Consider the following 72089-nt stretch of genomic DNA (forward strand, 5'->3'; position numbering starts at 1 on the left):
GCCTATAGAAGTGCCTTCCCAGGGTGTTTTTGTGTTTTGAGTGTCTGCCATTTAGTGCAGTATTTTACCTCTACCTGTATCTTGTACTCGTTTGTAACATGCACACTGCACCTTTCCTTTTCAACGTATCATTTGCTACCTCTTATATCTTGTTTGCTTTTGATACATGCACAACGGCCACCACTGCCTCATGTAACATAACTATTGTTTTAGTGTTTTGAGTGTCTTCCATTGATTGCAACTTTTTTTACCTCTATTCGTACTTTATTTACTCTTGTAACCTGCACATGTCACTTTTTCCTCTCATAACGTATCGTTTGCTACCTTGTTTATTTTTTGCTCTTGATACGTGCACAATTATCACGATTGCCTCTTGTAATGTAACGCTTGTTTTTGTAACAGGCTCACTTGTAATTTTTCTCCTCTTGTATCTTTACTTTGCCTATTGTGAAGCGCTCTGACACCTTCGGGTAAAGTCCGCGCTATATAAAAACGCATTAAATAAAATAAAATAAAATAAAATACCTGGAGAACGGGTTATAGAAAAGGAAAAGGCTGCATCAGCAGAGTACAGCCCATGTCGCACCCACGCTGGCATTCCAAGAGGCCCGCGGCTTTAGGGAAGCACTGGTGTGGCTTCGAGGAATAGAATCACAGCACCACCTGGCGGTCATTTTGGCACAGCGCACCTGGCCATGGTGGCTGCTGCCTGGAACACATGGTTCGCGAGATAACCTCTGAGAGAGACAGGATCTATGCAGCATAAAAGCACCCCTGCCGGTCAGCATGAAAATAAAGAGGGCCTGCAGTGCCTCGTGACCTCGCCTCAAACAGCAGAAGATTGCAAAAATGGCTGAGAAAGCAGGAGTGTCAATGGAAAGAAAAATAACAAACCTGGACTGTAGGCTCATTATCCTCATTAAAACTCACTAACTCACCAGATGAAAGTAAATAATGGCGAGGATATCCCATTGTTCCCCATGCAGTAGTGGAGACCACAGTCGTAGGAGAAATGAGTGACGTTGCCTAGTGCAGCCACAGCACTGCACGTCCCTCTCGGCTAGCTGGTAGCTTCAGGAGCAATGGCCTGATGACACCCGAAGCTGCCTCAGCCAAGCAGCAAAGCCAAAGAAGGCTGCAAGCCCCACGTGGGGCACGAAGGGAACGTGTGCTACAAGCGCAGTGCCCTAGCAGTAAGCAGCCACCACTGCTGGCCCAGAGGACGGGCATGACCAGAGCCAGCAAAAAGGGCACCCAGGAAGAAAGACAGAGCGCAATGTCAAAGATGTGCAGAGGGCCGCACCGGCGAACCTGACAGCATAGGCAGGAGCCCGAGAGAAAGACAGAGCCTTCTGTGAGCAAGATGCAGTGCCAGGGAGAAGAGGCTGCACCCGCTGACCACACCCCAGAAGTGACCAACGCCGCCAAGCAAATGGAAGCAAGAGCAAGTGCTGAAACTGCGCAGTCTTGAGGCGCAAGCGCTGAACCCTCAGGTGAAGGCAGGAAGAAGGGAATGGTGACACTCCAGCCAGGGAGCGGACCACCAAGAAGATCCCAGAAGGGACCAGATCTGCGATAAGTCTGTGAGGAGAACCAATCAAGCCCTACAGACAAGACTAAGCCAGCGAGAGGTCTTTGTGGTGCAACATGCGACCTCTGGTGCAATGCCATATTAACAAGCAAAACGGAGAGAGGAACGTGGCACGATGCCATGACATGAAGGTTTGAAGCAGAAAGAGTGTGAGGGACCTGTCGCACAGACGATCAGGAACATCACAGGTGCGCAAGAGAAAGGGAGGAGAGCGACAGGACTGAGGACTCGTGCCAGCATACAAGAGGGCATTCATCCCCACAAGCCAGCCACCGGGGTGAACAGACGTCACTGGAGACAGCTCAGAAGGTGGACCAACTGTAAGCCCCCAGCACACGCAAACTGGCATTGATGGCATCCCTTTTGCCAACTGCACACACCATGAAAGAACCGCAAGTGGCCACAAAGTCCATCAAGTCATCCCTTCTCCAAGAAGGATACCACCGTATGTTGATGTAAGCAAATGAATGGTAAGTTCGTCAAGAATTACCAGGTGCATCATCCAAACCACCTAAGGAGCACTGCACCACCAGAGTGGAGCCAAAGTCAGCAAAGGAGTGCACAGACTTTGTGCATATGCTTACAAAATGATGCTGCTGGCAGCGTAGGATTTTTTCCCTGTTTATTAGCCATGCTCCACAGCATCATGGATGCTGTACCGTGTAGTGTCCTGCTGGACACATTCTAGTGTTTCCATCAGCCACTCTGCTGAGGGCTGGCTTCCACGCTCACCCCACACCCACCCATCACAGATGTCAACAGTCAGGTGACTCTGCAAATAAAAGAGGCCGGGTGCACGTGCCTTGGACCAGCTGTAATAACCCTAACTGTGTGCCTGTCATTCATTTAGTAGCATGAGGGCTTAGGGCCCTCAACACTACATACAGCATGACTAAAACCATTGGCAAAGCCAATTTCTCCTTCAGCCCTGCCAACTATCATGCATCAGACGTTAGACTACTGCTTTTCAGTGTGGTGGTCCACATCACAGCACTGAAATGCATTGTCACGCATTATAGGCATAGTACCTCAGCTGTCAAGGTGTTGGCGCTGCTATGCTGACTGAACTAAGCTGGAGTGGCTGGCGCGCTGGCCGCTGTGGGGGCTGGCTTCGCTAGTAGTTGCTAACTCTGGCTGCTACAATATATTAATAAAGGAAAAGATTCCCTCAGGGCACACATTACATTCTGATTGACGTCACTTTGAGGCAGAGCCCAATGGCTACTACTGAGACAGAGATCAGCCGATCCAGGTTGAGTGAGACAGTCAGGCATAGATGCCACAGGACGTCAAGTCCTGCTTTTAACTGCAATTTAAGTAGGTAGCAGTAAACTGAAATCAATGATGACTCTGCGATCACTGGACCGAACTCTACTGGACCGTGGAGGCTGCTGGAGCTCACTGTGCAGCAGCTGCACCTTCTGCTGAGCCTGATTCCCAGATGCGGCACACCATGCATGTTTTCTGAGGGAGTGGTGAAGCGGCCAGGAGTCTGAGGAGGTGGGGGGCCGGTCCATTCGTTATCTGAATTGCTGTGCTGTGGCTTGCCTCGCAAGTTTACTGTGAGAGAGTGCCAGCCAAGTGTTAATCTACAAATTTGCTTTTTACTGACAGCACGCGATTAACCTTTGTCACATCTTTTTTCACACACTCGACATCCACCGAACTCGCGCCAGCTCATACAATTGAGCGCTGCCCCTCGCCAGTGGATCCCAAGGCACAAGCACACTCACAGAGCAGGGCGCATCCAGTGTAAGTCCTGTTCCCAAGGTGGGCAGGTAGGTCACTGCAGAGTATGTAAATCAAGCAGAGCTGTTTCGATTTGTTTTTGTTGAAACCTTTATGTTGTACTCACGGTTTGCGAGCAGCGTTCTGGTGTTGCCTAGCGGAGCGAGCGCTGCCGTAAAGATCAAACGGTTGCTGCTCGTGTGCCGCCTCGGTACGCGTTTGGAGATCGGGGACACATTAATGAAACGAATAAAACTTATCGTGTTTCTTTCAACTTGGTTTTCCCTCGCTTACTTCATTTGGCGACGAGGGTCATCTCCAGACGCTGCGAACCTGCACGGAAAGTCACTTGACTGTGATTCTTCAATGTTAGAGGCTGTGACGACGTCGGAAATAGAAAAAAGGATTTCGAGGGAGTGGCTTTGCTTCATGGAAATACTCCAACTGCACGCAAAAATAAGCCCAACGCAAACTAAGGAGTTTATTTACTACTAAATAAAAAAAAAAAGTATGGATCTGGTCTACTGATGTTTTGAGCTTCGCTACTTTAAGTTGTCACAGTATATGTCTACAGACAGCGTTTTACAGAATTAAGACAACTGTTCTCAAAAGGTTTATAGACTGTGTAGCGAACATTTGTTGGAAATCTAACTATTGATGTGAAAGATTTTTTTTTTAAATATTCTGGTGTGTTGTGGATAATTCATCAATTTTTTTTTTTTAATACAGTTATATTGTTTTTATTAAATATTTTTGAGTAGCCTCACCATGCAATCGGTTTTGCCCCCACCGCCATTTCTAGACAGTCCAGGTGAACCAGCTATATGTTGGAAACAATGGTTTGTTGCCTTCGAAACATATTTAGGGGCGATTGGTGCATCACATTACAGGCCGGAACGGAAAAAATGTCTGCTGCTCCATTCTATTGGTTTTGAGGGTAGAGCGATTTTTAAGCATCTACCTGAAGTACATATGGAGGATGATGAAATGGATGAGTATGAATCTGCGGTGAAGAAAATGAGCAACAGATTTGATGCTCCCCCCAGCTTGGTAGTGGCTAAACACAAGTTTTTTAAAAGAGAACAACGCTCAAGTGAAGATGTGGACACATATATTTCAGCGTTGCACGTTCTAGCTGCAGAATGCCAGTTTGGAGTACTTGGCGATCAACTCATTAGAGACCAGTTTATTTGTCAAGGGACAGACAAGTCTATCAGACAGAAGTTGTTATCGCTGGACAATCCAACATTGGTGGAGACGATAAGGATTGCTAAGAGCATAGAATCTTCTATCAAGTCTTCTAAGGAAATAGAATTGGCATCGTCCAGCAGAGTCAATGTGGTTGTCAACAAGGATGACAAAAAGTCTGGGATCAAGTCTTATGGACAGAAAAACAATAAGTTTGCCAATTCTAATGTGTTCTTTAAACAAAAAAATGTTTGTTTTAGATGTGGTAATTCCATGCATCAAAAAGGATTTAAGAGTTGCCCAGCCTTGGGTGTCCAATGTAGGAATTGTGGCAGGTTGGGGCATTTTGCAAAGGTTTGTCAAAGTAGTAAACGAGAATCTGTCATGACGGTGATGGAAGAGAATGATGAAGCGGTGGAACATCTTATGGGAGAGGTTCATGACATGGTTTTGAGTGTGGTTGATGGAGCGGTTAAGACTGGTAATCCGGATAATTGTGTGGATCCCTATGTTTGCATAAGAGTGGGAGACAAGTCGTTGCGGTTGCTAGCAGACTCAGGGGCTAGGATCACCATGATTACTCTGGAATTGTTCAAGATGAATTGGGGAGAGCGTGTTCTTGAACTGCCAGACAGGGCTCCAGTGTCCTACGAAGGGAGAAAGCTTGAACTTCAAGTTTTTTTTTAGGACATTCTCGAGTTTAAGGGAAGACGCATATTTGGTAAAGTCTATGTAGCGGCTAGAGGGTTGAACATTTTAGGCTGGTTCCATCACGGCCTGTTTGGAATGGTGTTGAGACCTGGTACTTCTGAGCAGATTGCAGTATTAAGAGATTCGGGGGAGATTGAGGTCCTTCTTAATGATTTCCCAAAGGTCTTTTCAGGTGAATTGGGGAAGTTGCATGGGTTTAAACATAAAATAAAAGTGAAAGCCAATGCCATTCCAGTCAAGCATAAACTAAGATCTATTCCTTTTAGCGTGAGAGAAGATTTAGAAAGGGAACTGGAAAATTTACAGAACAAGGGGATTATAGAACCAATTGAATCCTCTTTGTGGCTCTCTCCATTAGTAGTGGCTAGGAAAAAGAATGGGGATATAAGAATTTGCGTGGACTTGAGAGCACTCAACAGGGAAATTTGGGTAGACTCACATCCCCTCCCCAATATCAATGAAATGTTGTCCACTATCAAAGGTGCGAAGATTTTTACGAAGTTAGACTTGGCTAGTGCATACCATCAGGTAGAACTTGATCTGGAGTCCAGGTTTTTAACAGCATTTGTGTCGCCTTTTGGTGTTTTCCAGTTTTGCCGTATGCCATTTGGGCTGGCATCGGCGGCTTCGGTGTTTCAAAGAATCATGTGTACATTGTTAAAGGGGATTTCCAACGTGGTGGTTTTCCAGGATGACGTATTAATTTATGCACCTGACCAGAAAGTGCATGACAATGTTTTACGACAGGTTTTACAGAAATTTATGACTCATGGCGTGGTTCTTAGGAGAGAGAAATGTCATTTCATGAAGTCGTCAGTTGAGTATTTGGGTCATGTAATTAGTCAGGAGGGTGTTAGTCCCAAACCCGGATTGATTGATGCGATCTCAGCCGCTCCTCAGCCTATAGACAAGGCTGGAGTTAAAGCGTTTTTGGGTATGTGTGAGTTTTACTCTCGGTTTATACCGGAGTATGCGAGTCGAGTGAGAGTTTTATCCAATTTATTGAAAGACAAGACCAGTTTTGTGTGGTGTTCAGAATGTGATAAAGCGTTTGAGGACATCAAGATCCTGTTGACACAGGCTAAGGTGCTGAAACCGTATGATCCACGGGTTAAATGTTGTCTTACGGTGGATGCCAGCAATGTTGGTTTGGGTGCAGTGTTGACCCAAATGATTGATGGTGTTGAAAACACCATTGGTTTTGCCTCTAGAGTATTAAGAACACCAGAAGTGCATTATTCTGTTATCGAAAAGGAACTGTTGGCTTGTGTTTGGGCCATTGAAAAATTCAGGTGTTATGTGTGGGGGAGACATTTTTTGTTAAAAACAGATCATAAACCGTTAGTCTCAATTTTGAAAGGGACTAATGACAAAACAGGTACACCCAGAATTGCTAGATTGGTAGCGAGATTGATGCAGTATGATTTTGAAGTGATGCATATACCTGGGGGGCGTAACGTGAGGGCACATTTTCTGTCAAGATTTCCCAGTCAGTGTAACCCGATGGTTGATGATTTTGTGGCTGACGAATGTTGTATGATTGCAGCAGTTGAGATTGAACAAGTGTGTGTATGTTCTGAGTCAGAGTCGAAGGAGAAGATGGCTGATGATATTGACTTGTGCACAGTTATGAAGTGTATAGTGGAGGGTTGGCCGTATGAGAGGGACTTGACGTCGGCCATTCAGCCATTTTGGAAGGTTTCTGATGAGTTGACAATTGAGGATGGTATTCTTTTGAGGAACGACAAATTAATTCCCCCGGAGGGGTTGAGGTGTTCTCTATTGAAGAAAGCACATGCTGGTCATTTGGGGGCCACATTGACAAAAGACGAGTGAGAGACAGCTTTTGGTGGCCTCGCATGGACAATGAAATCGATCAATTAGTAAGGAATTGTGTAGTGTGTTCCAACTCTGACAAGTGTTTGAAACCTGTGACACCACCCCTAATGCCCATATTGTGTCCTGCTGGTCCTTGGCGTAAATTGGGGGTTGATATGGTAGGACCTTTTCACTCACTAAATTGTAAGTTGCGGTATGCGTATGTTATTGTTGACTATTTTTCAAAGTGGCCTTATGTCAAATTTGTTCAGGACCCGAATGCCAAGACTCTTGTGCTATTCCTGAGGGAAGTGTTCATGAGTGAAGGGTTTCCAGAGGAAGTCATTTCGGACAATGGAGTTCAATTTATGTCTGAAGAGTTTAAAACATTTTTTGGAGCAAGGGCATGTTAAACATCTGAGATGTTCTCTTTATCAACCTCAAACAAATGGTTTGGTGGAGAGATTCAACCGTGGGTTGGGGGACTGTGTCAGGTGGGCGTTGAAGAATGGATGTGATGTGCAGGCGTCGGTCCAAGCAATGCTTTGGTTTTATAGAACAACTCCTCATTCCACCACGGGGGTATCTCCTTTTGAAGCTTTGAAAGGAAGAAAGCCCAATACGCAAATCAAACCTGGGTGGATGTCCATGTTTTTCAAAAATATGCAGGCTGGAGACCGTACTGACATCATTAAAACTAATGTGGATAACAAACAGTGTGCACAAAAGAGTTTGACAACAAGAAAGGGGCAAAAGAGTCACTTATTGCAGTAGGCAATTGGGTTGCAGTAAAATTGCCTACTTTTGTTAAAAAGGGCTATCCCAAATTTTCTGAACCGGTTAGGGTTGAACTGGTTTTGGGTAATGCTGTAAGGGTTCAGGGCAATAAGTGGTGGAACAAATCCAAGGTTGTCAAACTGAAAGGGAGATCGGATCTTCAGTTTGTACCCAAGGGTGATTTAGTAAGACAGTCTGACTCGAATGTAGGTGGGGCTGGTTTAGTGAAACAGTCTGATTTGTGTGACAGTACTGGTGAAGGTTTGGTTGTGCGTAGGAGTAACAGAGTAAGAAAATTGCCTTGGAAACTGTGTCAATGAGTTACCGTATGAGATGTGTCTTCAAAACTGTATTTATGAGACAACGGGTAATATTGATGTATGTTCTGGCAATGTTAATTTCTTATGGTTTATTTTTATTGTGGGTTGTAGCATTTGTAAATATTGGTATTTTTTTCTGTTGAGATGGGGGTTGTATTGTTAAAAAAAAAAAAACTCAATGTTGTACTCGCGGTTTGCGAGCAGCGTTCCGGTGTTGCCTAGCGCGACACCAGAAGAGCGGAGCGAGCGCGGCCGTAAAGATCAAACGGTTGCTGCTCGTGTTCCGCCTCGGTACGCGTTTGGAGATCGGGACACATTAATGAAACGAATAAAACTTATTGTGTTTCTTTCAACTTGGTTTTCCCTCGCTTACTTCACTTTAATTCAATCATCCCTGTATTCCTTTATAACTTGTAAAGTATTTGACTGATTTTTTGGCACCCTTGTGCACATTTGTTAGGGGATGGAGTTATATGTTTCTTGTGTAGTATTCAGTATTCCGTAAGACTGGTGCCTTGTGGGCAACAGAAAAGATGCAACATAAAGTGAGTGTAACCGGACACTGCTCTCAAAAGGACCGCAGTGAACACCCTTGGTGTGTGGTGGAGTGCTGCCTTTTTAAGTACAATCACTGGGACACTATTCTAAGTAACCTCTTGTACGCGCTATTATGGAATTAATGTAATTTCCAACTGGCATCTACAGTCTATCTAGTATATGGAAAAAAGACACGCTGCTAGGGTGACCAGACGTCCCGGATTTCCCAGGACAGTCCCGGTTTTTAGAGGACTGTCCCGGTGTCCCGACGCTTCTCTTAAATTTAAACAAATGTCCCAGTTTTTGACACAAAGGTCAAATTATTACATAAATGTCCCGGTTTTTGGGACAAAGGTCAGATTATCTAGGGAAGCATAAATTCAAGGTATGCTCTCCTTTAACAGATGCCTACCGAGTATGCAATAATTAAAGTATTTTATCTGTTACTGTCAGGCAACACAGTCCCCTGTCTGCTCCCAGAAGAGAGACTGAGTGGGGGGGCAGAGAGAGGTGGGTGGGGGCGGGTTTCGGATGCAGGGTGGGAGGTCAAGCCATAGCTAATTTTATATGTATAGTCTTGTAAATGTGTATATATATATATTTATATATATATATATATATATATATATATATATATATATATATATATATATATATATTTATATATAAACATAAACCCACATGTATAGGCACACATTCACAAAGCTACGCAAAAAAACGGGACATGCCAGTGTTGGATTGTAGCTTTTATAATCAAAAACTAACATGAACTGCTTGCAAGTTAGGGAACAATGAAGCCGCATAGAAAATGTATTAAAATGTTTCTAATGTACGTATTTGAAATGTGCCCACGGGGAGTGGCCACCAATGTATACGAGGATTAATGAAGTTGACTACTAATGAATTATTAATGAACTAATGTATGATCCTGTTTTAGTATTAAGAATTATATGTTAAGGTTTTGTTGAATAAATCATTAGGCCTTAGTTAGCAAGAATCTGGGCCTAGCTGCCTGGTCTCATATTAAGGTGGTCATTCTGACCTCGGCGGTAAAAGGCGCCTACCGCCGGTCAGAAATCCTCCATAATCCCGCCGCGGCCGCAGAAACCCGCCACGGTCATTCTGACCCGCAGAAGGCAAACCTCCGAAAATCCGACAGCCACAACAGACCGCCAGACCAGCGGTCGGCGGAAAAGTGGAGGTGACAAAACCTCCACCGTCACGCCAACAGAAATACGCCCATGCCATTACGACCCACGAATCCACGCGGCGGTCTTTCAAACGCGGTATTCCATTGGCGGGACACACCGCCGCGGTCAGAATACACACAAACGAACAAAACTCAGCCACATTGGCCGATTTGAATACCACACACCTGGTACACATACACACACCACTCCCACACACACAATACAATATAAAACACACACCCACATCACCCACAAACCCCTACGACAGAAAATTCTGAAAGAAGGCCAGAGCGAGACACCACCATCCACAAAATAGCAGCCACAGCCACTCAACACCATCACCCACACACTATCCACACACAAAACAACACACACCACCACACTCAACACACTTAACTACACATACTCCACCCCACACATCATACACACCACCCCATGGCACCCCAAAGACACCCCCGCTTCACAGACGAAGAACTCAGGGTCATGGTGGAGGAAATCGTTCGGGTAGAGCCCCAGCTCTTCGGCACACAGGTCCAATACACCAGCATTGCCCGGAGGACGGAGCTATGGCAGAGGATTGTCGACAGGGTCAACGCTGTGGGACAGCACCCCAGAAATCGGGAAGACATCAGGAAGCGATGGAACGACCTACGGGGGAAGGTGCGTTCCATGGTATCCAGGCACAACATCGCCGTGCAGAAGACTGGCGGAGGACCCCCACCTCAACCCCCACAATTTACAACATGGGAGGAGGAAGTCTTGAACATCCTGCATCCTGACGGCCTCGCAGGAGTCGGCGGAGGAATGGATACTGGTAAGTTGAAGCTTCACTACTGCTTCCCCCCCCCTGCATGCCAAATCATACCCCAACCCTCACCCCCATCCTCGAACCCCACCCTCACCCCCACCACCATCCTCACCCCCACCCTCACCCCCACCACCATCCTCACCCCCACCACCATCCTCACCCCCACCCCCAGCACACCTATTCCCTGCCAATGTCTCACCATCACAACCCACACATCCCAAAACCTAGGCCTGCATGCGTCCACTAAGCATGGACACCCATCACCAAAGCATGCCCAATGCATATACACATCCCCCCCACAAGCCACCCTCACCAAAGACCCCACACACGAATGCCAGCACTTGGGGACACGGGAACCCACAGATACACCCAGATGCCACACATTGAAACTATAACCATACCTCTATACCCCTGCAGGACCCGACCGTCAACACACCGCCGCGGAGGGCCCAGAATTCTCCACACCCCCTACCCAAGAGGCCGTCAGCGATGACAGCAGCTCTGTCGACCTGGACACCGATGACCAGCCCGGACCATCGGGGACCTCTGGACAGTCGGTTCCCCTCACACAGGCCCAGGCCACTACAGACCCAAACCCCTCTGGGAACACCAGCACAGCTCCCACCCAGCGGGCCCATGCCTCTGTCTCCAGGGCGCGTCAATCTGCGGTGTGTCTACCACTACAGGGCACCCAGGATAACCCACCACCCCAACAACAACAGGGACCTGGGGGCAGTGGTAGTGGGCACACCGGCCAGGGGGCAGAGGCCCAGGGAAACAGGGCAACTCGGAGGGCAGCTGTGCGACAGGGGGGGGACGGGCCCAGGGAACCCACTCTCCACGAGGCCCTCACCACCATCATGGGAACATACAACCGCTCCCAGGAGACGATGGCGACGGTACTGGCCCGGTTCCAGGAGATCCAGGTACTGCAGGAGGAACACTATCAGGGGTACAGGGAGGACATCAGAGCCCTCACCTCCACCCTGGTTACCATGGTAGGGCTGCTGCAGGACCTCGTCAACACCAGGACGGACACTCAACAACACCCAAGGGCCCCTGCCACTAGCCTGGACCAAGAACAGCCAACCACCTCCGCCGGCGCTAGTGGACAGGAGGCCCCCGCACAGCAGCAGCCCACCAGACCCCCACCTCCTGCAGGAGAAGAACCACCCCGCAAGAGGGCCCTGAGATCTCGCAAGAAGACAGAGTAGGATGTCAAGACCCCCGCCAGCAAAGGATACCACCTGATGTCATCCCACTGTCCCACATTGTCACCCTGTCCATCCTTGAACTGCCCATGCTCCATCTCTCCACAGGCCTCTGGACAATGCACCTGTGTGACTGTTACTCTGGACTCTGCCATGGACATTCCTTCACCATAGCCCCCACCCACTTGAAACCACCCATCCCATTTTGAGCACTTAAATAAACACCTATTTTGCACAAAACTATCTGGAGTCTGGCTGTGATTTCAAAATATTGTAATTGACATGACAGTGCAAATATGTCCTTGTACATAGTGAAGTCAACAAACAGCTGCCACAAAGCTGTAGTCCATGGGGAAACGAAGCACAGGACTCGTAGTGGGGACCCCAGATCTGAAATAGGGAGGGAAAAGCCACAACTCAGTCATTATACACTGGGGCAAATAGACAGGCAGCAGAGATGCAGGAGAGTAGTTCACATTTACTAAATTATCTTTGAATTGTTACCTGTGTCCTATTGGAAGTACTGTTCAATGATTCTGTCCCTGTTGTCTGTTTCAGCCCCGTCGTCTTCCTCCTCGTCACTCTCCTCAGGTTCCACCGCTGCCACAACACCACCGTCTCGACCATCCTCCTGCAGGAAAGGCACCTGGCGGTGCAAAGCCAGGTTGTGAAGCATGCAGCAGGCCACGATGATGTGACACACCTTCTTAGGTGAGTACATTAGGGATCCACCTGTCATATGCAGGCACCGAAACCTGGCCTTTAGGAGGCCAAAGGTGCGTTCGATCACCCTCCTAGTACGCCCATGGGCCTCATTGTACCGTTCCTCTGCCCTGGTCCGGGGATTCCTTACTGGGGTCAGTAGCCACGACAGGTTGGGGTACCCAGAGTCCCCCAATAGCCATACACGGTGTCTCTCTAGCTGTTCCATCACGTAAGGGATGCTGCTATTCCTCAGGATGTAGGCGTCATGCACTGACCCTGGGAATTTGGCATTTACATGCGAGATGTACTGGTCAGCCAAACACACCACCTGGATGTTCATTGAATGGTAACTTTTTCTGTTCCTGTACACCTGCTCCCTGTCTCTTGGGGGAACCAAAGCCACATGGGTCCCATCAATGGCACCAATGACGTTGGGAATATGTCCAAGGGTGTAGAAATCACCCTTCACTGTAGCCAATTCGCCCGCCTCAGGGAAAATGATGTAGCTCCTCACGTATTTCATCAGGGCAGACAACACTCTGGATAACACCTTCGAAAACATGGGCTGAGACATCCCAGAAGCAATTCCCACTGTTGTCTGAAATGACCCACTTGCCAAGAAATGGAGTACTGACAGGACCTGCACCAGAGGGGGAATCCCTGTGGGTTGGCGGATGGGGGACATCAGGTCGGGCTCCAGCTGGGCACACAGTTCATGTATAGTGGCACGGTTAAGACGGTAGGTCAGGATAATGTGGCGTTCTTCCATTGTCGACAGGTCCACCAGCGGTCGGTACACGGGAGGATTCATCCGTCTCCTCGCCAAACCCAGCGGACGGTGCCTAGGAAGGACAACATGGAGCACACAGTCAAGCAATCCACAGGTACGTACTCACAGCTAGCACAGTAAACGATTCTCTATGCAGTGAATGGCGTGTCTGAGTGGCTATGCAAGGCCTAGGCCTGTGTGACGCAGTTGAAATTGAGCCATGTGGACCCTCGAAATGGCGGCTGCCTGACCTGTGAAGTGTGACAATGGGATGTGAGGTCAATGCGCTGGCGTGGCACACCGCGGCGGGTGGCGGGCGAAGACCGCGGCGCGAAGCCGCATTGGTTAACATTGAAGCCTATGGGTTTCAGGAGCCAATGGCGAAGGGCGCCGGCGGTGGCGGTACGCACCGCCGCGGTACGCACCGTCGCGGACGTGACCGCCATTTTCTATCTACTTATCCACTTGCGACTTGAACTTTCACAGGAGAGGACCTATACTGCAAGTGTTGCTGTGACCTCGGTCTGGAAGGGACAATGGCTGCTGCGCCTGGGGAAAGGGCCCCTGCCTTCACTGGAGAGGAGTTGGAGAAACTTGTGGATGGGGTCCTCCCCCAGTATGCGCTACTCTACGGTCCTCCAGACCAACAAGTGAGTTTACTTCAATCTGGATTTGGGGCCACTGGCTGGCTTGGGGGCCTGGCGGGGGGCCTGGCGGGGATGGGGGGGCATGTTGGGGCTGACGGGGGGCCTGGCGGGGATGGGGGGGCATGTTGGGGCTGGCGGGGGGCCTGGCGGGGATGGGGGGCATGTTGGGCCTGGTGGGGGGCATGGCGGGGGCCTGGCGGGGATGGGGGGGCATGTTGGGGCTGGCGGGGTCATGGCGGGGGGCCTGGCGGGGATGGGGGGGCATGTTGGAGCTGGCGGGGGGCCTGGCGGGGATGGGGGGCATGTTGGGCCTGGTGGGGGGCATGGCGGGGGGCCTGGCGGGGATGGGGGGGCATGTTGGGGCTGGCGGGGTGCATGGCGGGGGGCCTGGCGGGGATGGGGGGGCATGTTGGGGCATGGCGGGGGCCTGGCGGGGATGGGGGGGCATGTTGGGGCTGGCGGGGGGCATGGCGGGGGGCCTGGCGGGGATGGGGGGCGTTGGGCCACTGGCAACGAAAATGCAGACAAACTTGAACGTGGTATTTCTCCCTCCCTGTACGTGTCACATAGGTCCGCGCCCATGAGAAGATCGGGATTTGGCGTGCCATCGCCAAGGAAGTCCGGACCCTGGGGGTCCACCATCGACGGGGCACCCACTGCCGCAAGAGGTGGGAGGACATCCGCCGCGGGACCAAGAAGACCGCCGAGTCTCTGCTGGGGATGGCCTCCCAACGTAGGCGGGGTGCCTGCCGTCAACTGACCCCCCTGATGTTCCGGATCCTGGCGGTGGCCTACCCTGATTTGGATGGGCGCGTGAGGGCAGCACAGCAGACACAAGGGGGTGAGTACAAGCATTATCTACTCTGTTGTCGCGCAGTGGAGGTGTCTGGGTGGGGGAGGAGGGCTGTGGGTCCCCCTAGGCCAGGGCGATATCTGTAGGCTGGGCACCCCCGTAAGCCCCTGTGTCCCCAGCCACCACCCTCAGTAGTTTGTCAGTACAGCCATCCCTGGGCCGTGTCATCCATGGGTGCAGTTGTCAACTCTAGGCGTGTAGGGCATGTTCCACGGAATGCGTAGCGGACCCCAAGTGCGCAACTTAGTGCAGGGGGCATCTGTGTCTGTCATGTCCGCTAACTGTACCGGAGATCCATGTACTCAATATCCCTTTATTTCTCTCTCCCCCCCCCTTTTTGTTTGTCTTTCTGTGCTTGTGTGCATCAGCATCATCAGGCGGAGGAGAAGTGGCATCGGGGCAGGAGGGAGCTGCATCTCACATGGCCCAGGAGGGCCATGCCACAGAGTCAGACTGGACCAGTGAGACGGAGGGCGAGGGGAGCTCCACAACGGGGACGACTGGACCCTGCAGCGACACGGACACGTCCTCGGAAGGGAGCTCCCTTGCGGGGGTGGCACCATCCGTGCCCCCCGCCATTACAGGTACAGCCGCCACCCAGCGCACCATCTCCGCCCTCCCAGCAGCCCCTCAGCGTTCGCCCCGTGCCCGCTCTGCCAGGAAGCCGGGCATCTCCTTCGCCCCAGGCACCTCAGGCCCTGCCCCTGTTACCCCCGCTGCCCTCAGTGAGGAGGTCATTGACCTCCTCCGAACGCTCATTGTTGGGCAGACTACCCTTTTGAATGCCATCCAGGGGGTGGAGAGGGAGGTTCATCGCAGCAATGCGTACCTGGAGGGCATTCATTCGGGTCAGGCTGCCCATCAGCGATCGTTCCAGGCTCTGGCCTCAGCACTGACGGCAGCCATTGTCCCTGTCTCCTGCCTCCCTCTACTAACTCCCTCCTCCCAGTCTCCTGTTCCTCTGCCTGTCCCACCCACACCATCAGACCAGCCTGCACACACCTCAACACCCAAGAGAAGCTCATCCAAACATAAGCACCACAGATCACGCAGACATTCACACACGCAACATTCCGATGCAGACATGCCAACAGTCACTACCACCTCTGTGACCCCCACCTCCTCGTCTCCCTCCTCCCTCCCTGTGACGTCTACACTCACACCTCCATTCACCTCACCATCAGCCAGTGTTTCCATCACCAGCACACCCTCCACTCCAGTCCGCACACGTGCAGTCACCACCCCCACTGCCATTTACACATCCCCTGTGTCCTCTCCCACTGTGTCTGTCACCCCCTCTTCCACACCACACAAACGCAGCCACCCACCCACCCAACAGCCATCCACCTCACGACAGCCTATCCCTCCTGCACCTGCACCCAAAGACAGCAAACGTGACTCACCTACAACCACATCCTCTCCCTCCACTCCCATTCCCACTGTACCTACCACTCTCCATTGTCCCAAGAAACTCTTCCTCGCCACTGCTAACTTCTTTCCTGACCCTGAGCCCCCCCCTCCTTCTCGTCGGGGTAAGAAGAGCACCTCAGCCACCACCAGCTCTGCAGCCCCCTTGACAAGGGTGCAGGGGTATTGGAGCCCACCAGCCCGCATGTCTGGATCTTCGCCCAGCAGCAAGGGGACAGCCAGCCCACCCCCTGGGAAGAGGAGCAGAAGGCGGAAGGGGCGCCGCAGGAGCCCGGCTTCTACATCCCCCCCGGACACCACCCAGACACAGTCACCAGCCACAGCTCCAAAGGGAGGAAAGGGCCACAGACTCCCGACTAAGGAGGGCAAGGGCAGCAAGTCGGAGAGGTCAGGCTGCAGGCCTGCTGCCCAGGAGGAGCCCACCACCCCCATAGCCGCTGCCCAGGGAGGACCCAGCCCAGCTGGCCAGGAGGGCCCCACCACCCACAGCCCAGGTGGGCATTGAAGGAGCACCATCCCCGCTGCCCAGGAGGGCACCACCAGGCAATGAGCAGTTGGGCATAGACCGGCCGCCGTCTCAAGAACCGCTGAACTGGGCCCCGCCGTCTCAAGCACCGCTGAACTGGGCCCCGCCATCTCAAGAACCGCTCCGCTGGGCCCCGCCGTCTCAAGAACCGCTGAACTGGGCCCCGCCGTCTCAAGAACCGCTCCGCTGGGCCCCGCCGTCTCAAGAACTGCTGAACTGGGCCCCGCCGTCTCAAGCACTGCTGAACTGGGCCCCGCCGTCTCAAGCACCACTGAACTGGGCCCCGCCGTCTCAAGAACCGCTGAACTGGGCCCCGCCGTCTCAAGAACCGCTGAACTGGGCCCCGCCGTCTCAAGAACCGCTGAACTGGGCCCCGCTGTCTCAAGCACCGCTGAACTGGGCCCCGCCGTCTCAAGAACCGCTGAACTGGGCCCCGCCGTCTCAAGCACCGCTGAACTGGGCCCCGCCGTCTCAAGAACCGCTGAACTGGGCCCCGCCGTCTCAAGAACCGCTGAACTGGGCCCCGCCGTCTCAAGCACCGCTCCGCTGGGCCCCGCCGTCTCAAGAACCGCTGAACTGGGCCCCGCCGTCTCAAGCACCGCTGAACTGGGCCCCGCCGTCTCAAGAACCGCTGAACTGGGCCCCGCCGTCTCCAGCACCGCTGAACTGGGCCCCGCCGTCTCAAGCACCGCTCCGCTGGGCCCCGCCGTCTCCAGCACCGCTGAACTGGGCCCCGCCGTCTCAAGCACCGCTGAACTGGGCCCCGCTGTCTCAAGAACCGCTGAACTGGGCCCCGCCGTCTCAAGAACCGCTGAACTGGGCCCCGCCGTCTCAAGCACCGCTCCGCTGGGCCCTGCCGTCTCAAGAACCGCTGAACTGGGCCCCGCCGTCTCAAGCACCGCTGAACTGGGCCCCGCCGTCTCAAGCACCGCTCCGCTGGGCACCGCCGTCTCCAGCACCGATGAACTGGGCCCCGCCGTCTCAAGAACCGCTGAACTGGGCCCCGCCGTCTCAAGAACCGCTGAACTGGGCCCCGCCGTCTCAAGCACCGCTCCGCTGGGCCCCGCCGTCTCAAGCACCGCTGAACTGGGCCCTTCAAGGCAAGACCCGCTGAACTGGGCCCTTCAAGGCAAGAAGCGCAGAACTGGGCCCTTCAAGGCAAGAAGCGCTGGCCCTTTGGCAGACGTGGCAGGGCAGGATCTGTCTCGGGCAGGGCTGCAGGATGTCCTCTGGCCAACATGCCTCCTCCAGTGGCAGTGGGGTCTGTTATGGACTGTATGGACTGTGGCTTTGCACTCCCCAGGATGGCCCAGTGGGCAGGCCACCCACTGTATGGACTGTATGGACTGTGGCTTTGCACTCCCCAGGATGGCCCAGTGGGCAGGCCACCCACTGTATGGACTGTATGGACTGTGGCTTTGCACTCCCCAGGATGGCCCAGTGGGCAGGCCACCCACTGTATGGACTGTATGGACTGTGGCTTTGCACTCCCCAGGATGGCCCAGTGGGCAGGCCACCCACTGTATGGACTGTTTGGACTGTGGCTTTGCTCTCCCCAGGATGGGCCAGTGGTCATGGAGTCCCCTCGTGGATCTGGCGTCGTGTACTCAAGTGGCTGAGGTGCCCCCCTTCCCTTCCCCCTGAGGTGCCTGTCCTATTTTCTTTCTGATGCCCCTGCAGTGTTCTCTCCGTGGAGTTCTTGTCGTGGGACTGGGCCTTGCCCCTTTGCACAGGACCCCTGTGGTCCACGGACAGTGGTTGGACTACATTTAGTAGCTGTATATATTTTGTACATAGTTTATTTATTTATTGGGATTACTGGTGTCCATATTTCAATATATCTGCCCGTTTATGATCTCTTCTTTTGGTCTTTGCATCATTTCGGAGGGGGGGGTTTGTGGGTTGTGACAGTGATCTGTGGGAATGCATTGATGTGTGTGTTGTAGTGGGTATGGGTGGGTGGGTGTGTGCCGGTAATCTTTTCCCTCCCCTGTGTCGTAGGTGCAGTACTCACCGATGTCTTCCGCGCCGCCGGGCGTGCTCCTGGTACAGGAGCAGGTATAGGAGTGCGGGGATGACCTGCAACTCGGGTTCCATACTGCCGGAATCTCGCGTGGAGTGCGTAGAGGTGAGCGTTTTCCCGTTCGTAGTCTGTTTCCGCCGTGTTTTTATCAGCGGTGCTCCCGCCCCGGAAAAGGTGGCGGATTGGTGGGTCGTAATAGGGTGGGCGGTACATTGTCTGCCGCCTGGCTGTTGGCGGGGACCGCCGCGCTGTTTGTCTGTCCCGCCGTGGCGGTCGGAGTGTTAATGCGGCGGGCTGTGTTGCCGGTTCCCGCCAGGGTCAGAATAGCATATTTTGGACCGCCGGCCTGTTGGCGGCTTGGCCGCCGCATTATCACCGACCGCCAGGGTCAGAATGAGGGCCTAAATGTGTTTTTCGAACGTGCAATTTGCAGCCTTACTGAAGGACGCGAAGCTGTACTTTTCCAGAAGCTAGAGATGTGTGTAACCGTAGTAAATTCTTTCTCATGAGACCCGACTTGCTCAAGGAGACATTCTTGCTGAATGCAACAGTGTAATTCGCAACAGGTGCAAGGTAGCCTGAACTGGTAAAGACAATGGAGCTACTAACCAAAGCCGTGCGTGTAACTTTTCTTACCTGCCATCTCACCCGATGAAGACGTAAATCACAGGAGCCAATGAACTGTATGAGAACTGTCATAGGTGAAAATTCTAGTGAGGTGACCACTCAACTATTGGACAGAGATAGTGGTGCGCCAGATTTTGCCCAATTGGAAATTAAGGGTTTGTTTGACGGATTTAATATATTGACATGCCGCAAGGAGGAATCGTCCACTCTTTTGCCATCCTTTGCCGTTCCTTGAAGCCATTACCTTATCCTTACTTTGAGAGAATTTTTCTTACTTTGAACAATCTTCTTTACCCAACATTTACTTCATCTCCTTAAGAGGGAAGAACTTTCTGCCCTGTTAGCGGAGACTTTGCCGTTCTGTCCTGGCTGATGGCGGATCGACTACTGTCCTGAGGACAAAGACTGACTCTGTATGCTGACCCATTACAGAGGGTAACTATATGATAATGAAATTGTAATTGTCTGCTTGCCTTTCCTTTCTAGGTACCAACCGCTTTTGACAGAGACCATAGTTAGATGTTTTCCAAATTTGTGTTACTAAATTGTTTGCATGAAGCCCAACATGCTGATGCTAATTCGAGTTTAGTAAAGGAGTTCACTAATATTGTCTGTAAGTAGACAAAATGACTGAATCTTTTCTGTGTTGAATAGATGCGCTAATGATACTCTGCTAAATAGATCCATGTTGACGCTGTGTTTTGTTCTAATGTTTATCATCTTTGCTTTGCTTAAATCTTACTCAAGTTGCCATATTGTGACATTGTTGATGTGTTTTCTGGTCTTGAGACTAATAAACTTGCTGGAAGAGTGTAACTAATAGGGAATAAATATCATACCTATTACTAAATTTTGTGTGGTTATTCATGGCTGAAAGGTCATGGTGAAGTTTTGATCCTTATTGAAATAATTTGATTAATTTGCTGTTGTGAATATTGATGAGGCTATTGACCTATTGATTGATATGCTGATTAGTTATCTCGTCTTAAGGTGTCTCCAATCAGGGTCAAAAGGTTCATTGGCCTAAAACGAATCCCAGAGTAAGTAAATTACTTACGGCGAGATGCGTTATCACCAGATATAAAAGTGAGTGTAAAGTCGTTAGTCCTTCTTTTATGTTTGACCTGTCACGGATTTTGCTGCTCAAAATCTGGTCACCCTACACTGCTCGTTGGCAACATAGCTCCTTGCGATCCCAAGTGAATGTTTCCCTTAAAAAGTATGAACACTCATGTGAAACATGCAGAAGGGGAGAAGATAATACAATTTCGCTGACCTGATCTGCACATAAAATATGCTGCCCCCGCTTATTTCAGTGCACTGGGAAATGAGGAACCGTAAGTAAGGGGGTGACATCACATGAATCTGTTGTGTGATAAAGAACCATTTATACTGATGTGCACCACAGACGAAACCCCAGCCCTAGATCCAGGGTAGTAGTACGTAACATGACTTGACAGTGCAGCTTTGAAAAGATATAGCAGGTCAGGGATCGAGAGAAAGTGCCACTCATAGTCGTAGAAATGTCACTCATAATTACACTGAAATTAAGAAAATATCACACCCTTAGTAGCTATGCTAAAGCGAGACCTCTTGGCTTTGCCAAAGCTTGTTTGTACAGGCCACCATGAGCACGAGGTCGGAATCAAACGCGTGCAGCACTGTTTGACAGATCCACAAATGATGATTCAGAAAACAAAAATGGTTGCCACAGGATTGTGAATTCGCCGAAATAAGGACATAGTAGATTACGTTTTTACAAATTACAGCAACGTTATCGCTGACTTCTTCATTTCCGATTGGCTGTGCTCCCGGAAATAAGGCGTTCAATCAAGCGTTGTATTGTGGGAAATATAGTCTATGTTGTCTTTGCAGACAGCACCAAATGGTTTAAAGAGTCGGCAAGACTCCACCTCCCATCCGCATATGCCCGATGTCACACTGCACAGCTTAAAGGAAGTAAAGAGAGGACTGCCGTAGCGAAATGTAGTCGATCTATCGTCACCCAGGTGAGTTAGCGAGCAGTATTTAAGTCTGCCTATGTGTGTGACGTGATTTCCGTGTTATCTTTATGCTTTTGGGTGATACTTGTACGTATCGTGAGTGACAGTGAACAGAAGGAGCTTAGCAGTAAAGTGGCACACTGACTGGGATCTCTGTTCCTCTTTTTTGCATATATGGGCAGGTAGTTCTGTGTTTAAAGTGCAAATAGCAATAATGGAAGAATCCGAATTTAGCTTGTAAAAAAAGAGTGGGCGAACGCCTGGCACAGGAGAAGGTGATTTTAATGAAATTGTACATGCTGGACTTCCGTCCACATTTCTACGTAGTGGGTTGTATTTTTTCTGAACAGTGAAAACATGCTTGTTTCCATTAAATGCAATCCATTATATAGCACATTGTAGGGAGTCTCCCGCCTACATCGGGTCTATTGGCATTCATGCTTAAGGGACAAATTCAGGGACAAAGGCACTGGACAGGAGCCCAAGCCTGCGTGGCTTCGACGGCTTCCTGCCGGCTCTGCACTCTGCTGCCGGAACAGGAGCCGCTTTCTCTTTCCTCTTGCCCAGTGCTTTAAATAGAAATATAGAGGTGCAGGTACTCACACTTTAGAGTAATAGTATGCTCCTGAGAAGTGCTGGTACTCGTTTATTGTAATGTATTGCAGCAGTGATGAAAAGTGCAGATACCCTTTCAAATGAAGGAAGTGCAGGTTCTCAGTACCTGACAGTACCCGCCCATTTAAAACACTGCTCTTGGCCACACGCACAGTGCTGATGTGAACAGGAAGGACCGACAGTTTTGCTCTCTTTGCCGGGCATACTCTCGGCCTCACTGACCAGATATGGGGAACAGAGGAGCAGAGTGTCAGGGAAGGGTGGCCACCTGGTATGGAGGCAAATTCTGAACAGGACGGTAAAAAATTCACGGCAAACGTCAATTGTACCAACACATCCAAGGAGAGACCACACTGTTGGGTTCCCTAGTGTGGGAAAACCTAGAGCAAATTATAAGGATGACACCAACACACCCGTGTTTCTAATTGGGACCTTTGGCGCCAGGCCGCAGGTCATTTTATTAACTCGTCCCTTAAGTCAGTGGCATACCACTCTTCAAACGCAGAAAGTGGAACATGAACCTCCTGGTCGGAGTTCTTCCTCTTGTTGCTTCACTCAGCCCACAACATAACATTCCTCTTACCCAGAAAATAAATTGAAACACAACATAACCTGGTGGGTCACTACACCCAACTAAAACAAAACGCAGGAGGGTATGTTTCTCTGGACTAAAAGACACATGCCCTCAAAGAATGCACATTGTGGCGTTCTAGGTCAGCACAAAATCTTGCATCATCGTGGAAGACTTATGGTGATGAGGCAGGTGGTATTTCACTGAACCATTCCTTTGCAGGCCAAGTTCCTTGGGAGTAGACAGGGCTGCTGTTCTGGAGGAATCCTCTTTCCTCCCATCCCTAGGCACTGGCAGCACCCCAGTTCCTTGACTGGGCTCTGCTCCCAGCAGGGTGTCTCCGGGGGAGTCCCCAGGTGGCCCAGCAGGAGCACAAGACGCCACCGGACTTTCAGCCTCATCCCTCAGATCAGGCACAGTATCTTCAAGGGCCTTGGGCTCTGTGGCTGGAATGCAATATTGTGTGAAAAAGGATACGTTTCTTATCACAGATTCAGTTTCCCTTCACGCTGTGACCAGAGTTCCTCAGACCTTGATGACAGTCCACAGCATTGGCTCAAAAGGCAGTTTAAACTTTCCTCCGGGTTGTCGATTTTTCACCAGCACCAAATCACCCACACGGAAGTCTCGGGGGCGGGCGTGTCTTCTCCTGGACATCCCGTCATTGTTGACACAGCGCCGACTTAATGCGTTGTCCACCTGCCACTGCAGCACAGAAGAACTCTCATAGTGTGGAATTGTGTCCACGACCATCCGATGCATGCACAGGGAGCTAGGGGCCACCTTGGTGGAGTGTGAGGAGTGAGTCGGTATTCCGCAGCAAGGCATATAGAGAGCACTCAATGTTCTGTCCTTGAGCCACAGCAGTTCTCAGAACTTTGTTGATGGTTCTCATGAAACGCTCTTCCTCGCCATTCGCCGGAGGCCAGCGAGGTGTGATTTTATGTTGGCATATGCTATGAGAGGTCAGATACGCAGTGAAGTCTTGGCTGGAGAAAGGCAGACCATTGTCCATCCGAAGTTCCTGGATAAGCCCAGGGGTGGCCAGGATCTTTTCTACTCAGGGGGATGGTTTGTTCAGTGGTGGTGGATTTACCTCTGGATACTTAGTGAAATCATCAATGACAACTAACATGCCACCCATTAGGCAGGATTCCCAAGTCCGCACTGGCCTGCTGCCACAGGCCTGAGGGGATAGGCTCTGTGTTGGGGAGTGTGGGAGGATCAGCCAGGCCAACAGTCTGGCAAATGGGACAGTGTTGCACAACCTGTTCCACATGTTGGTCCAGCCCAGGGAACCACACCTTGCAATGTAGGATTGCTTTGGTCTTTACGATTCTTTGATGGGCAGCGTGAGCCAGTTCTACGACCCTTGGTTGTAGGGACCCATGAATGACTAGTCTTGGACCTCGCAAAGGTCACCTATCCGGAGATACCACTAGCTCCTGCTGGACATGATGACACTCATGCAGTTGGAAGATCCACTTTTCGATCCGGGAAGGGGGTTTGGAGGAGAACCCATTAAACAGCAGAATCAGGGGCTTATGATCAGTATGCACTGTGAAGGGCTGACCATACAGATAGAGGTGGAAGTGATGACAACCCCAGTGCACCGCTGAGGCCTTCTTTTTGATGTGCGAATACTGCTAATTGTGTCGGTCTATGCCTGACTGACTTTGGCCACTTGGCCCCACTCCCAGTTTTCCCCCTTTTGTGACAGGACTGCTCCGAGTCCCAATGGGCTGGCATCCACCCACAGCTCCGACTCCTTGGAGGGGTCAAAATACACTAGAGTGTAGTCTGACAGGGCTTTTTTGGTAGCTTGAAAAGCGGCCTCTTGTGCAGGCCCCATTCCTAGTTTACACTGGCCTTCGTCAGTTCTCTGAGAGGTGCGGTGAGGGAGGTCAGGTTTTGAATGAACCTCCCACAATACGTGACCATCCCTAGGAAACTGCGCACCCCTGTGACAGACGTAGGAGCAGGTGCGGATTGGATGTCTCTTACCTTTTCCAGGTCGGGCATGACCCCTTTTCCTGAAAAGTGGTATCCAAAAAATGCAATGTTCTGCTGTAGAAAAGCAAATTTTTCCTGCTGGAGTGTCAGCCCATTGACATGCAAATGCTTGAAAATGGTCCTTAGTCTTTCCAGGTGTTCCTCAATAGTGGGGGCATGCACCAGGATGTCATCGCTCACAATGATGACTCCGTCCAGCCCAGCCAGCACTCCCCTTATGCTGTCCTGGAAAACCTCTGCAGCGCTGGATACACCAAAGTTGAGGTGCTGGTACCTACGCTCCCGAGCCCGACGTGTTGAGAAGGTGGTTATGGTTCTTGATTCTGGTGCTAGCATTAGTTGGTGGTATCCCGTCCGAAGATCCATCTTTGAGAACCACCGTGACCTCACCTCTGCCATGATGTCATCTACTGTCAGGGTTAAATGGCATTCTCCAGGGATAGCCATTTTGGGTATACACAAGTCTATACAAATTCTCACCTCACCAGGCTGTTTTGGTTTCTGAGTGATGACAATGGGTGAGACCCAGGGTGTCGGTCAGCCACTTGCTCAATAATGTCAGCCGACTCCAGCTTCCATAGTTCTTCCTCAACCTTGTGGCGCAAGTGGAATGCGATCCGCCGGTGTTTTAAAGCCACGGGTTGGATGGAATCATCAATGTGTAGGTTTACAAGCCTTCCCTTGAGCTTTCAAATAGCTGTGAGTATTCATTTACCTGTTCATCAACTCCTCCCAGGTGCAAACAATACTAGATTGAGTTTCTCCACTGTGAAGCAGTTCAACAGCATGCCTGAGCCTGCCTTGGTCACATAGAGTTTGGTCGGGCCAGTTCTGGTCTCATGCATGATGTCCGTTATGAAGACTCCAGCTGGAGTAAGTGGTGTCAATGACCCAAATGCGTAGACTTGGGTGGCTGTGATGCGAAGCGTCGGGCGTATGGTTAGTGTTTTCAGGACAGACTGCGCCAGTATATTAATAGATGCCCCAGTGTCAATGAGGACCGACAGCGGCATACTCGCAACTAGGATGTTGCATCTCAAGATCCGTTTGCGGGGATGCCCCCCAGGTTGCATTGCATGAATGACATGGACAGCCTCTTCCATGTCGTCGTTATCATCATCCATGTCCATTTCATCCTCCATGTGGAAAGAGGCTTTGACAGTATTGACAGTTTTTGCCTTGGTTGGTCTTTGTGCCGACGTGAAATGACAAACTTTGGCAAAGTGATTGAGCCTATTGCAACTAGTGCATCGTTTACCATGAGCTGGGCAGGTGCCTTGATGTAGGCTCCTCTACGCGTATAGCAAGTCCAAGCTCTTGGAGGTGGTTTAGGTCCGGTTTTCTTTTTCTCTGAAGGTGCTGCACTTACAGCATTCACTGGCTCTGTCGTTACATGCCTTTGCAGCACCACTTCCATATGCGCCATGTGGACCCTGGACAACTCTTTTGATCAGCCTATGGTGAGCATGTCTGCCATTGACATGCCAGGAACCTGCAGAATGCATTTCCTCAACTTTGCTGAGTGGCACCCTTGGATGAACTGGGCTCGCACTTCATCTGCAGCATCATGCAACGTACAGGTGCTGGCTAGATCTCTGAGCCTCGCGTAGAAGGTGTGATTTCTCAGGGAGTTGCCGGGCTTGACGAAGGAGAAACTTCTCTTAGTCTGGATTTGTGAGGGGTTCGATGTATGCAATGAGGGCCCACTTCAAGGACTGATAGGTGAATGGCGGGCCTTCCTCAGCCACTGATTTGCTGATTTTGTGGATCATGGCGCCCCCACCCCTCCCGCTGTAATAGCATTGGACGACATCTGTCATTGTCTAGTGCTACTGCAGCGAAGTAAGTTTCCATCCTGTAAACCCACTCCTTGCATCTTGCTGCTTGTGCTGATGGTGGTTCATCAACCATAAATGGCTACAGGGTGGGTATAGATGCCATGGTGTGGCCGTGACAAATGTCTGATGTTGACTTGTGCTGTGTTGACGGTAGTGATTTCAGGCAGGTGGCAGACTGCAAGCTGTTCGCATGCATTTATCTAATGATTGACAGGGTAGAATTGCACAATAAGTAGTCCTATGGTAGTTCTGAATGTGTGCAGGATTCCTACCTTGAGTTGTCGTTGGTATCAGGGCCTGGGGTCCGTGGATGATAGGCACACATCCCCTCAGTCCTGATTCCGCTTGTCTTGTGAGTGTTTATGCTGAGTCCTCTTATGTGTGTGGTGGTACTGGGTCCCTGACTGTGTATCAATAATAGGATTAGATGTACCTTGTATACCAGAAACACCAACCAACACAGGGCACTTCATAGTGTTATTTCAGCCTGCTGTCGTTTTAAGAGGTGTGCACCTTCATTTTTACACCTCAGTGCCTGGAAGCGATGGGCAGAGCCCCCACGTCACGCTGCTTGCAGTCGGGCTGAGAGCATGGAGAGCAGCGGGGTGCAGGGCCACCGCGGCACAGGACTGATGAGGGTAGAGAAGCCCCCGCGTGTGGCAAGGCGGCACCCGTGTCAGCAAGCGGCACTCCACGCCCCCGTTGGCAAGGAGGGGTCACCAGCGGTAGCGGGAGCAGAGCGTCGAGCAGAGCTCCACAGACATAGAGGCGACACTCTTCGTCTGAAGGCAGGTACAGCCAGCGGGACAGGGACTGTCAGAGTGGGATGCCGAGGAAGCCTCCTCACACGCCCGATAAGCATGGGCTGGCTTCCACCCTTGTCACCAGTTGGTTGGGTTCCCTAGCATGGGAAAACCCAGAGCAAATTATGAGGATGACACCAGCACACCTGTGTCACTAAATGGGACCTTTTGGCACCAGGCCGCCGGTCATTTTATTCACTCACCCCTTACGTCAGGGGCATACCACTCTTCAGACACAGAAAGGGGAACATGACCCTCCTGGTCGGAGTTCTTCCCCGGGTCAGAGGGCTAAGCCCACAACATAACTCACACAAGACAACTTTATCAGTACATTTATTTAATATTTTCTACATAGCACTATTTATTCAATGTGATCTTTATGATGTGATTGTCTCTAGGAATGCTACATTCAAGTGGCACATTATGTCCTTGTTCAATAATAAATGAATGCCCTTGAGTAGGTGTCAATGGCATCTGCCCTATCCAAATTTGCCCACTATTTCTTGGAGAGAAAGCAGTAACAACATTTTGATTTTGTTTCTACAAACATTTTAAAACTTATGGCATACAATTTGGAAAACATTACTAACTGGGAGAGTGACCTGGCCAAATCTCTGCATGATGCTATCTGGACTAAAGTATTGGAATATCCCCAGAAAGTATCCGCTGCTTCTGTTTTAAATATATGCCGTTTAATATTCTCAACTGAGCCTACCTTACAACTGCCGGAATTACCAGAACATACCAGGGAGCCACAGCTGCATTTGTCCTTACTAAATGCAGTTAGATGTCAGTTTACTTCATATGCTCTTGTCTTGCCCCACCTTCTTTCATACTGTCAGAGTGTTCTTGAGTTGCTGTCAACCATGATGGGCAGTGTACTAACGAATTCTCCAGAAATGGTCAAATTGGGTGTATTCTCCACCCTAAGTTCAAGAAACCCTCCACCAAATTCTTTGACTTGGCTCTTCTAGCAAAACTCAATATCGCACTGTACTGGAAGGATTCACGTCCTCCGACTATGGTAAGTTGGACCAAGGTCTCACTCGCTTGATTTGATGTGAGAGCACCCTGTTACACAGAGAGAAATGAGCAGGTGTGAGAAAGTATTTTATTGCACAGAAGTGGAATATTTTGGGGGAGGGCTTTAAAGACTGCACGAAGGACGATAACTTTCTCCCTGTAAACCACCACAACATATACTCTCACTTTCTATGTGCTAGTTGTTTTTGCCACATCTAGGCAACTACACAAGGCAGTGGTCTAAGGCCACCTATCACACTGTCATGATTTCCCCGCTAGAACACTTTCGTCTAAGCTCCACAGGGTTCATTGCTCTGCTTCCATAAGCAGATAGGTAAGGCAGTGTCAAATGGACGGGGAGGGTGGTGGAGGGACAGTTTACTATGGATCAGTCTGTAAGTGAGAAAAATTTAAAAATTGTGTACTAACTCTTCATGAATGTATGTAGCCCGCACTGTTCTTCTGTATATGTACGATGGGATCTGTTGCTACTTACCTGGCTCCTATCCTTTTTGCAACCTCTTTTGCCATACAACAATAAAATCTTAAAAAAACATACAGTAGTCTTTCAATTTAGTACATTAGATCACAATATATACATTTATATGAAGTGAAAGTTTGTAAACATGAAGTTTAAAACATCCTTTAACCCTCCCTCTTGATAACACTATGAGTGAGCACAGTGAACCAACTATATGATGTACCTTACATCATGGCCAATATTATCGTTCTGGATGGTGGAACATTACAGGCTAATAAAACATACATGTGCGTTTTTGTACACAGTCCATTTTAAACTGAATTTCTTGAAAGTGCTCTCAGATATCGCTATCAAGTAAATTCGACGCAAAGTCAATTGATTTGACTTAGATCACACAATTTAGTCATGCAGGGAATCCAGGATTTGAACCCAGGCTTCCTTCTCCGGGAGGAGAGTGTCATACAGTTGAGTAAAGGGGAGTAGAGTTAAGTGGTTCAGTGGCAGAGATTGTCATGGAGTGGGGTCGAATAGGGTGGAGTAGGTTGGAGTTGATTGAGGTAGTGTGGTAGATTGGATTGGAGTAGAGTGGGGTGGATTGAGTGCAGTAGGGTGGATTGGTGTGGGGTGGATTGGAATGCAGTGAGGTGGATTAAATTGTGGATTTGATTGAGTGAAGTAAATTGGATTGGGTGGGTGGTGTAGATTGGACTGATAAGGCTGGGGTAGGGTGGATTGGATGGGACTGGGGGGGTTGAAATGGGGTGAGGTGGTTTGAATTGGGGTGGATTTGATTGGATTGAGGTGGATGGGTTGGATTGGAGTGACGGCTGGGGTGGGGTAGATTGGATGGGAGTGGGGTGGAATAGAGTGTGGTGAATTGGGATGGGGTGGTTTGGATTGTGGTAAGAGGGATTGGATTGGAGTGGGATGTATTGTCTAGGAGTGGGACAGATTGGAGTGGGGCAGATTGTTTTGGATTGGAATAGGGCAGATTATTTTGGATTGGAGTGGGACAGATTTGAGTAGGTCAGATTGTTTTGGAGTTGGGCAGATTGTTTTGGATTAAAGTAGGGCAGATTGGAGTGAGGCAGATTGAGTGGGGCAGATTGTTTTAGATTGCAGTGGGGCAGCTTGTTTTGGATTGCAGTGGGGCTGATTGTTTTGGATTTTAGTGGGACAGATTATTTTGGATTGGAGCAGGCAGATTGTTTTGGATTGCAGTGGGGTAGATTGTTTTGGATTGAAGTGGGGCAGATTGTTTTGGAGTGGTGCAGAATGTTTTGGATTAGAGAGGGGCAAACTGAAGTGGGGCAGATTAGATTGGGGTGGGTTGGGGTGAGTGGTTTGGATTGGAGTGGAGTAGATTGGTGTGAGGTGGGGTGGACTGAGGTCGGTTGTACTGGGGCAGATTGGAGTGGGGTGGATTGGGGTATACTGCACGATTATGTGTTAAAACATAATTTCAGAAATTACACATAATAAAGAAAAAATGTTGCTTTGCAATATTTAGAACAAGTTAATTGTCAGCTGGTGAAATCAGCGCCCAGAAGCAAAAACAAAAGAAAAAATTAGTGCAAAGTGAGAAAATACGACTTGGTAAAATAAAACAAAGTTAGCTATATAAGAAAAAACAACTTTGCAGTTTTGTTTGTCCTTCTGGGCACACTTTTGCCAGCCAGGCCTTCTGTTTGCAGGGTACTAGAACTTAAAAAAGCCCCCAATAGTATGTTAATTACGTCGGGAGCAGCAGAAGGGCACTGATTAAGTTGAATCAATCACTGCTTTGTGCCTGCTCCACACAGAGGAATGGAAATGAAGACTGACCTGCAGTGACGAATTACGAGGCTATAAAGAAAAGAGCCTCGCAAGCCAACAAATGGCAAGCAATAGGCGGTCTCCAAGCCCTTTACTGTACACAACAGAGCAGTGCTTAATTTGTGATTTAAAAAAGTGATGATGCCCGATGCTCTGCTCAGAAGCCAGAGGCCAGTGCACTTAAACATCAGTGAGGCCAATACCAGGTATGGTAGTCTTAAATCTACTGTAGAAATGCAGAAAAATGTCCCAAGGACACCACAGGTGCCAAACAAGGAATCCCAGGTGTCCAACACAGAGATCTCAGGATGACAATCCAGTACAGACAGTTCCTAACACTTTTGCTCCCTCTTGCGGGTTCCTGCTTTCTTCCTTTACATTGGTTTTGTGGTCTTTCTCTATCTCAGTCTTTTCGATGTGTGTGTTTTCACTGTTTTACTTCATGAATATTTGATGTGGGCAAATAACTGACGGTCCCCAAAAATAAGTGCTGGTGCCCCCAACCGGTAACCACTGGCTCAAATTAAGTACTCCAAAAGAGTCTCGCAAGCAAGACGCATGCGCTAGCACATGAGCTTGCAGGCTCAACTCTAAAAAAGGTACATAATGAAAGTAAGGGAAGGCAGGATACCATATCCTAATAACACTGGCTTCTTTAGGCATTACAGGCAGATTTAGCAAGGTTTTGCGATTCCCTTGTGCCACTCAAGGCGGCGCAAAATGTAGAATGAGATTGACCATGCCACGCAGTGACATCTTGCATGGCTTGGTAACTCCGTGATAACGCAAGGCAGCACACATTGTTTCCTTGCTTTACATTACGCCGGTAAGGTGTTACATGAGTGGAGCTTGGATGTTCCCTCACATCCACCAATGTATTCTAAGGATTCCCAGATTTACCAACACTGGTAGATTTAGGAATGCATTAGAATTGTATGCCTTGCCAAAGGAGGCACAACAAGGAGAAATATCTTTTTTTTCTCCTTGTTGTTTCCTCCTTCTGCGTGCGCTCATCCTGCGTCACACTCAGAAAGAGTAAAATGCGTCTAAGGATTGTTTCATTGCAGGAACATGTCCCATCCTACACAAAAACAATACTGCTTGTAACAGGCACCCTTGCTCCATGGTGCAAGGGTACCTGCATGAGCGCTTGGCTGCAGATTGTGTACTTGTGCAGGTAAGGGACAGCAATGTACCATATTTTGATAAGGCATATTCCTGCCCTCTCCCTTCATGCAGCGCTGCAAGTTGTTTTGCTGCGTCGCGTGAAAAAAATATTAAATCTGGCCCAACATAACTAGTCAAAGCAGCAGTCGAACTGCATTAAAAAAGTATGAATACTGCAATGGGGACGGGGTCAGTGAATGCAGAGGCAGAATCAAAGCTGCTGTTAAAAACAACAAAATATTCTGTAACTATTTTGTAGATCTTTCAAAATCAAGAAACTACATATAAAATAAAACGCACCTTGAATGAAAAGTAAATGAAAGTTAAATTATTCAATGGCAAATGCACTATTTTATGTTATGAAACCTCTATTGGTTAATGCGATCACTACAGATGCCTATGAATGCGACCAGAGGCTCATAGAATTGAATCATTTGTGCAGCAGGAAAAAGTGACATATTTGTGGAGCTTCGAGGTCCTTGAAAGCACTCTAAATGTGTATCTCACCATTTTAAATGTGCACTACACAGAGCATAATATAGTCTGACACAAAATGTGCATATAAATTTAGGGGAAGATAGAAAGAGCTAAAGTATATATTTCATTAATATACAGATTACACCTTTTGCAACCCTTTTTTTAAATAACTGTCCATTATAAGCATGCACTCCACAGCTCAGCTTCTAGCACCCTTATAGTACTTCTTGAAGATATTTTGGTCACAGAAAGCTTCAAGTGATTCCATTAATTAAGGCCAGTCCTGGCTCCAGACAGGGGCGTAGCTCCGGTGGGGGTGTTTAGGGTGTTACACCCCCCAATAAATATATTTTCTGGACAATTGTTGGTTGGGTACAGGTGCTTTTAGTCAGGTATGGTGTGGTGTCTTTCTGATTTCATAAGGAAATGTTGCATACACACAGACAAAAACGCACACAAACTTTCGCACTCTGTGCTTTGAAAGTCTTAAAAAAATGTTGGTTATTTTACAATTCTCTCAATTAGTATACCTACCAAACCACATTTGTCTCCTTTTTCACTCATGTGCTCTGCTTGTCATGGTGTATTTTCACATTATGTGCCAGCGTGATTGTTGGAAAATCGGAAAAGCCCCCACTCTCTCCACTCTTTCTGAACAAGCTATGCCCTGGCTCCAGTTGACCTCTTAGGATTTCAGATTTAACCAAATGCAGACATTTGCATTTCTTTCTAGGAAGCAGGCACCCTCCTAAGAAAGCTTGTTGTTTATGTGTCTGCCCCTCCCTCGCGAAAACAGAAAAAGAGACTCCCTCCCTTCCACTACAGCTGGGGAATTCTCATTTATTTTGTCCTTTGGCTCAAAGGCCAAAATTACGGACAAATGCCATTCATTAAAACATTTATAATGGACATTAGGGTGAAATTATGGGCAGTCTGTGAAAATTAAGTCATAGTAGGGTGACTACCTGGCAGTGAGGTACAATCTGAACAGTAACTGTATATATTCAGGACAAAGGGTCTAAATTCAGGGCAAAAGGTCAATTTTGTGGACACATTAGAGTACGTCAGTAATTAAATAGCTGATACAAGTAAAATTCTGAATAGGTGTATGTTCCTTTGCTTGTATAATACATAGCAATACTTAGCAAACATTCTCACTGAACTGGACTTTTTTAAAGTTTTTAAAAACCTAGCAAACGTATGCACGCTTGCAAAATTTGACAGCTAACATAAGGGACAGGCGTCAGACGATATTACCCCTTTACAATGAATGATAGTACTTCAAGTAGTGCCCACTCGAAAGCACAGTTGCTCTTTTCTTGGTACTATACCTTCCAGATGACCCCAGTTTTTGTTCAGATTTCACTTTTGCAGAACGCTAAAGCATATCATGAATGAATCTTATGAGTATGTTTTAGTTGAAAAACTTCCCGAAGGCTGCCTAAGGGCAGTCATCTTTAACTTTAATAATCAGCTTTACCAATATCAATGGAGAATTTACTGTCTACGCACACTGGAGAGGTCACGAGCATAATGATAGTCGTTATCAGCATCATTTATAATGCTTTCGTAATTGTTTGACATCCAGGCATGGATGGGGAGTTTTGCCTTCTCAGAATAGATTTTAGATGTCCAGTCTGTTCGCAAGCATGCAGGTGCCCTGGTGCCTTAAAATGAATCCTCCTCTCAACTGGCAGCGAGTCGGTGCCATGCAAAATAGGTGACGTACGCTCTCGCCTCACAATTCAGACTACTGCCTTTGGCACAGAGTTCCGAATGTTCCACATTGGCAAACTCTGGCAGTGCATTGGTGGTGGTGCTTGTGGAGAGAGGGCAGGAGCTGGGTCGTGCATACCGATTCCCCATTCGTCTGGCCAGGGTAGGCCTTGCTTGGGGCCTAGATTCAGTTTTCACTGCATAGGGTAATTGGCTTTCTGGAAGAACAAATATTAAAAACCAGTACAACGCATTCCAGAAAAAGAGGTCATCAATTGACCAAAGTCAGGCTAGGAAGCCAGCAGTAAACAACTTGTTACACATATAGGGTCGTTGGGCAGAGAGCATGCTGTGTAGAGTGCACTAGGATTTGCTGGCGGACATATCAGCCAGTCCAAGGCCAGCATACATACTGTGGCCTTCGTCGGTGATGGTGATTAGGGGATGTAGTGAGTAACATGATTCGCTATCAAGAAGCATCATTACAATTATATAAGAAGACATTATATAAGGGTGTTATCTGGCATAGAATCAGTTAACACAATGGGCAAACCTGCATTATAAAGAAATTCTGCCTGTCAGATCAGTAACAGACAATGGACATTAGGCTCAATTTGCAGGCAGTTTGTGTAAATAATGGACATGTGGGCATTCTACCTAAGGAAGGCATTCAAGAGAGCTACACTGCAGCCAAAATGTAACACTGAAGCTGCACCTGATATATTTGCATAACGTAATCTATTGCAATCGTTTGCTTCCCCTTTGCTAATTTGAGGTTTTTTTAAAGTATTTTCCGAACGTTAAATGGCAGTAGGTTCTTACCTAAAGTCTACCTTCCTATTCAAAGCAGCTGAAATATTGCAGAGCCACCGTCCATCAATCCTTACACCTAGGTGTTGAGGGCAGCCCAGCATTTTCATAAAGCAGCAGTCAAAAGGTGCCTCCAAGCAAACCATAAAAGGCCAAAAAAGTGTCTAACAGGATCATGTGTTCACTTAACAATTCAAACGTGGGGGAAGATACACACCAGCATCCCATACAGTTCAGTACAGAAAAGTTCAGTCACATTCTAATTTTATCACCCAAGACCCCTAACTCCATAATGCTTATCTATCTTCTTGCTAGCTCTGTTCACACTTTCTTTGATACCATTACTGACTTCATTTGTCATGAAATGTAATTAATTATTTATTTTTATATATAGAATATATAGTTCTTGTCGAATTAAATCTGCACATTGGAGCGCACCTTGATTTTTACTTCTAAGAAACCTTAATTCACATATTTTATTGTGGCCTTTTGCAATTTTTGTTAGAAGCCTTTCTCATACTGTCAGGCATATTGTGGACGTTTTATAAATACTTGACTGAGTCAGTTTCTTTTTGTCCTATGTCATGGACTGTTTTTTTTTTTGTATTTCTTTTCAGCTTAAATCTGCAGACATTACCCACTTAATTTATGAATCTATTACTTTATCTAGAGTTTAGCATAAATTTAACTCTAAATATGTGTTTCGAGTCCTCTCCTAACTTTGATCACCCTGAATCCGGCTATGCTAACAATTTTAATTGAATTAATTTCACATATGATAGACCAAATAGTAACAAAAGAGTAAAAATAAAATCTTGGCAAACTGAAATTAGAGTTTTGCCAAACTGAGCACAAATGGGGAACCCACTACTCATTGGAGCTCAGTCAGCAGCAACTGTTACAATATTAAAAGACTATTCACTTGCAGATTTACAACTTCCTGAAAGGAAACTCTGGGGACATACAGAAAGAAGCTTTTAACCCCTTCGCTGCCAGGCCTTTTCCCGTTCAGGTGCCAGCCTTTTTTTGGCTATTTGGGGTAGTTCGCGCTTAGGACCTCATAACTTTTTTTCCACATAAGCTACCCAGGCCATATTTGCGTCCTTTTTTTCCAACATCCTAGAGATTCTAGAGGTACCCAGATTATGTGGGTTGCCCTGAAGGAGACCAAGAAATTAGCCAAAATACAGCTAAAATTTCGGATTTTTTTAAAAAAAATAGGGGAAAAGGGCTGCAGAAGAAGGCTTGTGTTTTTTTCCCTGCAAATGGCACCAACAAAGGGTTTGCATTGGTAAAACCTTCTTCCCAGCTTTCAGGAACAGGCAGAATTGAATTATAAAACCCAATTTTTCAACACAATTTTGACATTTTACTGGGACATACCCCATTTTAACTATTTTTTTGTGCTTTCAGCCTCCTTCCAGTTACTGACAGAAATGGGTGAAAAACCAATGCTGGGTCTCAGAAAGCTAAACATTTCTGAAAAGTAGACACAATTCTGAATTCAGCAAGGGGTCATTCGTGTAGATCGTACAAGTGATTCCTACAGAAAATAACAGCTGAAATAAAAGAAAAAAAAATGGAGGTGAAAAAAACAGCCATTTTTCTCCACGTTTTACTCTAACTTTTTCCTGCTATGTCAGATTTTTGAAAACAATATACCGTTACATCTTTCTGGACTCCTATGGTTGCGTGGATATATAGGGCTTGTAGGTTCATCAAGAACCCTAGATACCCAGAGCCAATAAATGAGCTGCACCTTGCAAGGGGTTTTCATTCTATACCAGGTATACAGCAATTAATTTGTTGAAATATAAAAAGTGAAAAATAGGTATCAAGAAAACCTTTGTATTTCCAAAATGAGCACAAGATCAGGTGTTGAGAAGCAGTGGTTATTTGCACATCTCTGAATTCTGGGGTGCCCACACTACCATGTGAATTACAGGGCATTTCTCAAATATACGTCTTTTTTTACACACTGTCTTACATTTGGAAGGAAAAAATGTAGAGAAAGACAAGGGGCAATAACACTTGTTTTGCTATTCTGTGTTTCCCCAAGTCTCCCGATAAAAATGGTACCTCACTTGCGGGGTTAGGCCTACTGCTCGTGACAGGAAACATAAAATGGACACATCACATTTTTACATTGAAATCTGACATGTTTTTTGGAAAGTGCCTAACTGTAGATTTTGGCCTCTAGCTCAACCGGCACCTAGGGAAACTTAGCAAACCAGCACATTTTTGAAAACTAGACACCTAGGGGAATCCAAGATGGGGTGACTTGTGGGGCTCTGACCAGGTTCTGTTACCCAGAATCTTTTGCAAACCTCAAAATTTGGCCAAAAAAACCCTTATTCCTCTCATTTAGGTGACAGAAAGTTCTGGAATCTGAGAGGAGCCACAAATTTCCTTCCACCCAGCGTTCCCCCAAGTCTCCCGATAAAAATGATACCTCACTTGTGTGGTTGGCCCAGGTGCCTGCAACAGAAAAATGCCTAAAACCTCTAGAGATTGAGGGGATAGCACAGCAACCTGATAGGCACATACTTTTCTTTTCTACATCTTTTAGGCTGACTCTGCTTTGGGGACCCACACAAGTGAGGTATCATTTTACTTGGGAGACCGAGGGGAACTCTGGGTGGTAGGAAATTTGTGCCGCAATGGTGATCCTACAAAGAAAAGTGAGGAAAATATGCTTTTTTAAGCAAATGTTGAGGTTTGCAGAGGAGTCTGGGTAAGAAAGTGTCGTGGGATCCAGACAAGCCACACCTCCTTGGACTCCTTGGGGTGTCTACTTTTATAACATGTCTGGGTTTGGTAGGTTTCCCTAGATGAAGGCCGCACCCAGGACCAAAAACATAGCTGCCCCCCCTCCCCCCCCCAAAAACAGGTAGTTTTGCAATCGATTAATTTGATGTGTCCACCTACTAATGTGTTGTACCAAACACTAAAATTGTGAAAAGAAATGCACTTTGGTTATGTTAAAAAGACCCCTAACCCACCAACCAAGTTGGTGGCATGTTTCATCATCGGGGTCCCTAGCGTGTCACAGGTGTGCTGCGACGCCTAATTGCACCGCCAGCCAACGCGCCACCCCACGCATACCGCCAGCCAAGCGCCACCCCACGCATACCGCAAGCCAAGCGCCACCCCACGCACACCGCCAGCCAAGCGCCACCCCACGCACACCGTCAGCCAAGCGCCACCCCATTCACACCACCAGCCAGGAGCCACCCCACTCACAGACCAGCCAAGGGCCACCCCTCGCACACTGCCATCACTTTTGTTTTGTTAAATTATACATAAGTACAAAACTACAAACACAAAAGCTCTAAATGAATACATGACAGCAATGCCAACTGTGAAACTGAACATATAAAAATATAAAACAGCAGTTTACGCTCACAGAATTTCTCAATAATTCTTCTGTGTGTGGTAGCTCCTGAAACAGCGACCCACACACAGCCCAGGCTTTGAAGGACAATCAGGGCAGTACATCCTAGTCTCCTTCCTGATACCTCTTGGAGCACCGACTGTACATCTCTTAGCAGGAATGTTTTTTTTTTGGGCTGTGGTAGGAACGTGCTCAACAAACTGACAATCTTTCAATCTAGCCACATCCTCCACCACTGCTTCTCTAGGAACTCTTGCCTGTTCCAGCACAACAAGGCTCGCTATGATAGACTCCTGAAATTTTACAAATGTCATCCTTGACTCTGGAGAACTATCCTTGAACACAACAAAAGCATTAAAGGTTGCCAAGTGGAACAGGTGAACCGCTAATTTCTTATACCAAACAAAGGACTTACGAGCAGCAGTGTAAGGTTCCAACCTCTGATCTACTCTATCAACACCATCCATGTGCTTATTATAGTCTAAAATGCACACAGGTTTGTGCACTTTGGCAACCTGACCCCAAACAGCCACAGGTGAAGTACTCTCATCATGGATGGTACTTAGCATGTACACATCCGTCCTGTTTACAAATTTCAGAGCTAGCAGCTCATCATTCCGCAAGGCACTGCACTGTCCCTTCTCAAGTTTTTTTTTTTTATAGACAAGCTCTCTTGGATCGCCTTTCCGATTAGAGCGGATTGTGCCACAAGCAACAGTGTCCACTCTGAACAACTCCATGAACAACTGAACTACAGTGTAGAAGTTATCTACATATAATTGGTGACCTTTGTTAAATCCCTACCAGTGTAGACCCGTAAATTATAAACATATCCTGTACTACTTTCAGACAGCATATACATCTTAATTCCATACCGTGCCCTCTTGCTAGGAATGTACTGCCTAAAAACCAAAAGTCCCTTGAACAGGACCAAAGACTCATCTACAGATATTTCTTTGCCTGAAACATAGATCTCTGAAAACCGATCTACCAAATGATCAAGGACAGGTGTAACCTTAAAAAGACGGTCAGAATCAGGGTGATCTCGTGGCAAGGCTAAAGCATTATCTACAAAATTCAAAATCCGAAGAAGCTCATACTGGTTACGACTCATGATGGCAGGAAATATAGCAGTTGCCATCAAGGGACTAGCAGACCAATATGAAGACAGTGATGGCTTCCTTATCAGCCCCATCAAAAAAGTTAAACCTAAGAACTTTTTCAACTCTTCCAGATTTGTGGGAATCCACCGGCTAGCTCTAGAGTGTGGCCTAAGTCTGGCAGTGTTGTCCCTCAAATACTGGTCTGCATACAAATTAGTCTGCTCAATGATTTCGTCCAAAAATATATTGTCCATAAACAACTCAAAAAAGTTGACGGGCAAAAAGATTTCCGTATTAACTTGACACCATGGGAAACCAGTAAACGCAGGCAACTGTGGCTGCTCCATGTTTGGTGCAACCTACGTGTCAGGTCTTCCAATGGGAAGCCTTTCTGCCGCTGGCTCCTGCACCACTGACACATCAGTGTCTTCCTCTAAAACAGGCCTTTCATCAGCACTGAGAGTGGCTTCATCATCAGATGATTCCTCTCTGACAGAAAATTCACTTCCAGAATCTTGCACTTCCTCCTCTGCCTCAGATGCAGAGTCAGTCTCATAATCATGGTCAGAAGACGACTCAAAAAGCACACCAACAACCTGCTGAGCGGTCATCCTACGTCTAGCCATGATCCTTCCTACAAATATTAACTGGACAAATGCATCACCAACAACCAGCACTGTGTAAGATAAGTAACAAACAAAGTGTAGCTTTATCACTAAGAGTTACAAACTCAAAAACTATACCGCTCACTTGCCTGAAAGAGCTTGACTCACCAGCAACTACTCTGAACAGCCACAGCCACAGCAATCACCAATGATAGCCAACTAAGAAGAGGAAAAAAAGCATATTAAACATAAGACAACATAATAATCATTGTGCATAAATCTAAAGACAATTTCACACACAATCCTGCATTCAGTACACCACCTACAAACATGTCATTCATGCATGGCAACAATACTCCTTTGGAGTAAATTTATTTACTTACCTAAAACATGCAACTAAGCATACCGCAGGACAACCACTGCCAAAGCTTCAACAAGCCACAGCAAAGGAAGCAAAAACTTTGAACTAGAACAAAAAGAAGAAATCAACTATTATTATCATAAATGCAAATACTTCGCCAGTTGACAAACACCCTGCCACCAACCATTTTTAAATGTTCCCTTGTGTCTATTGTTCTATTCTTGGGGCAGATGACCCTAAAAAAAAGGCCAATCTGCCCCAAAGGGGGGCAGAAATGCCATAGAATATATTGCCCCCTTTGGAGGGTGACCCTTGCCCAAGGGGCCACCCCCCACACAAAACACAAACATGATCCCTGGCACAAAGTGGATTCTGCCCCCCTTGAGGGCCTGAAAAAAAAAATATATATAGGCCGATCTACCCCCAAGGAGGGCAGAAGTACCCAATAGTGTTTTTTGCCCGTTGGGGGCAACCCTTGCCCAAGGGGGGCACCCCCAACACAAAAATAAACAAAAGAAAAAAAATCCCTGGCGTCTTCATGGTTTCGGCCCCCCTGGGGGCAGAAGGGCCTACAAAAACTAGGCCAATCTGCCCCCTTGGGGGGGGGCAGAAATGGACTAGATTACATTGCACCCTTTGGGGGGCAACCCTTGCCCAAGGGGCCACCCCCCACCCAAAACACACACACATGATCCTTGGCGCTAAGTGGATTCTGCCCCCCTTGGGGGCAGAAAGGCCTAAAACAAAATAGGCCGATTGGGCAGAACTGCCCAATAGTACTTTTTGCCCCTTGGGGGCGACCCTTGCCCTAGAGGTCGACCCCAACACAAAAAAACTAACAACAAAAAACAATCCCTGGTGTCTAGTGGCTTTCTGCCTCCCTTGGGGTAGATCCACCTAAAAAGAAGTCCAATCTTCCCCCAAGGGGGCAGAAATGGCGAAAAATGCATTGCCCCCCAAAGGAGAGCGACCCTTGCCAAGGGGTCGCTCTCCCATACAATAGTAACATTCAAGCACACACACACACTAATTCCCTGGTGTCTAGTGGGCATTCTGATGTGATCGGGCATCAGGAATGCTCAAAGAGACATTGAGGGAAAGTAAAACCCTTTCCTTTCCCTCAATGCCTCTTTCACAGGCATCCCCCGAGGTAAAACTTACCTCCTTTACCAAAGACGTGCTGGAAGCAAATGGCTTCCAACGCGTCTTTCCTCTCTTTCATGATGTCAGCGCGCTAGCGCACGTTGATGTCATGAGCTGCGGAGGGGGGCAGGGGGTGGAAGGGATTCCCCTTCCAGCCCTGACCAGTGGGGGGGTGGGCTGACCTGTGCCCTTGGTTGGAGCGCTAGTGCTTCTCCCGAGGGCTGTTCAGTGGACGTAATGGTTGCGTCCATGGTGCCTCACAGGCGCAGCCATGGACGTAACCATTACTACATCCATGGTGCCTCACAGGTGCAGCCATGGACCTAACCATTACGTCCATGGCATACAAGGGATTAAAGCAAGGTAACCAATTCGCCCAGTCACACTTTTTATGCTCAAGAACTCTGTGACTCTTTAGCACACGTCTTTGTTGAAAAAGTGACAGCTGGTCAGTTCCTTGCAACTACTCTTGTGTACCACTGGGTTCTATTTTCTTTCCTTACCTATTTGATACCTACATGCTTTCTCTTACGAAACGTATTAACTACTTTGGCTGTAGACTGTAGGCTGTTTGACAGTTTGATTTATTTAACTCTTAAGAATTGCCTCTGTAATGTCAAAAGTTAGATGGATCAAAACATGCTAAAGATTAACATCAGTATCATGGAAGTCCTTACATTTAGCTACATCTAAAGCTGACGCACGGACTCACGTTCTCAAGTTAGCATCACTTGGCATATTGTCCACCATAAACATTTTAGGTATTACATTTCACAGAAAACTGTCGGATGTATAAGTCTATACGAATAGCAACACAAATGATTTAAATGTAATTCCTTTAGAGCACTACTCATCCCAGTGAAGGGTGCCAGGACGCTTTACATCACATGCAAACATTATATGTTTGTATAAATCACAAAAGTATGTAAATCAATGTACAGGATGTGTTACATAAGACAATGGGGGTTTCAAGGTGTAGGAATGGCATATCCACCTTACTGGTAGGCTTTATATGTTAAGACTGTGTGGTCGGGAGAAACACAAGGTCAGGATTTAAAACGTAACAGTGCTTTGGGGTTGTTTGCATTTATAAGACATACTACTACATAAAGGATCCCTTTTTATCAGTCTTATAATAATGACACATTGAATAAAAATAATAATGTTTGTAGGCAGCTCCTAGAGGCCAGTTCATAGCTCACTGCTATATTAGAAAAACAGGAATTAATGAACTGCTGTATCAAAACTATCTTTATGTCAAGGGTAATAAACCACTTATCTATCTACACAAAATAAAAATTTGTATAATGCATGTTACTCAGTGTGCTTTGTAGGGGAGAAATTAACCCTGTATGCAACTTTCTCAGTCAGAGTTAGACTAGATAAAACACAAGTTTCTTCAGTAAGCGCATTATCCACCAGAGTTACGTTAACATGATTATTATTCTGTTGCAGGTACCTTAACTCCATAATATATTTAAAGATGCAGCCTTTGTGATCAATTGAGCAGAACGTATTTAGTGTAACCTTTGACCTTGTTGTCAACTTCTTTACCTCTGAGGTTGTACTTTGCTTTTCATGATTCCTCCCCCTCATGACTTCACCCTGTTCGTCTGTCATGCGTTTACCTCCAATTTATTAGCTTCCGAAGTAGTTTTTTTCCAATTCTAGCACAGTATATCAGACAGTTAATTGTAACGTGTTACTTATATGATATTAATCAATTTAGAACCAATTTCAGTGTTCACTGGAAATTCATTTTGCTTTCTTTTACACATTGCTGTTTCTATTATTGACTTTCTTCTCTATCACCTGAGAACTTTGGATGCCGATGCAGCAAGTACTTTCAACCCCCACCTTCTCCATGATATCACAGATCTCCTGGCAAAATAGAAACATTTTACTTATTCCTCGCAAACTTTTGTACGAGACAGAGGAAGCACATTATCAGGTAAGAGAATATATATTTTCTTTTAAATGTTCCCCATGTTCCTTATTCAGCTGTAGATGTTCTTAAATGTTCACAACTGGAAACAGGCAAGAGAGGTCTTAATTCCAGTGCCCTCGGGGCCCCCTAAGCGCAGGTCTGCTGGGTGAGCAGTAGTTGTTTGTAGATAAAAGGAACCTTAAACATCAGTGCAGGCAGCAGATGTTGCAGGCCAGAAGGAGCATCTCAGGACAGGCCTAGAACACAGGAGGTTGACCACCACATTGTGTCCTCTGTGCCCCACTGCCTCCATGTGACATTTGTGGCAGTGTGCATCTTATGACTGTCAGTCTGCAGGCATCTCTGAAAAACATAATTTACTCTCAGTGTGTTACATGTATGTGTGGTGTAAAGCGCTCTGACATCCTACACTGGAATGAGTAGCTCTAAAGCGCAAGAAAAGAAATAAACAAAATGGTGGAATTTAACCCCTACAGTGCGGCATCGGCCACACTACCTACCTGGTGCGGGTCACGACCAGTTGCCGACACCAGGAAGGGGCTTAAAAAATCCTCAGGTGCATCGCACCCAAGGATTTTTTAATTAAAAAATACCCTGGGAGACACAGAAGATCTTCCGTGTCTCCCCACCCGCCCCTTTGCGCTGACGTCTCTATCTGTTTTCTCCACTGGAGCAGGAAGCGGCCTTGCAGCTGCTTCCTGCTCTGGTGGGGAAAACAGCCCCAAACAGCCTTCCTGACGTTTGGGAAGGCCTCATTTGAAAGGAGAGACTCTCCCCTTTCAAACAAGGCCTTCCCGAACGGGTTTCCTGGCACGAGGGCCAGGAATCCCCCACTAGACACCAGGGATTTCACTTGGGGGGGTCGGCCCCCTCAGCAAATGGGCCGTCCTCTCGGGTGGCATATATATATTTTTTTTTTTAAAGAAATTGACAGGGGGTCTCCCTTGAGCAGGGCGACCCCCTGTGGGGGCAAACATTTTTTTTAATAGTTAGATGGTTTCCCTGGGGGGCACTATGGCCCCCCATGGAAACCATACAGAGTGGAAAAAAAATATATATATATATAGATAGATAGATAGATAGATATATTTGTCAACTTGTGTGTGGTTTCCCTGGGGGCTGCGATCGGCCCCCAGGGAAACCACACCCACATATAAAAGTGATCTCTCTCTCTCTCTCGTATATACTGTATATTCGCCACCAGTTCTCTTGCAGTTGCAGCTTGCGTCTTCAAAGCAGTGCTCATACTTCAACTGACGCGTTTCCACTCTAGCTTTTAGGCAGCAATAAAAAGGTCAAGTAAGTCTTGTGATTATGTTTCTGCTACAAAAGGATCTGACTTTTATCTAGTGGCAGTTTTGATGTCAAAGTAGCACAGAAGGTTTATATGCCTACTGCAAAGATCAAATCTGTGTTTTATGTAAATAGCTGAGTAGATTAGTAGAGTCAGCCATTACCTGCGCTATAATACAAATGAAATGTATGTGCCGGGGTTTGGGGGGGTATGGAAAGATGAGGGCGCTTTTGCTGGGTGGTAGTGAAGGAATCAGAGGAGGAGTTCATGGGAGTGGGAGCACCAGTAATGATTGTTGGACTGGGCGCTAGAGGCGCTAAAGACTGTGACAATTGGTATGTGACAAGGTGAAGTAATAGTGTGTCTGGAAAGAACGTGCTGATTGAGGGAAGAAGTGAAGGTAAGGTGACCTCTACTGTTGCACGTATCACACACACTCACACCCATCAGCAATTTTGTGACTGTCTATGTCGGCTAGTGTTTTACAGCAACAGTTTAGCCAGTAGCAGAGATGGCATCTCATTGGATACATGCTGCTCAAGCCCTCACTCATGATATAGAGGACAGCTCTGACGTAGGATCAGAGAAGGAGACAGCAGATACTGAGACAGCATCTGAGTGATAGGACAATGGCGCAGACTCTGGTAGTGATTTTTCAGTCAGAGGAGTCCCATTCGATAACTCCTCTTCAGTTGATTATGAGGGAGGTGATGAGGACAGTCCTGCTGTCCCTTCGCAAGCACAGTCTTTGCAGCGGGACAATAGCGGGTTTACCCAACCCAGAGAGCAGGTGCATGCGACGGCAACACAGAGAGAGTGCTCTCTTGGGAGCTCCCCAATTTAGTTCAGCCCCAAATTCCACCGCCCAAATCGTATTGTGGAGACATCAAAATTATCTTTCACAAAACAACCTGGTTTTGTAAGGCAGGCACCTGCATTTTTGGTCCTGGGATCGGCGGCCATATAGTGAAACCTACCAAACCCAGACATTTCAGGAAACTAGACATCCGTGGGAGTCCACAGAGGTGTGACTTGTGTGGATTCCCCAAAGTTTTCTTACCCAGAATACCCTGCTAAGGTGAAATGTTGAATAAAAACTCAATTTTGTCTTGCATTTCTGTAACACAAACTACAGGAATATGCTGGGATCCACAAAATTCCTACCACCCAATGTTTTCCCACCTGTCCTGCTAAAAACACTACCCCACTTGAGTACCTAGTACCTGCATCAGGAATGGATCACCCCAGGCTCAACAGTTGCCCTCATGTAAGGACCAACATTGACCGTTGTGTGATCTATTACTGCCGCGGGCACTAGTCCTACCCACACAAGTGAGGTACAATTTTTATAGGGAGACTTGGGGGGAGTGCTGGGTGGAAGGAAATTTGTGGTTCCTCTCAGATTCCAGCACTTTCCATCACCGAAATGTGAGAAAAAAGTGTTTTTTTGCCAAATTTTGAGGTTTGCAAAGGATTCTGGGTAACAGAACCTGGGGAGAGCCCGACATGTCACCCATTCTGAATTCCCCCAGGTGTCTAGTTTTCAAACATGCACATGGTGTGGTATGTTTCCCTAGGTGCCGGCTGAGCTAGAGACCAAAATCCACCGCTAGGCACTTTCCAAAAAACACGTCAGGTTTCAATGTAAAAATGTGATGTGTCCATGTTGCGTTTCCTGTTACGGGCATTAGGCCTACCCACGCAAGTGAGTTACCATTTTTATCGGAAGACTTAGGGGAACACAGAATAAGTGTTATTACCCCTTGTCTTTCTCTACATTGTTTTCCTTCCAAATGTAAGACAGTGTGTAAAAAAAGACATCTATTTGAGAAATGCCCTGTAATTCACATGCTAGTATGGGCAACCCGGAATTCTGAGATGTGCAAATAGCCAATGCTTCTCCACACTTTATCTTGTGCCTATTTTGGAAATAAAAAGGTTTCCTTGATACCTATTTTTCACTCTTTATATTTCACCCAATAAATTCCTGTACACCCGGTATACAATGAAAACCCATTGCAAGGTGCAGCTCCTTTATTGGCTCTGTGTATTTATAGTTCTTGATGAACCTACAAGCACTGTATAACCCCCCAACCAGAAGAGTCCAGCAGACACAACGGTATATTACTTTTGAAAATATGACATTGCAGGAAAAAGTTACAGAGGAAAACGTGGAGAAAAATGGCTGTTTTTTCATCTCAATTTCAATATTGTTTTATTTCAGCTGTTATTTTCTGTAGGAATACCATGTAGGATCTACACAAATGACCCCTTGCTGAATTCAGAATGTTGTCTAACTTTCAGAAATGTTTAGCTGTCCGGGATCCAGCATTGGTTTCATACCCATTTCTGTCACTAACTGGAAGGTGGCTAAAAGCACCAAAAAAAGTAAAAATGGAGTATGTCCCAGTAAAATGCCAAAATTGTTTTGAAAAATGTGGTTTTCTGATTTAAGTCGGCCTAATCCTGAAAGCTAGAAAGATGGTGATTGTAGTACAGCAAACCCTTTGTTGATGCCATTTTCAGGTAAAAAAAAAATACACATGCTTTCTTCTGCAGAACGTTTTCCCGTGTTTTGGGAAAAACAACATTTTAGCTGTATTTTGGCTAATTTCTTGGTCTCCTCCAGGGGAACCCACAAACTCGGGGTACCTTTAGAATCCCTAGTATGCTGGAAAAAAAAGGACGCAAATGTGCCGTGTATAGCTTATGTGGACAAAAGGTTATGACTGGGGGAGGGAGGAGGCCCAGCAGCTAAGGGTTAAAGTGTTATTTGTGTGAATAGTGGTACAGCCTAACACAGCTGAGGTTCTTTGAGTGCATGCAAATCTCTTACCTACAGTGATTGAACAAAGTCAAAAGCATGACTTTCTTAAGTGCCTGTGAAAAGATAAGCTGTGTGCTTTTGTTTCCCCTCCATTGCATGTAGGTGTGATGCTCCTGATAGCTCCAAGCCAGTATACTCCAACAAAAGGAGGCTTGATGGCCCCTTAACTTTGGCCTTTGTTATGGGCCCAGGTGGAATCTGATGAGCCCTTGCATGTTGCTGCTCAGAATGAATGCAGACAACATGCAGGCGCTAATGAATGTCTTCTGGTGTCTGAAAATTACACTGTGACCAGTTCAGCATATTTCTTGGGGGCCCAAACTCCTTGCAGGGTAGATGGCTGAAAATAGTGGGTATACCTTCAACTCGTGCCCTGTTTACCAGCTTAATAAACACACCCTGGTTAGGTCTGAAAATAATTCTTTTAAACTCCTTGCAGCTGTGGTACAAGCAGTAGGTTATTCCCCAGAAAAAAAGTCATTTAAAATTAAGCAGTACCTTCAAGTTTAAAGTAAAAGAACAACACAATAAAATTCCCAAAGAAATTTAGAAAGATAGAGCGGAATTAATTTTAGTTATTGGAGAGGAGGATGGCCTCCAGTTAGAAGTGACTGTATGGGGGTTTTAGAGACACTGTTCAAGTTTATTATTTGGGAGAATAAGATACAGGTAAGCACTGTATACCTCTATTTTCTTAACCAGTGTTCTTTCTGCAACTCACTCCTGCCAAGTGCTTTCCAATTTTTTCCATTGTGTTGCTGCCTGCGCCCCACCTAGGCTGTCTTGCGCTGACATGTCCTTTCAAAGACTTCATTATCTGTCCCCTCACCTATTTCTGCCATGTGCAGGTAATTTTTTCCTGTTTTACCCTGAATCCCTGCATCACACTATGGTAATCTTTTGGTGCTGGGCTTGTGAGAGGTTGATCGAATAGTCTGGCGCCCTGATGAAAGAATGTTGGTTTGAAGCAGAGTCAAGGAATACAGGTTGGTTGGGTTCAGATGAACTGCCGTGCACTGCCCCTCTTTTCTGAAACCGACCAGATCAGTTCATCTGATGCTCCGACTTCATTATGGGGAGTGTGTGCTTACCTCATCATGCAAGTATGTTCTGTTGTCTCCCTTGTCTTTTAGGTGCCATGTATACCTGTAAAACATCCACTCCAACATATCCCACTTTTCTTCAGTGACTGCCATTAGCTCTCCCTTGTACTACCCATCACAAAACTATCTGCACCCCCACTTTTCATTACACTGTGTGCTCTCCTGTGTTCCTTGCAGCCAGCTATGCATGTGAGTATGGTTTGGCACCTAGATTCATTCTTTCATGTCCTGCCCCACACATCCTCCTCCTGCTAACATATTTTCAAGTTCCTACACTGTATCTGCCTCTAATCTTTCCATGCATGTCCAGTATTTGTCTGTGCTGCAGTCTGTAGAGAGAAGGTAAGTACTCTTGCTGCTGTAGAAGGCCACCTAGGACTTAAAGCTGTGCATTGATTTTTCTCTTGTCATGTGTACTGTCATGCATGTACGTAGCTAGTGAAATGTTCAGGGCCTCCTTGGACCTTCTTGGATCCTTCTTTGGAGCCCATGCCTTGCTCTCGCCCATCCAATCATTCACTTTTCTGTGCACTTACCAATTCATTCATCATTCATCCACCACACACTCTTCTTCTCTCCAATTACTGTGGTATTTTTGCAGTTCCCCACGTATTCACACTAAAACACATTTCAGTCACTGAAGAGACTTGCATTTGAAAATTCTAACCCTGCTGCCCTTGTCAGTGATTGTTTCTCTTTGTGGTAACCTTGTGTTGGTCAGTCATGTTTTAGGATTCACTTAGACACTTGTAAAATATACTGCAGTATTTTTTTGTTTATTTTATTTTATTCATGCATGATTAATTAAAACCTTTGCACAGTAAAACTTAAATATTATCAACAGCTAAAAACTTTTCAAGAAGCCACCTAAGTAATGGATTGACCCATGAGTGCTTATTAAAAGGGAGATAAAGGGAAAAAAGTGAAAGGAGTACTTTTCTTTTACATTTACTAGATTCTCCAGTACATTGGGACTTTACGTGGCCCTTGAAATTTCCTATGTGCAAATAACATTTTACTACATGGGCCGCTGATAAACGTTCCCAAGTGCAGTGTGGAGAAGATCTGACAGATTTCCTGGGGCAGAAACACTCAACTACCCTGATTGGATACTTTTTATGAGCAGTAACTGTAAAAGCAAGCCCCAATTAAAATTTCTAAGGAGCCAGACAGTAAAGCAGACATGTAAAATATACTGTACATCCAGCAGCCTAAAACAACGTTCCCCATTAGACTTTTCTTTAGTTGTTAAAGGTACCAAAAGTAAATTTACAGTGTTTCATCTATGAAAACAGATGAAAAATTCTTCTTCGCAGGGGGATTTGGCCTTTTGAACCCATGGCTCATCAAACCTTTACCATGTCTCTTGAAAAAACAAATGAGGGTGGCTATAACCTTGACCAGATAAAAAGATGAACTGGAAACCCTGTGTTTTTTTAGATCCTTGCACCATCTGCTTCGTACACGTTCCTTTTCATTCATCTGTGTCAACAAAGACCTATACCACCACACTTGTTAGGTCGAAGCCTTTCAGACAACACAGCTGTCTGGTTGCTAAAGACATTTTGGGGTCATTCAGAAAGCTGGCCTAAGAATGTTTTCCGCCCGTTTCTTACCACTGGCTTTGTGCTTTGTAACTCACATTTTCTGGGTATCTATTTGCTCGCTTTATTTGCTTTCGGCTTTTCAGCTTGACTTTGTCCCTCCTATTGCCCAAACATTATTTACTGTATTCTTCCACAGATGCATCTCATATAAACAGGCCTTTAAATCTTATTATTATCTTGTCACAATCACTGTGCATTCAAAGACAGAGGTCAAATGTCAAGCTCTCTCTTCCAGGTAGCTTGGTGTTTCTTTTTCTTTCTCTGCCTTCATTATGTGACAGTCCTGGTGAGTACCCATGTAAGAGGAGAGGGTGTGTTTTTTTTTTCCTAGCACACAACAAACAACAAAAATGTGCTTATGTTTTAGAATACATCACAATTAGTACAAATGAAGTACTTTTTTTGTAATTCTGAAGTTAGGTGAAAACATTTTTTTTACAATCAAAACACAATACAGTAGATGATGACATTTGCACACAGTATCATTTGTGTGCAGTAAAATCATATTGCAGTGCAAATGTAATGGTCATTTCAATTGAAAATGTCTGTAACGGCAGTGCACTACCACACAATGCATACTCCAGGCTACACCATTCCACTCTATGCCACACCACTCCATTCTAAGACATTCCACTCCACTCTACGACATGCCACTCTACTCTACAACATACTGTGACACACCACTCAACTCCGCATCATTTCAGTCTATGCCGCTCACTCCATTCCACTCTATGCTCCTCCACTCCACATCACATACCCCACTCCACGCTACTGTACTCCAATCTATCCCACTCCACTCCACACCAAGCAACCCCACCCCACTTTCCTACAATCTACCCCATTTTCTCCACTCACTCTACTCCACTCTAATGTACCCCACCCCAGTTTACCCACCCCAGTCCACCCCGATGCACCCCACCTCACTCTGCTACAATCAACCCAATTCCACTCCATTCCAGTGTGCCTCAATTCAACTATCTCCACTCCACCACTCCAATCTACCTCAGTCAAATTTAACCCATTCCATTTCGGTGTACTCCACTTCAAACTCTACTGCAATCTATTCAACACTGCGCCACTCTAATCTAACCCACTCTACTCAATCTAACCCAATCAGCCCTACCCACTCCAATCTACCCCATTGCACCCAATCTACCCCACTCCACTCACATCTACTCCACTTCGCTCAAATCTACTCCACTCTGCTCCAATCTACCCCACTCTGCTCCAATCTACCCCACTCTACCTCACTCTGCTCCAATCTACCCCACTCCACTCCTGTCCACTTCAATCTACCCCACTGCAATCTACCCCAATCCAACCCACTCCACTCCAGTCTACTTGACTCAACTCCAGTCTAACACCCACTCCACTCTCGTCAAGTCTACCCCACTCAGTTCCACTTTACCCCACTCCAATCTATCCATCTATGTATCCACTGCAATCTATCCAAATCCTCTATGCTGGGATATACCCACTCCACTGCATCGCAATCTACTCCACTCCAAACTACCACAGTCTACCCCTCCACTCTACCACACTCCTCTTCACCCATATTTACCCCCACTCCACTTCACTCCAATCTACCCCACTCCAGTCTACCACACTTCACTCACATCTAACTCACTCCACCCTGTCCTCCCCATTTCAATCTACCCTACTCCAATCCACCCCAATCTACCCCACTCCAGTATACCCCTATCTACTCCACTCTACCCCACTTCACCCTACCGCATCCTACTCCAGTCCACCCTGCTCCTATCTATCCTATTCCGCTACAATTTACTCCACTCCAAAGTACCACACTCCAATGATCCCTTTCAGTCAACCCCACTTCGTTATACCCCACTCCATTCCAACCTGCCCTACTCTAAGCTACCCAATCTACCCCACTTCACTCCAGACTACCGCACTTCAATCCAAACTACACTACCATAATCCGCCAAATCTACCCCACTCCATTGCAATCTACTCCTCTCCACTCCAGGCTCTCTGACTCCAGTCTACCCCACTCCACTGCACCCCACTCTTCTCCAATCTACACAATATATCACACTTTTCTCTACCCCACTCATTACCAGTCTACCTCTCTCCACTCCAGTCTACCCACTCCAATCTACCCCACTCCACCCCAGTCTACTCCACCCCAATCTACCCCAATTCAATCTACCTCACTCCCCATTTCCAGTCTACCCTAGTCTAACCCAATCTACCGCACTCCAATCTACCCCATCCAATTGTGTCCCACAACCCCATTCTATACCACTTATGTCTTCCCCACTCCATACTACCCCAGTCTACCCCACTCCATTTCACTCTCCCCTACTATAACCCACCCCACTTTACCACACTCCATTCCACTCTACCACATTCTACTTCAATATACTACAATCCACCCCACTCTTCCCCAGTCTACCTCACTCTAGTCTAGCCCAATTTACCCTACTCCAATCTACTCCAGTCTACGCCAATTCAATCTACTACGCTATTCTACCCAAATCCCCCAATCCACTCTGCCCCAATGCACCCTACTCCATTTTACCCCAACTCTAGGTCAACCTACACCACTGTACCTAAAACTACCCCAGTCTATCCCACCCCACTCCACGCAACTAAATTTTAGCTATGCTGATCTGCAGCTACACTGGTGTACAACATGCCTAAAACATTTTGCCAAAGCCAATAGCTCTCTCGTAGGTGAGACCTATTGGCTTTGCCAATTCTTGTTTCCCCAGTCGCCATGCCACATTCCCCAAGGAAGCTAGTGTCATAATTTTAATATCAGGAGAGCTGCGTGTGTTTCATGTTCACACCACTTCTTTCTCAAGACCTTTGCATCACTGTTGTGTGTACCTCTGTGGCTAAGATTGCTATCCGTAAATTAGTAGCTACCTTCGCCAAGCAATTAGTTTAGCTTTATGTTTCTTCTCTGACAGAGGGATATCACGCCCAGTTAACAAAACCCGAAGAGGTACTAGTCAATTGTCAATTCTTATATTCATGTTTCTAGTTGGGTCCTGATCTAATTATTGCACCCAGTATGGGAGTTTTCCCCAACCGGTTTAGATACATGTTGAGATCCTGGAATACTGAGTTCCTGAGGCCATAATATACAAAGTACCTGGGACATAAAGCATATTTGTACACCCTTTTTACACCTATGGGGCACCTTGGAGTTGCAGACGGGGTTGCTGATACTTGGGTGACCCCCTCAACTGTAATACAGATCACACAAGTGCGAAAGGTGCACTGGTGCGATTAACAAAGAGGAGCTCCCTTTTTTGCATCTGCCTTGTGGCGCTATAGGCAGTGCACCTCCTGAGGATACCCCTTGGATGGGTGAAAGAAGGGTCCCATGAACCGTATGTGCACCCTCGCCCCCCCTACACAAACACAGGAACATGAGGTCACATACTACATCACTTCCAGTCTCAGCACCATTTCAATCTGAGTTTATATTACCCCATAGCCCCTTTCACTTTCTGTTTATCTTTTGTTACGTCTACCATTAAGTAGCCAAAACATAGAATTCCAGTCTGATGCATGTGGAACAGTTGACCCTGCAGTCAAATTAATAGTTCACATAGTAAATTGTTTTGTTTTTTTCTTTTACATTCCAGCATGACTGTGAAGAAAGAGATCATAACCAGAGTCCATCTGATTCAGAAACTGCTCACTGAAAAAGATTATGAAGATATAAAATGCCATTTAGCTGAGCTGGAAAGCACAGATGTGACTGTTGATCTTTTGCAAGAAACTGACATGGTTACTGTTGTGTACAGAGTCCTAAAGACCTGCCCATCACAGAATTTGAAAAAGAAAGCAAAGCTTTTGTTATCGAAGTGGAAAGTGCTTTACAGAAATGCCTACCATGGACCCAAGCATCCACAAAATGGCATTTCTCTAGAAAAGAAAAAGGGTGATGAAGAAAATCTTAAATTGTTTGCAGAAAAGCCAATGGAGGCCTCTTTGGAGCACAGTTCTCTTGAAGTATTGCACTCATCATATCCATTGCCATTGGAAGGTGTACAAAAGGAAGCATACAGTGCACTGAAGATCGATATCAGTCCTGGTCAAAGGGACAATCCCTGTTGTCATTTGGGACTGGTGAAAAATGTAATCCAACAGGAAAAGGAACAAAATACGTCAGCTCTGAGGAGCAAATGCACAGAGTTGCTTTACCGAGCTTTGGCAGATTCCATTACATCACAAGCAAATGAAGATGGGGTGACCTGGGACATAGCAAAGAAAATCGAAGAGGGTGTCTTCTTTGCACACACCAACAATGACAAAAAGTACAAAATCTGCATCAGAAGCAAAGTCTCAAACCTGAAGAACCCTAAAAACCCCCTCTTGAGGCAACATTTACTCTCGGGAACTCTTAGCCCAAACGAATTTGTTAAAATGACTGCCCAGGAAATGGCTAGTGATGAGTTAAGGAGACTCAGGGCTTCATATACAGAATTGTCAGTCTTGGAACACCAGCTTCCCCAAGGTGTGGAGGGAACAACCACAAATAAAATTAAATGTCGGCGATGTGATAACTTCAGTTGCACAGTAACAGCAATTCCTAGAGGAACCCTGTTCCTCCCTGGTTGGGTGCAAAATGGAAAACCAGACGACGACCTGATGACTTTTGTTATTTGTAATGTTTGCGGAGAGAAATGGTACAACAATGGATGGGTTTGCTTATGAACTGTTTCTGAAACTGTATACATTTATGTCTCCACGTTATTTTTAAGTTATTTACCTATGTCAAGCCAAAGGGTTCTATGTAGATTATTTGAGTTGTGTATGACAGTATTTTATCAGTAAAAGAGATACCTGAAAATTGGCCCTGAGCCTATGACCTTTAGACTCAGATTTGCAATTTGCACAGATACAAAAATGTACAGTTTAAGATTTAAGACATTAGGATATAAATCTGTGAGCTGTTTGACATTGCTTCTCTCACTTTCTTAAATTTGGATACCTTGACGTTAATTTATGAATAGGTGAAACCCAAAGTGAATGACGTGAGGGAATATTTTATAGTTGGATGATATATTATCGTAATTTATTGTAGGTGTAATTTATATTTGTGGTTTTGTTTGTATGAACAGTATGTCACTTAATATATTTATAAGCTATGAAGCCATGTATTGAGAGCACAGTACCATTTGGGAGAACGGTGATAAACATTATTGATATGGAGAGATGTAGCCTTGAATAATGTCTGCTGGAATGAGAGCAGGGGAAGATAGTAGTTATTTTTATTATTATTTGCTTATTTAGCATCTTTCTTTCCTCATCTTGTGGGTGTCCCATCGTTGGAGCATAGCTTAAACATCGTCCTTTTGATTGGATGATTTGTATGCTTCTACTGCTCACGTTCAGAGAATATTTGTTTTCTTTTTCTAAACAAGGCGATAAATTGGCATTCTGAGTGTATTTGAGCTACAGGCAATGCATAGATGGTTCTCTACAGCTCTAAAACCTTTGAATGAAACAGAATGAATCCTTTGCAACCATGTGTGGGATTTTGTGGTTTAGTGTGCACTGGCAAGAGAGTATACCCTGAGGGTTAGCTGATAGGACAGGTGCTTGTGCAGAAGCACAACGCACCAGATTTTGAATAAAATAAAAACGAATGTTTTTCACGACTGGCCACACAGCCCAGCGTTGGGGCTGATTATCATTAAATTCAGTTGTTTACTCTTGGCCCAAGTATATATATAATAATGGAGTTTAATTATTTTGTACTAAAATACAAATGATCACATTATACACCTAAAAGGAGCTTCAGCCAATTCCTAATGAGAATACGTGAGAAATCCTGTTGTGCGGGGGAGAGAAATACTGTTAATTGTCACATTTTTTTATTTAGCAAAATCTTTGGAATAGAGTGACTTTTTGTTGCCTATGAGTCATCCTTCAGAGGCAGGTGACCTGACAATGTAAACCAAGAATTTGAGCAAAAGGTTTGCACTTCTTTACTTGAGAGATAGCAAGACTGGCCATACCTGTTATAAAAACAAGGTGATGGAAAGAATGCTTAAATTAATGTCAGCCACTGGCGATCACTCTTGGCCACATTCCAGATCTCTGTTTTTTGCCAGCTGTTCTAGCAGCGACCTGCCTTATGCAAATCTGTCTTGGTCATGCTCCATTAGGAACAGTCGAGCCCAAACTGCCAGGCCAGATCCCCTCTACCTCGAAAAAGAAGAAACCCCAGACTGGTTTCAACCTAGTTAGGTCTCATCAGTAAGTTATAACTTGAGTCCTATATAAACGTGAGCACGGGACCCATGTTTGAGCATACCAATCACACTTAGGGTGTCTTCTGCAAAAACACCAAGGTGATGGAATTCTTCAATTAATCTCAGCCACTGGCAATCACTCTGGTCCGCAATTCAGACCATTGTTCTTTGGCCAATGTGTCATTCTAGACAGAGACCTGCCTTAGGCAAATAAGTCTTGGTCCTGCTTCAGTAGGAACAGTCTTAGCCAAATTGCCAGGCCAGGTCCCCTCCAGGTGGGAAAACAAGCAATCCCAGACCAATATTGACCTACTTGTGTCTCCTCAATACCAAGCTACAACCAACTGACAAGCCCCAATTAGGGTGAAACCGGTGTTGGGTTTCTTATGTTCCAGTTCGGAGAGGACCGAGCTTGGCAGTTTGGGACAAACTGTTTCTATTGGATCAGGATCAAGGCTGATTTGCATATTACTGAGGTGGCATGGTGAGCAAAACAATTGATGCACTGGGGGGCTGCCTTAGAAATTACCAGTTAGTAAGGTTAATCCAAGCACCCGTCCATCACTTTTATTGTTTTTCATATCTGTTATAGGTATTAGAGTTCATGCAAATCAATACCAGTAATTCCTGCTTACAGATATCTGCTTTTTTGTTTAACCTCTTGTTACCATTAATATACCAGGATTTGTCTCTTACATAGTTGTAGCAACTCAGTAACAAGCAAAGCCTGACAAGCAGCTCAATAACAAGCAAACCCTTACAAGTAGAAGGCCATGATAAGTCTCACAAAGTGACAAGAATTTGTACAAAAAATAAGCTAACAAGAAGAGTTTATGGCCTTGATTGTACAAGCAGAGTGTGCTTGCCCTCTCAATATTTGCACCTTGGTGGGATTTGAAAGTTTCTCATGCAATAAATTGGACTATTTCTCTGCGGTTCAGGGGCCAGTTTATGAAAGTAAATACATGTTTGTATTGTATTACGTACATTGCAGAAAACATTATAAGGTTCACCTAGTCAAATCCAGATAGACTAGTAGAAAGAATTTGAAGTTCACCAAATCCCTCTCTGAACCTGCAAGTATTCCTTGAATCTGTCCTGGGGGTTGTCCCCCCATTCTTGTGCATATGTATAGTGTGGATCAGAACCTTTTTCTTGTACTGTAGTTTCTTTGGGCAAGGCCTGAACCCAACATTTTGGGGTGTTTTTTGGATCCTCTTGTTCTATTTTTCTCCACCCTTCCTATTCATTATTTGCTTATGCCACAATTGTGTGGCCTTAAAACATGCATGTTTTGCAATTGGCCATTTACAGAAACTAACCTGCTTGTTATATGCATCCTCTGTGTGTGGAACAGTCATCCTGTGTATGCCTGAACATTGGTGCCACCATCGTTGACGGATCCTTTTGGAAGTCCCTTGTGGCTTGTTTAGCAAGGGTGCACCAGTCCCTAAGCAGATGTTAGGTTTTATCACTAAGAAGCCATTAGGTATCTTTTCTGCTGAAAAAATAGTCAGAAATACGTCCTGCTCTCTAGACACTCTTGTAAATCATCTTCACTAGCCCTGCACATGTGGTGCAGATATCCTTGGATAAAGTGAAACTGCCTTGTAATTTCCTCCCTTCCCCCAGTACCACACAGTGTATTACAAACTGACCCTGATGATACAGCCCATGGAAGGTATTATGAATTGGGTCTCTAGTTGGCATGGTCGGTTCCCTGTCCAAGTAGAGACCACAATCCTAGTCATGGTAAATCAGTAACACTTCTTAAATTAACCTGTACCTCTGGTAGCTTGGCACAGAGCAGGCGATCTTAACTTAGAAGGCAATGTGTAAAGTATTTGTGCAGCACCCCCTCCCAGCAACACAGAGAACGACACCACAAAAAGGCTCACCACCAATTCTGGAAAAATTGAGAATAATCATCTTTTATAAATAAGTCCAAAACAACCACAATCCAATAACCAATCAAACAATATGCAGTGTTGAATAAATGAAATTAGTTAGCAGGGTGCATCTGTTTGTTAAGGAGTTATCTACTAATGCAGGTGTGCTTCTATCGCTACCTCTCCTTATATCAGTGGTGAATTTCTCAACAGCAGGAAAATAACCAGTGTTTCAATCAAAAGCGGGCGAAAGGTTTGGCATCTGTCCTCACGCTTGCCAAGAATGCGGCGGTATGATGTGTTTAAGCCTCTGATGAAAGAACAAATGTGAGGGCACTTCTATTAACAGGGTTAAGGTGTCCGGCTCTCAGTGGCTTCTGAAGAGCTGCAGTCATGATTTCTCTGGTGGTGTTGGGGCTTCCCCGAGGCAGGAGCGACCACGCCGAGTCTCCGACAGTAGATCTGACATGGAGCGTGGCATCAGGGTGAGGCGCTCTTAGGTCCTGCACTGCAGGCAGCTCTGTGTCTCGCTCACCAATGGGAGGTGAGTCTGGTCACAGCTTAGGGACGGCATCATCAAGGAACCCCAAGCCGAAGTGCAGTTGGGCAGAATACACCCTGCAGTCCGAAACAGCGGTCACTGGGTGAAGGGATGATCCTTTGGTTTGAGCTACAGCGCTTTGTTGCTTTTGGCCGAAGAACACCCGGCGGCCGAGGCAGCGGTCGCTGGGTGTTTTGGGGCAGTCTCTGAGGTTGCTCTAAAGCACTTTGTAGATTCTTGGCGTAGAGAGCACCCAGTGGTCTGAGGCAGCAGTCCCGGAGTGTTTTGGAGCATACTTTGAGGTGACACTATGGAGGTCACACTATGGTGCTATCACTGATTTAAATCTCTGACTGTCCTATGGAGGCCAACACACAGGGCGCAAGTCAGCAGGGCAGTCTCTCCTCGTACACAGTCAGGGGGTCGCAGGCCAACACAGCAAAACAGCTGCTTAGTGGCAGTACCTTCTGGCAGCACTAGTGCAGCAGGCCAACACAGCAGACAGGAAGCTAAGTGGCAGTCCCTCCTGGCAGCACAATAGACAGGGTGTAGCAGGGCAGCCCAGGAATTGGTCCGGCGGCAGTCCCTTTTGGCAGCAGAGCTAGTCTCCCCAGGACCCTTACGTGAACTAAATTGTTGGAGTTTGTGGTCCAGCAGTTGTACTTTGGTGCCCAGGTTCTGGGAGGTTGGTAAAACTTCTAGATCTTCGTTTGAGACTCCAGGTCCTTTCCCACCCTGGTTCCAGACACTACGCAGGGGATATGCAGCCCTTTGTGTGGGGAGCGTCAGAGCCCTGTTCAGAGGCAGGTGTCAGCTCTTCCCTCCCACCTAATCCAGGAAGACCCATCAGCCTGGTGATGGGTCATCAATATCCTAACGCCACACACAAGCTTCATTTGTGTGTGCCTGTCTAGTGGGAATGCACAACGCTCAGCTTCCACCTACTGCAGGCGTGTATTCAAAGTCAGGCCGAGGCACAGGATGGTTAAAGTAAGAAAATGCCAACTTTCTGAAAAGTGGCATTTTCAGACTTACAATTTAAAATCCGACTTCACCATAAGTTGTGGTTTTAAATTGTGAGTCCAGGGACACCAAACTCCATATTTCTATCTTGTCCCATTGGGAAGTTTTACTTAACAGATGTTTCGAGGCAACCCCAATGTTATTCTATGGGAGAGATAGGCCTTGCAATAGTGAGAAACAAATTTGGCAGTTTTTCACTATCTGGGCATGTTAATCTTAAAAACCACATGCCCAACCTTTTATGTACATTGCACCCTACTGCTGGAGGTAACTAGGGCCTACCTTAGGGGTGACTTGCATGTAATAAAAATGGCCTGGCAAGTGGATGCACTTGCCAGGTCGAAATGGCAGTTTAAAACTGCACACACAAGTTCTGCAGTGGCAGGCCTGAGTCATGTGTGGAAGGCTACTGTGGTGGGTTGCACGATTAGAGCTGTAGGCCCACTAGTAGTGTTTAATTTACAGGTTTTGGCACATATATGGTGCACTTTACTAGGGACTTACAGGTAAATAAAATATTCTAGTTGTGGAGAAGACAATGTTACCATGGTTTAGAGGACAAAGCACTTGCACTTTAGCATTGGCCAGCAGTGGTAAAGTGCCCAGATCCCAAAAGGCTAGCAAAAAGAGGTCAAAAACACAGGTCAGAGGGAAAATAGTTATGGGAGACCATGCCAATGATGTCAGGTCTAACAGAAGGTTTTGTGATGTGACCAGAAGTTGAGGGTGATTCAGGGAAAAAAGCTTTTAACGTACTCCTTCTTGGCATGGCGGCTTATGTGTCTCCGGCATGGCAGGAAAGTGTTCGAGTTCAGCAGTCTCCAGCTGAGGCAGATAAGCACCAGTGCCATCATGGCTCCATCTCTTATACAAGTTTGATCAATATGCCTTCTTGCTCCTGTGCCTGGAATGAGAACGTCCATGCCCAGCTTAAACAAGCAAGCTGTAGACCAGAAACAGCTGTCTATGAATCTTATAAACAAAGCTGCTAAGAGAGGTTGTGGCCGAGCCGCCTAGCAAGATGGACGCCAAGTGAAGGAGCTCCTCCTTCCTCGTTCCCACAAGTTGATTTCCCACAGAGACCAAGGCTCTTTTAACAGTCCTTGACTTTGCAGAACGGCAGGGGACACTTCTGGGTCCACGTTGAAGACACCAACAGGGAGAGGACTACCTTGGCTCTCAGTTGCTGGGTCAACACATTGGAGCCTTGCCCTCTTCTGGCAATCTGAATCCTTTGGTGGTGCCACTGGGGGCATTGCACTGTTCCAGGGGGCAATTGAGATGCTCCTTTGATGGGGGCCTGCCAGGACCTGGGGGTTGACACGCTGACAGCCCTGTGGCCGTTTGCGTAGCTCCCTGACTGCCAGAGTCCGCGAGGATATGCCCACTCATCCTTAGTCTGTCCTTCGGGTGGTGGCAGGCCTGGTAAGGTGACCAGATCAGGAGAGCAGTGTTAGCTCCCACTGCTTCCACTGACTGTGGTTTCCTCAAGGGGCGGCTAGAAAAACTACAGCCTGCATGTAGATGTAAAGCAGGTAGGAAATACAATGCTACCTTGTGCCTTAAAATTTTACCTGGCTACCTTTTTACTCCAGCATTGGAGAGTTGGTCACACAGGCTATTGGGCTTGAGAATAAAGGACCACCCCCTTCTCTACAGTCATTGTTCAGAGGGGAGAGGAGAGACTGTGGACTTGGTGCCCTATTCACTGCTTGGAGGCTGTTCATGCTGGCTGGATTACATGGGTAAGCAGGGTCTCTGGGGCACACAAGCATTGTAAAACCCCCTCTGATCCTACAGCAAAACTAACGCTAGCCACATGGGTAGGTTAGGCGGAACACACATAGCCAAAACATCCTCACGCTGATACATGCTTCACAGGCACACTTAGTAAGCACTCAAGCTAGATACCTCAATATGGCTCCATCTTGATTTGTCCCACCAAGCCTACAACACAACTAGAAACAAGGACCTCCGCAGAAAGTTAGACCAAATTCTGGCAGCAAACTCCAGAGAGGCTTTTGAAACAAAATTTGGCTCATTCACTAATGGCTTGTCGATCCCTCGGGAAAACCAGCAAAACTTTCTAAGGAAGACAACGGCCATACACAAGTTATTGTGGAGCTCTGCCCAAGTACTCAAGATTTAGCCAAGCAGACACAGGCAATACTGGACCAACTGCGCATTGCAGAACATAAATTGGATGATGCATAGGATGACCAGATTTTGAGATGCAAAGACCAGGACAGGCCAGACATAGAAGCAGGACTAAAGGCTGATAGTGTTTAAGGTATATGTCTGTCCTGTTTTTCTGCGTAGCCTTATAAATGTGTGTGTGTGTGTGTGTATATGTGTATATATATATATATATATATATATATATATATATATATATATATGTATATATATATATATACATACATATATATATATATGTATATTTGGGATATAACTTACATCATTTATCTTTTTCTTTCAGGCAGCTCAGGAGCTCTAATGTAAATGTTGCCTTCTAAATGTGTGTGTGTGTGTGTGTATATATATATATATATATATATATATATTACCTAGTGTCAGTCGCCACTAGGTGGTTTTATTTAGGACCTAGTTTATATAGAAAAACAGTTTTTTACTTGCCTATATCTTTGGCGCCGCTTGACCAATCTTCACAAACTTGTCCCAGAAAATTGGATAGTCATGTCAACTGCTGTCTGGAATGTTTCGGGGTGATCTGTCAAGCAGAGGCAGAGAAAAATGGGATCAGAAAAGGAGTGTTTCCTATGTTGATTGCCGTAGGGATCTTGAACAGCAATAGCGCCCGAACCACTTGATGGAATTACACCAAATTTGGCGTTAGCTTTTGGTCCAGAAAGAGCTGTTTTTAGGGTCGAGTGCACAAGCACTCTGGCCCCTGTTGTAATCTCTCTGAGGGCTTTTAACCACGCCCATCACTTTCGTTGGTTCGTGGGCTTGCCTTTTAAAAATTGCTTGATTTCATTTGTGAAAGGCATGCATATGTCATGCCTTTTCCGGTGTTTAACCTTCCTTGACAGCACGGGTAAACTACTGAAAACATACCAGGCTCCATGTTTTATTGCATAGTTTCTGGACTACTTTTTCTTCTTATTTCCTATGCAGCGTGATCTCGCGGGGCAGTAATTGAGCGCTTTGCATGACTATGAGCTTTATTCCATTGTATCCAAGTGCTGCTTGGTGAATTCAATGTTTTACACATCGCAATAGCACTCGTTTTAAAAAAAAATATATATTTTTTGTAAATTTTCCACACCCTCACCCGCCCTCCCCTTGTTATGCGATGGGAATGCAAAATGTAAGGTAAACAACTTGACAGCTTCATAGCATGTGTTGTGAAAAAGACGGCGGAAGAGAAAAACGGAAACGCGTCACAGTGGGAGAAAGCAGAAAGCCGCAAGAGTGAGCTGAAGGGGCAGGGAATGGCTGTAAATGAATTAAAGGGGCCCAAGATGGCTTTAGGATTACGCTACCTCAGTATTCAGTACTCGCACATTTAAATACAGCAGCCGCGTGTTTCAGAGGAGCGCTCTGGACACCGGCACGTTTTTATTTACAAATTAAGCACTACGAAACACATTTGTTATTTCCTCCAATTGGAATTTGACACAGTTCCAATTTGGATGGGTTGGCCAGCGAGTTTATATTCTATGTCAGGACCGGAGGCTTCGGATTATGCTTTCTCTCTCTCTTTACTGCAAAAACTCAGCAGCAAATAAAACTTTAATAAAACTACATTTCCCATCAAATTTAGTAGTTTGAGTCAACCAATCACAGTACACCTATCCGTATATCAGTCCCTTTCTCCACAGTCCTTCCTCTTTCTTTGCTGCTGCAGGCAAGAGATAAGTCGTTTCTTCATTCACTATTATCGTACATATACTTGTTTATTTCTAGACACAGCGCGTGGAGCGGGAGCGGGCTCAACATGCGTCGCGGTGTCCATTTTGGCCGTTCGTTGTTTTTTATGCCCCTTTTTTCCACTTTTGAAGAGCCTGGCGACAGGCCATTAGGCGTGGCTGGAGGCAGGCTTCGGAGTCGTTCCGACTTCCAGACTGCAGCACGGAGCAGAGGACAAGTCCTCTATTTCTGCGCGCGCGCATGCGCCCACCTCACGTTCTCTTTTTTTTAATAAAAGAATGAGGTGTTCGCAGCGCGCGGAATACGGAGAAAAGCTATTTTTAGCTCTTTCCGTCTCCAGTTGCAGATTCTGAGCCCAGGAACGCCCGACAGGGTGATTTTACATGTAAAGGCTGTGCTGAGGGGATTTAAGCAGGGCCTCCTTCCACCTTTAATTGCTGTGTCATAAAAAGAATATTTCAAGATATATTGAATTGAATTTTCCCTGCTGGGGAGTATTGTTCCCCGCCCAGGACATCCTGTTTGGGGTCAAGGGCTACAAGTTTTTATGTTTACTTTGTCCTTGGGACAAGTAGGCCCAACCCCCTGCAGCACAAACCCTTTGGCTGCCTGATTACAGAAAGTGGAACTCTCTGCAGTTGAGTTAATGTGTTTCCAAAAGATAATGCTGTTCGAACTTGTATTTATGGTTCATTATTTGAAAGTCTTCATTATTAGGGTGAGTGCTGTAAATAAATGTTTTAAGGTCACACTTCACTACTGACGTTGGTTCCATTACAAAAAAAAAAAAAACGTGTATACACATGTTTGAAAAGTTTAGGCTATGAGGCTAAGTTTAATGCTCCCAGAATGCTCTCTGATTATATGCAAATGAAGTGTCATTTAGTAAAATGTGTTGATGCATGCTAGTATTTCCCAAAAATATTTCTAATGGAAAATCAGTGTAACCATTTTCAACACGATTATGGGAAGCATGAAAATAAACAAACACTGACAAAGCCAACTGATCTGACATATTTTTATAAGTCTTTTAGTTTCATCAATGCGTGTCTTGTTTTGACATGGCTTTTGTAACACTTTATTGTTGTGGGAGCTACCAGGCCCTCAACATTGTAACAAACACTGGCAAACCCCCCCCAAAAGTTTTTGAACTCTCTAAAAGCACACCAGTGGCATAACAAAGGCCCCGCAGCCGCCCTCCAGGGGGCCCCTTCAGCACAGCACCTGCCCTGAGTGAGTCTGGAGAGGGGGCTCCTCCATGTTCTTTACAAAGGGGCACCCTCCAGTTTAGTTACGTCACTGATTGCCACTGTAGTTCCTGACACTGAACAAAACTACTTTGTGTGGCAATATGCTCCTTGTGGAAGAGCAGAATGCGATCACTCACAGTAAAGCCGGCCGAAAGAGAGAGAAATAGAAGTTTAATAAAAACAAAATGTCTTTGTTAACACCAGACCTAATTAGGGACCAAGTCCCACATGTAGGTAGCTTTTTGCATGTCGCAAACAGCGACTTTCGCTGTTTGCGACATGCAAAAAGCACACTGCGATGCACAAACCCAGTTTTGCGATTCGGTAACCTGGTTACCGAATCGCAAAACGGGTTTGCGACTCGCAATTAGTAAGGGGTGTTCCCTTCCTAATTGCGACTCGCATTGCAATGTAGGATTGTTTTGTGACCGCGAACGCGGGTGCAAACCAATCGCAGTTTGCACCCATTTCAAATGGGTGCTAACACTTTCGCAAAAGGGAAGGGATCCACATGGGACCCCTTCCCCATTGTGAATGTCACTGTAAACATTTTTTCAGAGCAGGCAGTGGTCCTGTGGACCACTGTCTGCTCTGAAAAAATGAAACGAAAACGTTTCATTTTTCATTTTTGTTATGCATCTCGTTTTCCTTTAAGGAAAACGGGCTGCATTACAAAAAAAAAAACTGCTTTATTGAAAAGCAGTCACAGACATGGTGGTCTGCTGTCTCCAGCAGGCCACCATCCCTGTGAGGGCCGCCATTCGCGAGGGGGTCGCAAATTGCGACCCACCTCATGATTATTCATGAGGTGGGCATTTGCGAAGCCCTTGCGAATCACAGATGGTGTCAGGGACACCATCCTACATTCGGATTTGCGACTCGCAATTTGCAGGTCGCAAATCTGAACCTACCTACATGTGGCCCCAAATTCTTAAAGAAAGTCACAAAAGTGCACCCATGGTATATGTTGTACCCTATAAAATATTTGTGAACTGTATTTTAGCATGGGTAAATACGATGTGTAGATTTGCTCATGTAAAAATCTATTGAGCATTTGCAAGTTCATTTTCCCTCCAGCTACTTTCTTCCCAACCCTGGAAGAAGTTCTAATTCTGCCATTGTCAGGAGTAAATGTCCAACCTTTCTTATTATGGGAAAATATTAGAGAGAAGCTGGTAAAAATCTTTAAAACATGCAGGTTAGTAGGTTTGCAGACTCAAAGGCATTCCAGCCCTAGAACTATTGCTTACTGCTTCCTCCAGCCCCAGTATGCAGATCTGCAGAAAGGTGGCAAAATAAGGAAATTGTTACAGTAGGGATTGAAACTGCAAGTATTTAAGCCCTACTATGGTAGTAGCCCTGGCATAATCAGAGAGGCTATTATCAGAGCACTTACATAATGAGATTGCTGCCATAATTTGTCGCCACACTACATGGCACCAAAGGGACAAGTAGATCTTTTTACAGGACAAGTAGATTTGAGAAGCAACCTGTCCACTGGACAAGTAGATATTTTAATAAATTCCACACCCCTGTAAGCCCTTTGCTCAGCCCTTGAGACGTTTTGGGCAGCGGGAATTGAGGGGTCGCCCCTTACTTGATGCTGGTTCGCAACCCGACCAACTTTCTGATCTGGGTTTGACTCAGGGAGCCTTAAAAAGACCCTTATCCTCTGCAGATATATTAGCAAATATGGCAGCCTCGGTGATGCAGGAACATGGCTATGATGTGTACTCCTCTCTGGACACGTCTGATACAGGCAGAGAAGCCTATTCTAGGCCTGAGGGCTTTTCTTCCTCTTCTTCCTCTGGCTCGGACCAGGATCATGAGGACCCCAAACCAATGGGGAAGCGTAAGCGCAAATCCCATAATACGAAGGAGCACAGCTCTTCTCTCCGCAACCTTTCCTTTGACCCTGAAAGTATCATTCACCCCAGATCTTCATAGTGGCTTCCTTGTGAGGAGGTTGCCCAATATGTACAAGATCACATCAAAAAAAGGGTTTGACCGTGAAGTGCGGAACACTCTGCGCTCAGAATGTCCTCATCCCTCTCTTCTGGGTAAAGTAGCGGAGACCCCGGATCTGGACCCAAATATGGCCACTTTCATGCGAAAGTTTTCCAAGGATCCTAAAAAAGGACTAAATCGCGCCTGGAAGAATTGCCAGGACAGGCTCCTGGATATTTCAGGTCCCATCACAAAGATTCTAGAGTTAGCCGTCCAGTCTTCTCTGGATCCTCAGACGGTTTTGGAGTGGGCTCAACGAGCTATATGTCTGCTGGGCAACGTGAACTGTGCCATGTCTACTGAACGTAGACGATCCTTCCTTATGAGAATTGACCCCAAGCTAGCGGAACTGGCCCCCAATGATGCAGGTCCTGCAGCCAATGGCTTACTATTTGCCGACAAGTTTGTAAAAGATTTAGGAAAGTACGTTGCCACCTTTTCTGCCTTGGATAAGGCGCAATCCTCTATGAGAAAAATGTTTAACAGGGGCCTTTTTGCCAGGGCCGGACGCTTCAGAGGTCGAGCGCCGGGCCGTGGTTTAATCAGGCCTCTGGAAACTACAATCAGCAAGGTTATTACTCCAGATCGGGATTCTATCCCTCTCGAGCCCGCAGAGGACGTGGCTATTGTAAAAGAGGTGGCGTCCACTCCGCCGAAGGGCCTTCCACATGTGAGAATTATTCAGTTTTCAGAAGTTTTTCTAGGAGGCAGACTGCGAGACCATGTTGTAGCGTGGGAACATGTGTCACAGGACCGGTCCTTCAAACTGTACGAGGGTACAAGATAAAGTTTTATGCCCCTCCTCGTCAAACGAAGTTTCCTCGTCCACATCTTTTTTCCCAGACAGAAGGTTCTTTCATAGACGACGAAATAGCGCGTCTGCTTCAGAAACGCGCCATTTGCCGCTCCGACCCTCACCCGAACGGGTTTGTACGTTTGATTTTTATGGTTCAGAAAAACAAAGGCGGGTCGAGATTAGTCCTCAATCTCAAGGAATTCAATTCTTGGGTGGTCTATTGCCATTTCAAGATGGAAGGCATCCATTTATTAAGAGACCTGCTCCCAGAGGGAGATTTGTTAGTGAGATTAGACCTAAAAGATGCTTACCTTATGGTTCCCATATTCGAGCCTCATCACCGGTTCCTCCAATTCTGTTGGCGAGGGATTTGGTACGAATTCTCCGTCCTTCCTTTTGGTCTGTCATCCGCACCTTGGTGTTTTACCATGCTGTTAAGACGAGTAGTCCAGCTTCTCAGAGAGAGAGGGGTTCGTCTCATTATCTGTTTGGACGACGTTTTGATCATGGCTCAATCAGAGGAGTCAGTCTTCCTTCACCTGTCCTGGACAATCCATTTTCTACAGGAGCTAGGATTCCTGATCAACCTAGACAAATCAGTGCTAACTCCGTCCAGAGTTTTAGAATTCTTAGGATTTCAGGTAGATTCCGTAAAAGCTCAGTTATTGTTACCTCTGACAAAGAGGAAATCTATCAAGAAAGAATTGAGGAGAACCCTTGCTTGTCAGACTATATCATTGAAGACCCTAGCTCGCCTTGTGGGCCTGTTATCGTGCTTTACAACGTCTGAAGATTCTTCATCTTCGCAAGGGTTTGTCATATGCGGAACAGATTGTGCTGTCAAACGAGGCCAGGTCAGAGATCAATTGGTGGCTAGCACACATGGAAGCCTGGAACGGCAGAGCCATTTTCTCCTCGAGCCCAGAAGTGATTATAGAATCCAATGCCAGCCGGTGGGGCTGGGGGGCTCGCTGTGGCTCAGTTCAGACAGGGGCCGTTGGTCCCAGGAGGAACTGTCCCTTCACATCAACTCCCTAGAGTTATTAGCAGGAGCTTTTGCTATAAGCTCCCTGTCTCCTCGGCAAGCAAAATGTTGTATTCTTCTTCGGATGGACAACATTTCAGCAGTCCAGTATATCAACCGTCTAGGGGGGACCAGGTCCCGTGTTTTAGCGGAGATTGCAAAGGAGTTTTGGCAGTTCCGCCTTCTCCATCACATATCGGTGACAGCTGAATATATTCCGGGCCGAGCCAATCTGATTGCAGACTGGAACTTGCGTTTCCTAAGGGATGGCAGCGACTGGAAGCTGAACCCTTTAATATTCAGCAAGTTGAATGCTCTATGGGGTCCTTGCAGGATAGATCTGTTTGCCTCGCGACTCAACACTCAGCTGACTCGTTTCTTCAGCTGGAGACCGGACCCTTTGGCTGCCGGGACCGATGTGTTTCTTAAGTCTTGGGAATCAGAAATGCTTTATGTGTTTCCCCCTTTTATCATGATTCAGAGAGTACTCTCTTAGTTTAGTTTTAGTGACCCCCTTTTGGAAAGCGCAACCTTGGTTCCCATTGGCAATGTTGATGTCATGCGCCCCGCCTGTGACAATTCCGCGGGACCCTCTTCTGTTGGTAGATCCTGTCGGATCCCCTCATTCTCTGATACGGAAGGGACAGTTGCCCCTCATGGCGTGGAGAATTTCCGAAAACGCTGGCAAGTGCCTGGAGTTTCGGACAACGCAATGTTTTTCTTCTCTCAATCCTGGGCTCCTTCCACTCACAAACGATATCAATCTGCCTGGAAAATGTGGGTGTGTTGGTGCAATGAACGAGGTGTTGATCCCTTCGGGTCCTCCATTGTTATGATTGTCAATTTTCTTTCTGAGTTAGCGTCTCGGTGTTTAGCCTATAGAACCATTAATAACTTTAGATCAGCAATTTCAGCAGGTCACCCCCATTTAGAAGGGAAACCGACAGGGGAACACCTGAAGGTTTGTAAGCTTCTTTGGGGAATCCGCATGACCTCAACCCCTCTTCCTAAATATTCTTCACTTTGGGATGTTGATATTGTTTTAAAGTTTTTAAAATAATGGCCATGCAACGAGGATCTCTCTCGTGAGTAACTTTCAGCAAAATTGACTATTTTATTGTGTCTATTATCCTGTCGGAGAGTATCGGATGTTTGTGCACTGAATTTGGCAGGTAGAGTATTTACTCCTTCTGGAGTTTCTTTTTCTATTACCAACTGTACAAAGACGTATTCCAGATGTGTTTCATATCCAGCTTTTCCTCATCATCAAAAGTTATGTATTGTTAAATGTTTAAAGGCGTATGAGGAATGCACTAGAGAAGTACGCAGGAAGGACAATTGTTGATTTCCTTACAAAAACCTTTTGGTCCTGTTTCTGCAGCAACGTTGGCACGTTGGGTTCGTTGGATCCTACAAGAAGCTGGTATAGATATTTCTAGATTTGGAGCACATTTGGTTCGAGGTGCGATGGCCTCTAAGTCGTTCTCGTTTGGTTCTTGTTTAGAGGATATTATGAGAACGGCTGATTGGTCATCAGATTCTACATTTAAAGTATTTTATCATTTACCAATTGTTGATATAGTATCGACTGTTGTTAATGCTTTGAACTAGCATAATCCGAAGCCTCCAGTCCTGACATAGAATAAAAAAAATTCTAGCTATTTTCAAATCTATTAACGACACAGAGGCGAGGATTATCCGTCCTATTGGAGAGGCTGTAATATATGTTTTGTTCAATGATGGAAAGTATATTAAAACTTGATTATTACAGTTTGACTTACCCCCCCTTGTGAGATATATGGATCTAGTGAGTTCTGAGAATATTACTATGACTTATTTTGTTCCTAGGTTCAGAAAACAAATGAGTTTGATTGCGTCTGAATCTGGCAGATCCGGTCCAGTTATGATCATTCGGATTCCTGATTTTTTCCTTCGACAATCGTCGTGATGCAGCTCAGTTCTACGCTGTCCGTTTGGGAGAAGGTTCCGAAGTGTCCTGTTTGGTTTCAAGTACTCTTATATTTATCGCAAAGAAAGAGGAAGGACTGTGGAGAAAAGGACTGATATACAGATAGGTGTACTGTGATTGGTGGACTCAAACTACTAAGTTTCATGGGAAATGTCGTTTTTTTGTTTTGTTAAAGTTTTATTGGCTGCTGAGTTTTTGCAGGAAAGAGAGAGAAAGCATAATCCTCGCCTCCATGTCCTTAATAGAATTGAAAATTCTTGATGCGATAGCTAGAAAATTTGTCATTCATCTCACCCTGTCACATGAGTTTAAAAGACTAAGGGCACTATTTAGTGGGGCTTTGCTCCAATTTGTAGCAAAACTGCATAGCAAGTAAGTTAACAGGTACTGCTATAAAAGCCCGGATTTACATCTCTGTTGGTACTGAATCTTGAGGACCTCTTCATGCTTCACGGTGATAAACTTTAAATAATACTGCCAGGATAGAATTTGCAAACAATCGCAAACCAACCTGCCTATCATTTTGTGTCACAACAACAAGCAGATGTGTGCACAAACTAGAATCACTTTGATTTAAAAAAATGCAATTATTCCTATATTTCAGTTACAGAATTGAGCAATGTCTGTTTTCTGACCAACAAATGAGACATTTGGATTAACTTTACATGCTAAAGTGACCTTTAGCTGTCCTAATCTGCTAATCCTAATTTTGGTCGCCCCTCATGCTAGCTGTTTAGAAGGGATCACAAATGCATTACAGTTCGTACCTTTGTGCTTTGCGAATTCTCACTTTACATTTGCAAGTCCGTAGTCTGTACAGGTGAGGTTACCATGTTACAAAGCTTTCTGTGGACGTGCTAGCTCCACAACTTAAAACGTTTAAGTATATACTCTCTTATCCCCATGGACAAACTATAGTTATACACAGTTTATATATGGGTTTCCTTTGATGACTGGCTTAACAATCGGTTCTCTGTTTTGGACCAACCAGATCTGTGGAATGCCAAACAGTCCCTGCCTTCTGTGCCTTCCAAACCCATTTGTGATCCACCCAGTGATGATGTTTTAATACTGGCATCTAGCCTAATGCGTGAAGTAGGGGAACTGAAGAGTCTTTTATTTGAGGTCCTTAAACTCCTTAAAAAATCTGACCTAACCCCTCAGTGTACCTCAAATCTAGTGCCAGCACAAGTTTCTCAACCTTTGGTTCCTGTTGCCCCGCCAGTAGATTCTCCACTGCTACGGGAAACGGACAAGGGGCCCAGTTATAGACCCCATTACAG

General features: G+C 46.3%; 1 protein-coding gene across 2 annotated transcripts; it reads left to right on the forward strand.

Annotated features, from left to right (window-relative positions):
• The first annotated feature begins 21347 nt into the window (after positions 1 to 21347).
• On the forward strand, positions 21348 to 55110 carry TCEANC (transcription elongation factor A N-terminal and central domain containing). Of its 2 annotated transcripts, XM_069204713.1 has the most exons (3): positions 21348 to 21466; positions 43213 to 43346; positions 53795 to 55110. In XM_069204713.1, exon 3 carries the CDS (start codon positions 53796 to 53798, stop codon positions 54867 to 54869), a length of 1074 nt encoding a protein of 357 aa, XP_069060814.1. In that variant the 5' UTR covers positions 21348 to 21466; positions 43213 to 43346; position 53795; the 3' UTR covers positions 54870 to 55110. The 2 variants fall into 2 exon arrangements, with proteins under 2 accessions (XP_069060814.1, XP_069060813.1); XM_069204712.1 differs by lacking the exon at positions 43213 to 43346.
• The last annotated feature ends 16979 nt before the right edge of the window (positions 55111 to 72089 follow it).

Source organism: Pleurodeles waltl, chromosome 8 (genome assembly GCF_031143425.1).
Source record: "Pleurodeles waltl isolate 20211129_DDA chromosome 8, aPleWal1.hap1.20221129, whole genome shotgun sequence".
Taxonomy (NCBI): domain Eukaryota; kingdom Metazoa; phylum Chordata; class Amphibia; order Caudata; family Salamandridae; genus Pleurodeles; species Pleurodeles waltl.

Excerpts from the sequence above, each read along its gene's own strand:
- TCEANC (XM_069204713.1), top strand. The coding sequence starts at position 53,796 with ATGACTGTGAAGAAAGAGATCATAACCAGAGTCCATCTGATTCAGAAA.